Here is a 72,089-nt window from a genome sequence, read left to right on the forward strand (position 1 = left end):
CAAGCGGCCAACTGTTCACCCTTGACTTTGCCAATCTTGTTGTCCACCGGGAATTTAATCTTTTGGCAAAAGGTGGATACCACCGCTCAGAACTTGTTAAGGGATGGTCGGCCTAATATGATGTTATAGGCCGACGACGCGTCCACCACAATGAAATTAATAGTCCTTGTCCTCTTTAGCGGCTCCTTCCCGAGCAAAACGGCCAGGTGAACTTGGCCGATCGGCAACACTTTGTTGCCTGTGAATCCGTAGAGTGGAGTCGTCATGGGTAGCAAATCGTTATGATCGATTTGCAATTGATCGAACACCTTCTTGAATATGATATTCACCGAGCTTCCTATATCAACAAAGGTTTGGTGAATAGTATAATTGGCGATTACAGCTCGGATGATCAGTGCGTCATCGTGAGGGATCTCCACTCCCTCTAAGTCTCTCGGGCCGAAGCTGATCTCGGGTCCTTCGGCTCTCTCTTTGCTACATCCCACATCATGAATCTCGAGTCGCCGAGCGTGCAACTTCCTCACTTGGTTGGAATAACCACCGTTTAGACCTTCGACGATCATTTCTATTTCATCCTGAGTGGTGTTGCTCCTATTCTCCTCCTCTCGAGTTGAAGGCCTGCTCCGTTCGACAGGCGCTCAGGCAGGACTTGGGTTATTCCCTCGCTGGGGTTGATGATAGCGTGGCTTGGCCGTTGTTCTTTCTTCTTCTCTTCGGTCGCCTGATCAGCGCCTGTGTCTCCGATCAGGAGATGGTGAACGATGGCGATACCCCCTCAGGGCTGACCTGCTGGCTATCAGCGTCAGGTCATAGTAGTCCCGAGTATTGTGTATCGCCGACTAATAGAAGGAACAAAACATCGATGTCCATATTTTGTCCTTTGTAGCCTTTGGGCGATCGACTACCACGTGATGCACGACATACGTTTAGGGCTCATGGTGTGGCTGAGCTCCGCCCAATAGAGGTCGCTTAGGGGGTTGATGGCTGCTCTGCTATTGCCGTTCAGACTCTCCTGTGGGCTCGGCTGGCATCTTCCTCCTCCTTGCCGCCTAGGCTTCTTCTATGTTGATGTATTTGGTGACCTTCTTTTGTAGGCGGTTGAAGTCCCTTGGCGGCTTTCGAATGAGCGATCGAAAGAATTCCCCCTCGGTGGGCCCTTGGGTGAAGGTGTTCACCAACACATCTGAGGAGACCGCTGGGATGTTCATGGCTACCTGATTGAAGTGTTGGATGTAGACTCTCAATGCTTCTTTGGGCCCTTGCTTCAGCGAGAACAAATCCACGCTCGACTTCTGGTGACGATGGCTGCTGGTGAAGTGGTGAAGAAATACCACCCGGAAGTTCTTGAAGTTGTGGATTGATTCGTTCAGCAATCTCTTGAACCAACATTGTGTTGATCCAGAGAGGGTGGCGAGGAAGACCCGACATTTAACTTCGTCAGTGTACTGATGAAGTGTGGTCATATTGTCGAATTTGGCCAAGTGGTCGTCTGGGTCGGTGGTTCCGTTGTACTCTTCGATCGCCAGTGGAGTGTAGTGTTGGATCGAGACGCGCTAGGGGGGGTGAATAGCGCTCACGACTATTTCGTTCGATTCGTAAAATTATCAGAGTTAAGAAACAAGCAGCGGAATAAAGAAACACAAACACAGAGACACAGGAGAATTTACTTCGTTTGGAGCCTAGATCGACTCCTACTCGAAGGCCCTGCTATCCTTGATCGCTTTCCGTGGGCAAAAACTATAAGCTCGAATAGAATTACAAACTAATTACAATGAAAGTATAATAGCAACTTTATACCGACAACTAATGAAGAAGAAACAGAGCTCCGGGTCGTCGGGGGGTCGTTGCAGCACTTCGGGATCGTGTCGTTAGCAGCTATATGCAAAGGAATTGCTTAGAGTGAGTTATCTTGAGCTGCTGGTCGAAACCCTCTTATAAAGAATGTTCAAGGCACCTCCATCAGGCTCCAAGGCGCCTTGAATCCCTAAGTATTATCCCGTAAATAATTCTACGATGAAGCTTTTGACCGCTGCCTCTTATCCATCTTAAGGCACCTTCATCAGCGTCCAAGGCGCCTTAAACCACCTGTTCAAGGCGCCTTGAGCTTCCTTCAAGGCGCCTCTAACCCTTCTGGATAGCTGGCTCCAGCTCGCACCCGAGGAGCCTCCAAGCTCCATGGAGGCGCCTCCAAGCTCCATGGAGGCGCCTCGGACACTTTTCATCTGAGGTTAACTTGTGCTCCTTTGGTCCTGCAAAAGTGTTAGTCCCAAACACTTACCCTGCAAAACAAAGTTAGCACAAGACAACAGTAAACATTATAACAGAATATAATGACAGTCTCCAGACTGTCCGGGTCTGACTTCGGATTTCCGACCGGAAATCCTAGGTCGACCCGACGCCTACTGTTCCCTCTACGGGGAACGCGTCCTCACCTACTCCACTCAGGAGATTTACCTGTTGCTCGATGCTTCCGGACTTTCTGCTGGACTTCCGCTTCCCAGCTGGTCCAGTCTTTCACCTGGTTCGCGACATTAGGACTTTCCACCTAGGGTTACCCCCCCTAGGACTTTTGCCTGAAGCACTCGACCCACCAAGACTTTCCACATAGGGTTACCATCCCATATGACCTAGGGTTACCGCCCCCTAGGGTTTTCCCTTTGCCTAACCGCAGCTAGGACTTTTCTCCACCTAGGGTTACCACCCCCTAGGACATAGGGTTACCACCCCCTAGGGTTTTCACTTGCCTAACCGCAATTAGGACTTTCCTGCAATCTCATTCAGACTGTTAGATCATCACACACCTTAACTTTGAATCTTTTGTCATTATCAAAACTCAGGTTCGATCGTCGGATGCTTCCCGCACCAACAATCTCCCCCTTTTTGATTATGACAACTGAAATTCAAACTTAAGTAAAACAAATTCATAAATATATTTAAAAGATTTAAGTGAGCAAGCTTAAGTATATAAATTTCAAATACAAGCATAACTTAAGTTAACACTTAAACTTTGTGAAGCTCCCCCTTAATACAGGGCTACTTTTGAATTTCCCTACTCTCCCCCTTTGCCATTTATCAAAAAATAAGCCAGTTGAAAGCAAGTTTTTAAGTTTTTAGAAAAAAACAGATTTAGGCTTTGAAAGAAGGTAAAAATGCTTGTGTAACACCTAGCTTATAATTAAATTGTTAGCTAAGGGAGAAGGAGGACTTAAAGGAATATTTTTCACCTAAGTTTTGACTTCGAATGATGACTTTAGCCACTTTTGAAACTTAGTTGTTTTTAGAAAAAAAATACTTAACTAAATTTTGAAAAACTTAGCTAGATTTTAAAGAATTTTTTTAGCCAAAAAATTTTTTTTTTGAAAAAAAATTGAAGTCACTTAGCAGAAATCTTTTGAAAGCAATGAGTTAAATTTTGCAAGTAAAGAAATATGCTTTTTAATACTTTTAGCTAAGTATAGAATGAATCTAAGAGGTAACTTAGAGAAGTATTTTAGCAAAAAATTATAAAGGTGGCTAAGTTTGAGAAAGTTTGAAAGTTGCTATATGAGTCACTTAGCTAAGCCTTTTGCAAACATTGAATTTTGAAAATGTAGTTTCAGTTTAAAAAGATACTTAGCTTAAAAACTTAATTTTGAAAAAATAGGAGTAAGAATTTATGAAATTTTAGGACGAAGAGGGAGTAACTAAAAATATAAATTAGGTTATTTAATCAAATTCAGTTGGTCCTTAAATCCAAGCATGAGTTAGGTTAAATAGATGTTAAGTTATCCAAATTGTTTTGATCAGGTATCAGAGCCCTAAAGCATGCTCAATCTTACAATCTCCATTTGAAAAGTTTTTCGAAAGATATTTAATTAAATTTGAAAAACTCTTCAAAAGTTACTTGATAATTAGCTTGACTCCGTTCACTCCCTCTTAATTAATGCAAACATGAATCCCTAGGGTCCTAGAGTCCAAGCATGTATAAAATATAATAGGTCTTTTATATTTTGTCTAATTTTCCATCTCACCCATTCTAGGTTTTCAAGCATGTTTAGCTTATGAGTGAGTGTCAGATAAAGTTAACTTTGTCAATAAAACTATTGAAAATATAAGTTTAAATTTCAAATTAGTAAATATTAAACTTTGAGACTATAGTAAAAATTAATTGGAGTTAACATTTACAATCATAATATGATTTGAGAATTAAAGATTTATAAACCCTTTTAAATTAATTAATATTCTGAAATTAAATGACTAATATTTTGAAATTAATTGACTAATATTTTGAAAAAAAAAAATTTAAATGATTTTGGAATGAATTTTCAAAAGATTTTTTAAATGAATTTTCAAAGGATTTTTCAAAGGATTTTTCAAATAATTTTTAAATTGATTTTCAAATAATTTTTTAAATAATTTTGAAATTAAGTTTTAAAAGATTTTTAAAACAATTTTTTAAAAGATTTTTCAAATAATTTTGAAATCAAGTTTTAAAAGATTTTTAAATAATTTTTAAAAGATTTTTCAAATAATTCTGAAATCAAGTTTTAAAAGATTTTTGAATAATTTTTAAAGATTTTACAAATAATTTTGAAATTAAGTTTTAAAATATTTTTAAATAATTTTTAAAAGATTTTTCAAATAATTTTAAAATTAAGTTTTGAAAGATTTTAAAAATGATTTTTAAAAGATTTTTCAAATAATTTTGAAATTAAGTTTTAAAATGATTTTTAAGATTTTTCAAATAATTTTGAAATTAAGTTTTAAAATATTTTTAAATAATTTTTAAAATATTTTTCAAATAATTTTGAAATAAAGTTTTAAAATATTTTTAAAATGATTTTTAAAAGATTTTTCAAATAATTTTGAAATCAAGTTTTAAAAGATTTTTAAAATGATTTTAAAAAGATTTTTAAAATGATTTTGAAATGAATTTTTAAAAGATTTTTCAAATAATTTTGAAATAATTTTAAAAGATATTTCAAATAATTTTGAAATTAAGTTTTTAAAAGAGTTTTAAAATAATTTTGAAATTAAGTTAAAAAAAATTTTTGAAATGTTTCAAATAATTTGAAATTAAGTTTTTAAAGATATTTAAGATAATTTTGAAATATTTTGAAAAGATTTTTAAAGGAGTTTTGAAATTAAGTTTAAAAGATTTTTAAGATAATTTTGAAATATTTTGAAAAGATTTTTAAAGAAGTATTGAAATTAAGTTTAAAAGATTTTTAAGATAATTTTGAAATATTTTGAAAAGATTTTTAATGAAGTATTGAAATTAAGTTTAAAAGATGATTAAAATTATTTTTGAAATATTTTGAAAAGATTTTGAAAGTAATTTTGAAATTGATTTTGAAAAGATTTTTGAAATTAAGTTTTTAAAAGATTTTAATTTAAAATATTTTTCAAATAATTTTGAATTTAAGTTTTGAAAAGATTTTTAAAAGATATTTCAAATAATTTTGAAATTTAGTTTTTAAAAGATTTTTAAATAATTTTGAAAATAAGTTTTGAATAGATTTTTAACATGATTTTTTAAAAGATTTTTCAAATAATTTTGAAATTAAGTTTTAAAAGATTTTTTATATAATTTTGAAAATAAGTTTTGAAAGTTTTTTTTTTAATTTTTTAAAATGTTTTTTAAAAGCTTTTTCAAATAATTTTGAAATTGAGTTTTTTTAAAATGATTTTTGAAATATTTTGAAAAGATTTTTAATGAAAAGATGATTAATTGATTATAGAATTTGAATTAATTATAGTTATGAGTTTAATTTTGAATTTGAATTATAAATTCCTTAGTCATCTCACCCGATCTAAATTTTCAATTAGGGAATCCTATAATTTTTGTGAGATGAATTGAGGTTTAATTTAAGGGTTTGGTTTAACTTTGTGTTAGATTTAGGTTTAGCTTTAGGTTTAACAAGTAAGTATTCTTTGGATAAACTTCTGAGCTATAGTGAGTCACAAGGAACTCATTAAAGTAACCATGCCTTCAAGGTTTCTAAAATAGTCCTACCCATTGAACTTAATACCAAACCTTGGTCTAACTAGTTAGGATCCATTTAAGGGTAGCTTCGGTCAGTTCCACTTGGCCAAATGCACCAGGTCGAAGTCATATCTTCCTAGACATGCGATGCCCAAGCTTCCCTAACGTACTATCATCCAAAAACTTCACCAGTACCGTGGATCAAGTTAAACCTAGCCCATTTTTTCTAACCTTAATTACCCTGTAGGGTAGTCTACTCTTGTTTACCCATTTCGGGTAGATTAAGTTCGGTTACCCAGTCGGGTAGTTTAGTTAGGGGTGCCAGCTATTCTAGATCCTCCTTCTATATTTTTATTTGGTTTAAATTAAATTTTAAATTTTAATTTAATTTCAATTTTTTAATTTAATTTTGAAATTTTAATTTAATTTTGAATTTTGAATTTAATTTTGAATTTTTAATTTAATTTCGAATTTTTAATTTAATTTTGAATTTTGAATTTTAATTTAATTTAGAATTTAGAATTTTGAATTTTGAATTTAGAATTTTAATTTAATTTCAAAATTTTATTTTAATTTTTAATTTAATTTTTAATTTAATTTCGAATTTAGAATTTAGAATTTTAATTTAATTTTGAATTTTTAATTTAATTTCGAATTTTTAATTTAATTTCGAATTTAGAATTTAGAATTTTAATTTTTAATTTAATTTCGAATTTAGAATTTTAATTTAATTTCAAAATTTTAATTTAATTTTGAATTTTTAATTTAATTTCGAATTTAGAATTTTAATCTAATTTAATTTTTAATTTAATTTCAAATTTTAAAATTTGAATTTTAATTTAATTTTGAATTTTTAATTTAATTTTGAATTTTTTATTTTGAATTAAGTTCGTTTTAGTAGTATCATTTTTCTTTTTGCTCCCCCTGGATCATAGCCTCGATATGGTCTATCGAGGTAGTGTATTTGATCATTCGGGATCCAATATTGACCAAGTCCAACTTGATTGATCAATTTGGACTTGGGGACTCATGCTTGGACTGTTTTTCTATTTGTTCTTTCTACAAGCGATAAGTAGGATTTATATTTTCTATTGTAAACAGCTCTTTGTGTCCCAAGAATTAGGTCAAGATTCTTGGAACCTAAAAAAAACCGTTCTAATGTTTTCTCCAGATCCTTGACTTGAGTTTTCAGACTGGAGTTCTCTTTTTCAAGTTTTTGGACTTGAATTGAGTTTCCAGTCTGAACTGGTTCAGTCAGAGATTTGGAGTTAGTCGCTTCTTTAAGGACTTCTACTTCCTTTAGAAGGGACTTAACTCTAAGGTTCGACTTAGCTAATTTTCGCAATAAGTAATTAACTAAATTATTAAGGCGAGGGATACTTACAGAGGGATTAGGCCCTTCGGAAATGGATACGGATTCATGGCTTCGCTCGGACTCAGTCTCGCTCTCGGATTCGTCGATCTGATCCGGGGCCATTAGTGCGAGTAAACTCGTCTGATCGAGTTCATCGTCGGTATCTTCTTCTGAGGATTCGTCCCACGTCGGCTTTAGGGTCTTCTTCTTTCTTTGCTTCTTTGCATCCTTTTGATTAGGGCAGTTGACCTTGATGTGCCCCTTCTGGTTGCACCCGTAGCAGATTACTTCGAACTTTACCTTAGAACTTGGTTGGGTCTCCTTGGATTGGACTGTCTTCTTTAGGTCCTTCTTGTTGAAGCCTTTCTTCTTCTTGTAAAGTCTCTTCACAAGGTTCATGAGCTCCGTTGTTAGTTCTTCATCTTCATCATCTAAGTCGGGTTCTTCTTCTGACTCTGGTTCAGTTCTTCGTCTTGATCCCGGTTCGCGCGTTCGACTAGTACCTGCAACCAAAGCAACCCCCTTCTCGGTTGGCTGTGCATTAGTCTGCTCATGTAATTCAAACTCACAGAATAATTCATCTAATTTTATTGAAGATAAATCCTTGGAGACTTTGTAGACATCTACCATTGATGCCCACAATGTGCTCCTCGGAAACGAATTTAGTGCGTACCTTATGACGTCCCGATTCTCTACCTTTTGCCCGATTCCATGGAGAGAGTTGAGGATGTCTTGAATTCTTGCGTGTAGAGAACTCGCCGTTGTTGGTTGCTACTCGGAAAACCTAGAGGTTCCACTGTACAAAAATTTTGTACAAAGGTCTAAACCTTTTCCTAGCTACCATGTGTTATTTTAAATTAAATTTTGGATCGCCTGCGGAACTTAACACGTTTGATCCAAAACTTAATCTATTTGTTCTTTTAGGTTTTGACTTGGATCTCCTGCGGAACTTAACACGTTTGATCCAAATCACCTAAGTTATTAATTCCATTAAATATTAATTTCCAAAATTGGTTCCCAGTACTGACGTGGCGAGGCACATGGCCTTCTTGGATATGGGAGCAACCACCACCGACTAGACAAAACCTTTTAAGGAAAGCTAATATTTAATTTCCTAAAATAACTTTAGGTCAACCGAAAAGAACAATCAAATCACAAGGAAAAGAAAAACAAAAGAACACTATATCGAAAACAAATTCGAAACACTAGAATCGTATGCCTCTTGTATTTAGTATTATTTCCAAAAATAACTAGTATGATGCGGAAAGAAAAATTACTAGTTATACCTTTTAGAAAGACCTCTTGATCTTCTACCGTATCCCTCTTCTAACCTCGGACGTTGTGTGGGCAACGATCTTCCGAGATGAGAACCACCTAAGCATCTTCTTCTCCTTTCTTCAAATTTCGGCCAAGCACAAAGCTTCCAAAAGATGAAGGTCTTTTCCACCAACCAAGCTCCAAGGGATGTAAGCTTTCTCTCCTTCTTCCTCAAGCTAGATCCGGCCACCAATTAAAACTCCATGAGCATGAAGAGGTTCGGCCACAAAGAGAAGAAGGAAGGGTCGGCCACACCACCAAGGAAAAGAGGGAGAAAATAGAATAGATTCGTTAGCCTTGAAGCCTCCTCTACCCCTCTTTTATAATCCTTGATCTTGGCAAATAAGGAAATTTTAATAAAACTTCCTTAATTCTTTTGTCGTTGAAAAGGAAAATTTATTTAATTAAAATAATTTTCTTTCTCAATTTTATTTGGTCACACATAAAAGCTACAAACAAGGAGAGTTTTAATTAATTAAAACTTCCTAATTTGTCTCCAGAAATTTATAAAAATTTCTCCAATAATTTTAATCCCTTTATGATTGGTTTATAAAAAGGAAATTTAATAAATTAAAATCTTTCTTTTAAACATGTGGATAAAAATAAAGTTATCTCTATAAATTAAAATCTCTTTTAATCTACAAATAAGGAAAGATATCAAATCTTTTCTTAATCTTTTGTAGAAACTTATAAAAGAGAATATTTAATTTTAAACTCTCTTTTAAATCATGAACATGATTAAAAAGGAAAGTTTTCTTAAAATTTAAAATCCTCCTTTAATCAACAAATAAGGAAAGATTTCAAATTTTAAACTCTCTTTTAAACATGTAGATGATTTACAAATAAGGAAAGTTTTACCAAAATTAAAACCATCCTTTTAAACTACAAATAAGGAAAGAGATTAATCTCTTCTCTTAATCTTTGTAGAAAGCTATAAAAGGAAATTTTAATTTTTAAACTCTCTTTAAAATCACGATATCCACATAAGAAATAATTTTAATAAAATCCTTTTAATATTCTAGTGACCGCCACCTAAACTTGGGACCCAAGCTTTGACCGCCACCTACATGACTCATCCACTTGATCTTGGCCGCCCTAGCTTGGGTTCCAAGCTAGCTTGGCCACCCATTGGATGGGTAAGAAGGTGGGTATGCGGTGGGTATAAATCTCTATATACTAGAGGCTACGATAGGGACCGAGAGGAGGAATTGGTTTTGGTCTCCCGATGAAATTAAGCATCCCGTGTTCGCTCCGAACACACAACTTAATTTCATCAATAATAATTCATTCCACTAAAGAACTATTATTGAACTACCGCACCAATCCCAAATTACATTTTGGGCTCCTTCTTATTATGAGTGTGTTAGTCTCCCTGTGTTTAAGATAACAAATGTCCACTAATTAAGTAAGTTACTGACAACTCACTTAATTAATATCTAGCTCCAAGAGTAGTACCACTCAACTTCATCGTCATGTCGGACTAAGTCCACCTGCAGGGTTTAGCATGACAATCCTTATGAGCTCCTCTTGGGGACATTCTCAACCTAGATTACTAGGACACAGTTTCCTTCTATAATCAACAACACACACTATAAGTGATATCATTTCCCAACTTATCGGGCTTATTGATTCATCGAACTAAATCTCACCCATTGATAAATTAAAGAAATAAATATCAAATATATGTGCTTGTTATTATATTAGGATTAAGAGCACACACTTCCATAATAACTGAGGTCTTTGTCCCTTTATAAAGTCAGTATAAAAGAAACGACCTCTAATGGTCCTACTCAATACACTCTTAGTGTACTAGTGTAATTATATAGTTAAGATAAACTAACACCTAATTACACTACGACCTTCCAATGGTTTGTTCCTTTCCATCATGGTCGTGAGCTACTGTTTATAATTTATAAAGTACTGATAACATGATCTTCTGTGTGTGACATCACACACCATGTTATCTACAATATAAATTAATTGAACAACTACATTTATCACAAATGTAGACATTTGACCAATGTGATTCTTATTTCTAGATAAATGTTTATACCAAAAGCTAGGCTTTTAGTATACACTCTAACAGCCGTCTCACCTTCCTGCATTTTCAGATTATATAGTTTATTAAGTAAAAGATCTCTTTTACTTACCTTGGTGTCGGAGGTGCCCTCGTGGAGTTCTATCAGTTTCTCCCACAACTCCTTTGCAGTTGAAAAGGGACCGACTCTGTTGAGTTCCTCCTTGGTAAGACCACACTGGAGGATGCAGGTAGCTTTGGCATCGGCTTCCACCTTCTTGATTAGGGATGGCTCCCAGTCCTTGCAGGGTGTAGGCTTGCCGTCTTTATCTGTTGGTAGATCCAAACCAGTCTTAATTATCATCCAGGTTTCGAATTGGATTTTCAGGTAGGTTTCCATTCGTCCCTTCCCGTACCCGAAATCTTCTTCGGAGAAGAGGGGGGGATGAACGGTGCTGAAACTCTCTTTTTGGGCCATTGAGAGAATATGCAAAAGAAATAAAAAAAAAATGTCCCAAGACTAGGTCTTGGATTAGTAGTGCGTGAGTAAAGAATTGAAAAAGAACTAACTCGAGTGGTGTTGCACCAACTTCGAGCGAGATCGATACGAATGAAAAAAAAACTGGAATATAGTAATGATACTAATTTCAGTTGACTCTGAAAAATTTAAAACACCGCGAAAAAATTACGTGATTGATGGTTGCACCAACTCAACGCGACCCCGCTCTGATACTAATTGTTGGATCGAGATGCGCTAGAGGTGGGGTGAATAGCGCTCGTGGCTATTTCGTTCGATTCATAAAATTATCGGAGTTAAGAAACAAGCAGCGGAATAAAGAAACACAAACACATAGACACAGGAGAATTTACTTCGTTCGGAGCCTAGATCGACTCCTACTCGAAGGCCCGCGATCCTTGATTGCTTTCCGTGGGCAACAACTATAAGCTCAAATAGAATTACAAACTAATTACAATGAAAGTATAATAGCAACTTTATACCGACAACTAATGAAGAAGAAACAGAGCTCCGGGTCGTCGGGGGGTCGTTGCAGCACTTCGGGATCGTGTCGTTAGCAGCTATATGCAAAGGAATCGCTTAAAGTGAGTTATCTTGAGCTGCTGGTCGAACCCCTCTTATAAAGGGTGTTCAAGGCGCCTCCATCAGGCTCCAAGGCGCCTTGAATCCCTAAGTATTATCCCGTAAATAATTCTACGATGAAGCTTTTGACTGTTGCCTCTTATCCATCTTAAGGCGCCTTCATCAGTGTCCAAGGCGCCTTAAACCACCTGTTCAAGGCGCCTCCAACCCTTCTAGACAGCTGGCTTCGGCTCGCACCCAAGGCGCCTCCAAGCTCCATGGAGGCGCCTCGGACACTGTTCATCCAAGGTTAACTTGTGCTCCTTTGGTCCTACAAAAGTGTTAGTCCCAAACACTTACCCTGCAAAACAAAGTTAGCACAAGACAACAGTAAACATTATAACAGAATATAATGATAGTCTCCGGACTGTCTGGGTCTAACTTCGGATTTCCTACCGGAAACCCTAGGTCGACCCGACGCCTACTGTTCCCTCTACGGGGAACGCGTCCTCACCTACTCCACTCAGGAGATTTACCTGTTGCCAGTGCGATCCTCCAGATCGACTAGACTTTTGCTCGGTGCTCGATGCTTTCGGACTTTCTGCTGGACTTCCACTTCCTGGCTGGTCTAGTCTTTCACCTGGTTCGCGACACCAAGACTTTCCACCTAGGGTTACCCCCTAGGACTTTTGCCTGAAGCACTCGACCCACCAAGACTTTCCGCATAGGGTTACCATCCCCTATGACCTAGGGTTACCGCCCCCTAGGGTTTTCCCTTTGCCTAACCACAACTAGGACTTTTCTCCACCTGGGGTTACCACCCCCTAGGACCTAGGGTTACCACCCCCTAGGGTTTTCACCTGCCTAACCACAGTTTGGACTTTCCTGCAATCTCATTCAGATTGTTAGATAACCACACACCTTAACTTTGAATCCTTTGCCATTATCAAAACTCAGGTTCGATCGTCGGATGCTTCCTGCACCAACATGTAGTGCTTCGGCAGAGGGTCGTTCAGAATATCCTCCGAAATTACTGATTGATCTGCTCGAGTGAATCATCCTGCTTGGGTGCCTTCCCTTTCCTTGCGTCCCGAAAGAGTGCATCTTCTGAGGAAGACCCCCGGTTATTGTCCGCTTGACCCCGTTCCTCCAATGGGGTCCTGAATAGCGCTCGGTGGAAGGGAATAGGCGTATTGGGCACTTCCCCATATTTGCCCGCACGCTTCTTGCTATTACCCCGAGCGGATATTCGGTCCTCTCGGTCATCGTGTTTAGCTAGTCAGCCAGCGGCTGATGCTGTAGGCTCCTGCGCTTGGCGTTCGACCAATGCCTGTTGTTGTTGCTGCTCTACTATCTTGGTTGCTCGAGCTTGTACCAGCATGTTGAGCTTCTCTTGTGTCAGCATCACCGTTGTGAATCATTCAACGTCTTCCATCTTCTCGTTCAGATGCAGGTTATCTTCCCACATACGACGCCAAAATGATCCTGTCCGAAAGCGTGAAGCTGGAAAGCTAGGGATGTGGCAGCTTCGCTGACTAGCAGAAGACCTCGCTCCGCTCTTCAAAACAAGTAACGTCAGTGCCAGGCCAGGGAAGGGATCCCGATGTTTATTGGTGCGGGAAGTATCCGACGATCGAACCCAAATTTTAATAATGGCAAAGGGATTCAAAGTTAAGATTATTTGTTATCTAACATGTGTGAATGAGTTTGCAGGAAAGTCCTAACTGCGGTTAGGTAGGTGAAAAATCCTAAGGGGCGGTAACCTTAGGTCCTAGGGGGTGGTAACCCTAGGTGGAGGGAAGCCTTAAGGGGTGGCAACCTTAGGTCCTAGGGGGTGGTAACCCAAGGTGGTGGAAAATCCTAAGGGGGGCGGTAACCTTAGGTCATAGGGGGAGGTAACCCTAGGTGGAAGAAAACCCTAAGGGGTGGTAACCCTAGGTGCTAAGAGGTGGTAACCCTACGCAGAAAGTCCAGTCGGTCTGGAGGACCGGACTGACAATAGATATGCTCTCCTAAGTGGAGTAGGTGAGGACGCGTTCCCCGCTGAGGGAACAATAGGCGTCGATTTGACCTAAGATTTCTGGTCGGAAATCCAAAGTCAGAATCGGACAGTTCGGTGGTTGTCATACATTTTTACTCTATTATTGTGGACTAACATGTTTTGCAGGGTCAAAAGAGTAAAGTTTACCTCGGGTGAACAATACCCGAGGCACCCTCATGGAGCTTGGAGGTGCCTCGGGTGCAAAGAGGAGAAGTGCGCGCAGCAAGGCTGGAGGCGCCCTCATGGAGGCTTGAGGCGCCTCGGACAACCTTGAAGGTGCCCTCAAGGAGCATGGAGGCGCCTTCAAATGGATGAGTGACGAAGGAGTCTGGGCTTATCCACGCGCGGCTGACTCGACGATTGGAGGCGCCCTCAAGGAGATTGAGGGTGCCCTCAATAGACTTTATAAGGAGGTTTCGACCAACACTTAGAGATATCACTTCCAGAGCAATCCTTCTGCAATACATTGCTAACAAGGCATTCCGGCTGAGCTAAGACAAGACCCTGACAACCCGGAGCTGCGAAACTTCCATATTGTGTTGTTGGTATAGCTTTTTTAGCATTGTTTGTAATCATTCTTTGTAATCTTTTTGCACGATTATAGTTATTACCCAAAGTAAATGCTCAACGAGCGTGGGCCTTGGAGTAGGAGTCGCCCAAGGCTCCGAAGCAAGTAAAAATACTTGGGTCTTTTTGTGTGTGCTTTATTTATTTCCGGTGCGTTACTCGAACGTTTTCGAATATGAAAAGTGAAAGCCACGAGCGCCTACTCGAACGTTTTCGAATATGAAAAGTGAAAGCCACGAGCGCTTACTCGAACGTTTTCGAATATGAAAAGTGAAAGCCACTGCGCATTTCGATCCAACAATTGGTATCAGAGCGAGGTCGCTTCGATTTGGTACAACCACCAGTCAAGCACATTTTCGTGGTGTTTTTTAGTTTTTTGGAGTTGATCGGAATCGGTATTCTTGCCGTCATCCGATCTAGTTTTTTTTCTTAATCGAATTTGTCTTGAAGTTGGTGCAACACCACTCGAGATCGCGTAGTATCTTCTCTTTTAAACCACACTACTAATCCAGGATTAAGGCCTGGGACAAGTTTTTTGTTCATTTTTTTTTCGTGCAAGATTCGATGGCTCTCCAAGAAAGCTATAGTACCTCTCGTACACCGTTCTTCACTGGAGATGACTTTAGTTACTGGAAGGGCCGGATGGAGGCGTACCTTCAGACTCACTTTGAAATCTGGATGATCGTCAAAACCGGGCTCGAACTACTAACTGACGGCGCCGGCAAACCAATATCATACAAGAACTGGGACGCGACTCTGATCAAGAAAGTAGAAGCAAACGCCAAAGCGACCTGCACCCTCCAATGTGGACTAACGAACGAGGAGTTGAACCGCGTCGGCCCGTTCTCAAGCGCCAAAGAACTGTGGGAGAAGCTGATTGGATTACATGAAGGAACATCGGACACCAAGGTAAGTAAGAGGGATCTTATTCTTAACAAATTATATAATATAAAGTTGCAAGAGGGTGAAACGACAAGCCAATTGCATGCACACATCCAAGACCTTCTCAACGGTCTCCACCCAATCGGACTAAAGGTAGAAAATAGAGACATCATCAAGTATTCCCTAAATACTTTTCCGAGGAATACCTTGTGGGCATCCATGGTAGATTCTCACAAGGTATCCAAGGATCTCTCTTTAATTAAATTGGATGAATTGTTTTCAGAATTTGAATTGCATGAACAAATTAACTCACATTCGGCCAAGAAGGGTATAACTTTGGTTGCAGGTACAGATAGAGCGAGCGAGTCAAAACCAAGACGCAGAACCGAACCAGAGTCAGAAGAAGAACCGGATTCAGACGATGATGATGACGAGCTCACGACCAAACTCATCAACCTGGTGAGGAAGCTCTACAGAAAGAAGAAAGGCTTCAACAAGAAGGATGCCAAAAAGGTAATCTAGTCCAAGGAGGCCCAATCAAACTCAAAGGTGAAGTTCGAAGCAACATGCTACGGATGCAACCAAAAGGGGCACATCAAGGCCAACTGCCCAAACCAGAAAGATGCGAAGAAGCAAATAAAGAAGAAGGCTCTGAAGGCGACCTAGGACGAGTTTTCTTCAGAAGAGTTCGACGATGAAGAACTCGAACAGACGAGTTTCCTTGCAATGATGGCCCGGGATCAAATCAACGAATCCGGGAGTGAGGATTAATCGGAGGCTGAGTCCAAGAGAAGCCACGGATCTGTATCCATTTTCGAAGGGCCTAACCCCTCTATAAGTATTTCTCGCTTATACAATTTAATCAATTATTTAATGCATAAATTAGCTAAATCTAACATTCAGATCAAGTCACTTCTAAAGGAGACAACCCTTAAAGTGGCCAACTCTGAATCTTTGACTAACCCGATTCAGACTGGAACTTCAACTCAAGTCCAAATGCTTGAGGAAGAGAATTTCAGCCTGCAAACTCAAGTCAAGGATTTGAAGATAGCATTGGAACGGTTTACACTGGGTTCCAAGAATCTTGACTTGATTCTTGGAAAATAGAAGGTCATATACAATCGATCCGGACTAGGGTTTAAAGCTAAAAGAAAATACTGGTCTTATCTATCACTTGTTAACAGATCGAATAGAAAGGTAATCCAAGCTTGGGTACCTAAGTCCAACTTGGTCAATCAAGTTGGGCTTGGTCAATATTGGGTCCCCAAGGATCAAGTTCATTACCTTGATAGACCATATCAAGGCTATGATCCAGGGGGAGCCAATAGAAAAACTATCTTGATTAATAAATAAATTTGTTTGGTGATTGTTTATGTTCTGTTCTTTATAATATGCATGTTTAGATTAGGATAGATTAAGGACCTAGGCGTAATTTACACTTGTTTAGTTAAACCTAGGGGTTTCAAAAGGAAAATTAAATATATAATTTATTTGAAAGGCTCTGTCTAGAAGTGGTGGATGATCTCATACCCAAGAAGGCCTAGTGCCTCGCCACAGCCTTGGAGCCAATTTTCAAAATGTGTATTCAATTGACCAATTGAAAAATCAAAGTCTAACTCAAATATAAATTAATCCTTAGAAATAATCTAAATTGCAAATACCCATCTCACAAGACTACTTAAGGTTCCTTGATTGATAACTTAGAATCGGGTGAGATGGATCTAAGTTGAACTTAGTCAAATTTAACTAAATGAATTAACTTAATAAATAAACTTAATCAACTTAATTAAATTAACCTAATAAATAAATTAATTAAATTAATAAATAAACTTAATTAAATTAATTAATTAATTAACTTAATAAATAAACTTAATCAACTTAATTAAATTAACTAATAAATTAATTAATTAACTTAAATCAAATTAATCAAATTAATAAACATAATCTAATCAAATTAATAAACATAATCTAATCAAATTAATAAATCAACTTAAATCAAATCAAACAAATTAATAATTCAACATAATTTAATCAATCTAATAAATTAATTAACTTAATCAAACCAATTAAACTTAATCAATTAACAACTTAATAAACCATCTCACATTCACCCATAGGAATACCATATTTGTTCATCTAGACTAGGTGAGATGGAAAATAAAAGAGCTGATTTCAATCAAACTATCTTCTGAATCCATTAAATTGACCCAAATCAAATACTTTATGTAGGAACATAAAGATTTGGATCAATGGATGCTAGATAGTGGATGCTCCAGATACATGACTGGAGATAGATTGAAATTCACTAAACTGAAACTCAAGAACCTAGGGTTTGTTGCGTTCGACAACGACGCAACCCTTAAGGTAATCAGAATAGGTAATATCCAATTAAATTCCGATTTTTACATTCGAAAAGTCTTATTGGTTGAACAATTCAGTTTTAATTTACTTAGTATTAGCCAGTTATGTGACTCAGGATATTTAGTCACATTTTCAAAAACTGAGTGCATAATTAAGAACATTAATAATCCTGAAATCACACTTAAGGGTATTAGGAAAAAGAACATCTATACTATAGACCTACCAACTTCCTCACTAGAGTGTTTATTAACACAACAAGAGGAAATCGAGTTATGGCACAGGAGACTGGGTCATACTCACACTAGACTCATTTCAAAAATGAGTCAAAATGGTTTAGTTAGAGGTTTGTCCAAATTAAAATTTACTGAAAATTCAATCTGTAATGCTTGTCAACAGGGTAAACAAACCAAGAAAAATCATAAATTAACCAACTGGAATAGAACTGTTGGATCGAGAAGCGCTAGGGGGGTGAATAGCGCTCGTGGATTTCACGCGTTTCGGATTCGAAAATCGACAAGAGTAAAGCAGTGGAATAAGAAATAAAAACAAGACACAAAGACATCAAGATTTACTTGGTTCGGAGCCTTGGGTGACTCCTACTCCAAGGCCCACGTTTCTTGAGCGTTTACTTTGGGCAACAACTAATATAGCACAAAAGTTACAATTGAATATTACAATAAGTGAAATAAAAGCTATACCAACAACAAAATGGAAATTTAGAAGTTCCGGGTCATCGGGGACTTGTTGTAGCTTAGTCGGGTCATTTCTTGAGCAGCACACGAAAGATGAATCACTTTGGAATTGATGATCTGAGCTGTTGGTTGAATACCCCATATAAAGGCTGTTGGAGGTGCCTCAAAGCCCCTTGAGGGCACCTCCAACGAGCCAAGTCAGCCGCGCGGATAAACGTTGAAGAAGTCCTCACTGATCCTTTTGAAGGCGCTTCCATAAGCCTTGAAGGCGCCTCCAACCTGCCGTCCGAGGTGCCTCAAGCCTCCATGAGGGTGCCTCCAATGTAGCTTCCAACGCTGCTTCTGCCTTGCACCCGAGGCGCCTCAAGCTCCATGAGGGCGCCTCGGGTACTGTTCATCCGAGGCTAATCTTGCTCCTTTGTCCCTGCAAAACATGTTAGTCCACAAACCAACCACATATCCTGCAAAACAAAGTTAGCACACACAATAATCATAATAAGAAAGTTTGACAGTCATGGGCTGTCCGGTTCTGATTTCAGATTTTCGACCGGAAACCCTAGGTCGAACCGACGCCTACTGTTCTCTCTTCCGGGGAGCGCGTCCTCACCTACTCCACTCAAGAGAGCATACCTGATGTCAGCCCAGTCCTCCAGACCGACTAGATTTTTTGCCTAGGGTTACCTTCCCCTAGGACCTAGGGTTACCACCCCCTAGGGGCTTTCGCCACCTAAGGTTACCTCCTCCTAGGATCTAAGGTTACCCCCCCCCCCCCTTTGAATTTCCTCCACATAGGGTTACCACCCCCTAGGGTTTTCCTTCACCTATAATTACCACCCCCTAGGACCTAGGGTTATCACCCCTTAGGATTTTCATTCACCTAGGGTTATCACCCCTAGGACCTAGAGTTACCACCCCCTAGGACCTAGGGTTACCACCCCTTAGGGTTTTCCTTCACCTAGGGTTATCACCCCCTAGGACCTAGAGTTACCACCCTTTAGGGTTTTGCACATGCCTAACCGCAGTTAGATCCTTCCTGAAAAACCTCATTCGCACATGTTAGATAACAAAACAACTTAACTTTGAATTCCTTTGCCATTATCAAAACTTGGGTTCGATCGTCGGATGCTTCCCACACCAACAATCTCTCCCTTTTTGATTATGGCAACTAAAATTCAAAGTTAAGCAAAAAGACATAATAAAGAAGTGTTGTAAAGATAACAGTGCAAGCATAACTGAAAAAATAGCGCAAGCATAAATACAAAGCTCCCCCTTAATAAAAGCTCCTTTTAAAATTTTATTTAAAATTTTCTCATACTCTCCCCTTTACCATAAATCAAAATAAGCAAGACAGTAAAGAAAAATTAGGAAAGTGATCAATGGCCTTTGCTAAGAATAATTTCTTTTTGAGAGATCTTTTTAGAACGTTTAAAATAGAGAATTAGAAATACTTTGATAACAACTTAACTTTTTAGAATAAATTTTCTTGTAATACTTTTAGCTAAGTGAACTTCAAGGGGGTTTTTAAAAAAAACTTTAAATTTTGAAAAGCCTTGAAAAGTACTTAGATAAATTTGAAAGGCTTTTGCAAAATATTTAGTTAAAATTGAAAAGGCTTTTGAAAAATACTTAGCCAAATTTGAAGTACTTAGCCATATTTGAGTACTTAGCTAATTTTGAAAAACTTTTTGAAAGGTAATTAGTCAATATTGAATTTTTTTTTGAAAAGTACTTAGTCAAATTTAAAGTACTTAGCCAGTTTTTAAAGAAGGGAGTTTGATAGGAACTACCACACTTAGCATTAAATAGGAAATTTTCTTGTAGGAAAAATTAATTTTCGAAATAAATTTAGCTAAGGGAAAGTTTTGATTTGAAAAATAACTTAGCTAAACAGTTTGTAAAAAGATGATAAAAGTTTAAATAAAAAAACTTCTAGAAAAGAGCCCTTTTAGGGTTAAAAGGTTGATTTAATTTTTAGCTTGATTTAAATAATTTTAGCTAAGGTCACCCTCACAAAAAAAATATTCAAAAAGTCCAATAATCCAAGCATGAGTAAAAAAACAAAACTTAATACTTAATTTTCTTGGCCACATGTCTAACCATTAGCTACTAGTTGTTTACCTAGAGGGCAATAATTTTCACTTGGTTAATCAAGTTAAGTTAGTGATCCAGTTATATTTGACTAAGTCTGGATAACTAAGTTTGATTAATGTAAGTTAGATATTTATAGCCCAGACTTATGTCGATGCACAGACATAAGCATACAAGTTAATCCTAGTGTGCTTGTGAGATGCTCTGGCTGGAACTAGGGGTACATGATTTTTAGGGAGTAAAATCCTAGGCTAAACCAGATTTTTAAAAAACTAACAAGAGTTGAAATTTTGAAAAATATTTTTCCTAGGATTTTAAAACCAATTTTAAAAACAAGTTGAGCAAATATAGTAAGTAGAAAATAGGTTCTATTCTACTAAGCACATCCCTATTTGTCTTCTAAGTGAACTGAACTCAAGTTCATGTAAGGGATTTGTGAATATGTCAGCTAGGTTTGATTTTGACTCAACATAGTTAAGTACAATATCACCCTTAGCTACGTAATCCCTTACAAAGTAGTGTTTTACTTCTATCTCCGGTGGACGAGAAGAACGTGTGCAACGTTCGAGGGACGAGAAGCTGGACGAAAGCATGTTCGAGGAGAAGGCCAGAAATTGGGTTCGGGTGAGCCCTATTTCGGTTGGCCGAAATCACCCAAAAGAACGAGACTTCGGAAGACGAAGCAAAGAAGCACCCAAGCTGGAAAAGCTGCCAGCCAGCTTGGAGGCGCCTCCAGCTTGAGGGCGCCTTCAACCCCTGTTGAAGGCGCCTCTGACCCGGCAGAAATGAACGTTGAACTATTCGGATAAAGTTTTATCTCCTCTCTCGTTGGAGGCTGCTTGGACCTTGTTGGAGGCGCCTTGGACCCTCGGGATAGACTTTCCAGGAGCTATATAAAGGCCCCTGGAGCTAGGAAAGAAACAACGATTATTCAATCAACTCTGTAATCAATTCCTAGCAATAGTTCTGAGCTGTTAGAGTGTAAAAGACTTCTCCGCCTTCAGTAAAGGAGACTTTTTCTAGTGCGCTCTTCATTGCCCTGGATTAACAACCCTCTTGGTTGTAACCAGGTTAAATTCCTGTCTTCCTATTTCTTTTCTGTTTTATTTTCATTATTGCTATTGCACTACTTGAGTTGAAATCCGAGGAGGGTATAGTTTTATTTTTTCAGAAGCAATTCACCCCCTCTTGCCGGCCTCCGCTGCACCTACAATTGGTATCAGAGCCAGACCTCCTCAGAAGGACTAACCGCCGACTGAAGCACAAAGATCAAGACAATGGCCGGAACAAGCACTGATCCCCCTAAGTTTGACGGAGACTTCGCGACGTGGAAACAACAAATGGAGGTATATCTTAACATAGATTTTAATATTTTATCAATAATAAAATTTGGTTATGAAGCACCAAAGACAATGAATGGAGAAGAACTAGAGATACACCTCTGGACCAATAAGCAACGTGACGAGTTTATGGCAAACACTCGAGCTGAATTTCACCTTCTAAGCATACTGCCAGATGAAGATCTCGATAGAATTGGCGACTACCGAAGTGCAAAAGAACTTTGGGAAAAGTTCTTAAAACTCCATGAAGAACTAATTGAAGTTGAATTCGACTCCTTGATGGACATTGATCCGACGTCAGAAGAGTCCGAAACCGAGGTAAGTGTCGAGACAAAACAAGAAACCGAACTCCAACTTGAAGACCTAGAATGCTCATCACAAATAAGCATCGATGAAGGGGGAGAATTTTCAGAAGAAAACAACTCAACAGGGAGAGAATCAACCGCTGACAAGGTAAGTCAGGTATGGTCTCCACCTCTTGGCAAATTAATTGATTCAATTGAAATATTGCCGAAAGATTTTCATGAATTATGAATTATTTTGTTGAAAGAATATTTTGAATTAAAAACTAAAAAACTATTAAAGAATATTGAGTTAAAAGACACAATTTGTCAATTAAGAGATTTCGACAAACTAATAATAGAAAATATATAATTTTTTGCATGCTCAATATTTTTCGCTACAATTATAAAAAACTGTGATTTGAGAAATTATGATAAGCTAAAATGGAAATTTAAAAATCATAGAGAATTTTGATTTAAATTGAAATGTTAATTAGACTTAGCGCTTTTCAGAGAAGAAAATTAAACAGAAAATTTCCTTATGCGGCTTTGACTAGAAAGTGATTGTTGCTCCAATAACCAAGAAGGCCTAGTGCCTCACCACTAACTGAAAGCCAAATATAGAAATGAAAGGTTTAATTAACTTTCTGGTAAAAGCATTAAAGTTAGAACATAATAATGCTTTGAAAGTTTATTTTAAACATTTTCTTGGAAAATTCTAAAAATTCATTCTTGCTTAGAAATTTTTTTTTTTCATTTTACTCAGAAATTTTTCTAACTTAAGAATTTGCTAAAAAAATTTTCTGTTACCCCGTTTTTGCTGTGATCAAAGGGGGAGAGAAAGGTACAAGCTTAGAGAAGTACATATTTAGGGGGAGAGAATTTTTTTAAAATTAAAAATATTTTTGGTTAACCTTGAATTTAGTAGTTGTAATTTTATTCATTGCAAACTAATGCTTAATATGTTAGTTTAGTAATTTTCTTTTAAAATTACTTTTCTGTCTATTTTTACACTAACTTGAACTTGGGTTGATGCACATCAAAAAGGGAGAGATTGTTGGTCCCCGTGAGTGTTTTGATGTGATCAACCAAGTTGGTTAGGTCCTGCTTTGTTTGATCCCTGTGTCTGAGTGTGCAGGAGCTTAGGAGCGCAGGAAGTCGAGCGGAAGACGCAACTAGCGAGAAGGACGGCACGGGAAGGGAGCCGACGGGCTCGGTGCGTCCGAAGGACGAGAGAGCTGCGAAAGAGTACTCCGGTGGACGAGAAGAACGTGTGCGGCGTTCGAGGGAAGAGAAGCCGAACAGAAGCATGCTCGAGGAGAAGGCCGGAAATTGGGTTCGGGTGAGCCCTATTTCGGTTGGCCGAAATCACCCAAAAGAACGAGACTTCGGAAGACGAAGCAAAGAAGCACCCAAGCTGGAAAAGCTGCCAGCCAACTTGGAGGCGCCTCCATCAGGCTTGGAGGCGCCTCCAGCTTGAGGGCGCCTTCAACCCCTGTTGAAGACGCCTTGGACCCGGCAGAAATGAACGTTGAGCTGTTCGAATAAAGTTTTATCCTCTCTCTTGTTGGAGGCGCCTTGGAACTTGTTGGAGGCGCCTTGTACCCTCGGGATAGACTTTCCAGGAGCTATATAAAGGCCCCTGGAGCTAGGAAAGAAACAACGATTATTCAATCAACTCTGTAATCAATTCATAGCAATAGTTCTGAGCTATTAGAGTGTAAAAGACTTCTCCACCTTCAGTAAAGGAGACTTTTTCTAGTGCGCTCTTCATTGCCCTGGATTAACAACCCTCTTGGTTGTAACCAGGTTAAATTCCTGTCTTCCTATTTCTTTTCTGTTTTATTTTCATTATTGCTATTGCACTACTTGAGTTGAAATCCGAGGAGGGTATAGTTTTATTTTTTCAGAAACAATTCACCCCCCTCTTACCGACCTTCGCTGCACCTACATATACTTCTTCTTTGATAAATCCATTTAGGAATACGGATTTTACATCCATTTGATAAACCTTGAATCCTTTATGTGCTGCATAGGCTAGCAGTATCCTAATGGATTCAAGTCTGGCTACAGGGGCATAGGTCTCATCATAGTTCAACCCTTCTACTTGGTTGAACCCTTTAGCTACTAACCTTGCTTTGTTGCTAACTATTTCACCCTGATCATTTAACTTGTTCCTAAAAACCCATTTAGTATAAATTATGGACTTGTTAGTGGGTTTAGGTACTAATTCCCAGACCTAGTTTCTTTCAAATTGGGCTAATTCTTCTTGCATTGCTAATGTCCAGTCTGGGTTTAGTAGGGCTTCATCTACAATTTTAGGTTCAATTTTGAAAATGAGGGTTATTTGGCTTAGGTTTCTATAAGATGACCTAGTTCTAACTCCTAGAGTTGGATCACCCAGGATTTGGTCAGAGGGGTGATTGGTACTTGTTCAAAGAACCTCGTCAGGTTATCAATGTAGGACATAATAAATCGAGGAGTAGAATAATTACCAACAGGAAAAATAATACAGTTAAATAGAAGACAAATAAGCAGCCTAACAAAATCATCCACTTCAAAATCCTTCTGTCATCCAACTAATACAAACATTTTATCATGAATTGTAGTCCTATTTACGTTGCCGACTTTTCCTCCAAATAACCGAGCCACAGATTTGGACTCCATACTGGCATCCATATCAATGGGTTGCCCCACATGGGCCAAACCAAGGATGATGCAAAACTCGGTCGATGTGAATGGAATTACAATGTTATCACCAAACAAGAAAGAACACGAAGACTACTGGAATCTGTTCAATACTAAATCTATTATGATACTACTAATTGGCATCTCAGGAATCTCAAGTCATGGAGCGAGTGGAGTGCTTTTGATCCTCTCTTTTTGCTTATTACCCAAATTGGGCAAAACTCCATCCAACACAGCTTTGAAATATGTTGGTGAACAACGCGAACATGATTGTATGCTACTTTTGCTCTTGCTCTTCTCCACATATTTCCCCTTAACCTCCTTTATTTTAATAGCTCTAGTTTTCTTTCCCATTTCTGTATAAAAATAAATTATCTAACAATTCATGCCATAAACTATAATTCATGTAAAATATGAGCATTGAAGTTCTTAAATTACATATATTATTCAGTTTATTGATAATCACTACACAACAACCACATATCTCATTCAATCATTTAATTAAAAAAGATAAAACACAAACACATTTATAAAATTGGTTGCAATTTAGAACAATCCAAAACACATTTTTATTCAAACTACCAAAATCAACCACACTGAAACAACAAGAACAATTTATAATTCATACCATAAAGTACAAGTCATGAAAAATATGGACATCAAAGTACTTAAATTGAGTATATTATTTAGTTTTTTGCTAATCAATACATAAGAGTAACATATATTTTTAATTCTTTAATTGAAGAAGATAAATCACAAACAGAGTCGTAAAATTATAACTCGAACATCAAAACTAATTTTATTCTATCTAGTAGATTGGACAACATCAAAAATTTAAAATATTTACTCATTCATACCCTAAAGTACAAACCCTAAACATTTTGGACATTAAAGCACTTAAATTGAGTAGATTATTTAATTTATTGATAATCAATACCCAAAACTAACATATATCTTACAATTCTTTAATTGTGTTGATGTATGGTGCACCAGAATCGAACCTGAGTTTTGATGTTGTCAAAGGTTCAAGTTAAGTCTTGTTGTGATCTAACAAGTTAACCAAGTGTGTAGGCTGTTTACTCAACTGGGAAAGTCCTACTTGGAGACTAGGTAGGAAAGACTTAGTAGGTCATGGAAGCCATGTGGAAAGACCAAGTGGGTCGAGAGGATTCGACACTTGGCGGAGAAACTCGATAGGTTTGGAGGACCATAGATTGAGGAAAAGTCCTGGGTGGCCGATCCAATACTAAGCGGTAAAGTTCAAACATGTCTGGAGGATCATGTTTGGCAGGTAGGTTGAGGTAAGCAACTGGAGGAGTGACAGTGAGATCATGTTCCTGAAAGGAACAACCTAAGGTCGCTGATCCAACTGAAGAAATCGGGAAGGTTTCCAAGTTGAGATTGAGACAGTTCTACTGTCTAATACTATTCATGCATCAAATATATTATTACTGTGCTAATCTCTATTTTGCAAGAATATTCTATATAACTCTGTTTTGTAGGTCTAGTATGATCGGTCGATCGAACAGGAGGATCAATCGATCGAACAAGGCTAACTTGGATCAGAGACAAGATCAGACCAAAGCAGAGCAACATTCAATCAAGGCATGATTGGTCGATCGAACTCGATGATCGGTCGACCGAACATTAATGATGTGGCACCTATCAAATCGATCAGAAGCACATTTAGAAAATTGATTGATCGGTCGACCGAACTAGGGGATCAGTCGACCGAACTATCATCACATTAAAGGCGCATTAATGAAGAATCTCGACGAACGGGGAAAGCTCACAGTTCGATTGACCAAGCAAAGCTATCAGTCTACCGAACCATTAAACATCATTAATGCCCGAGGATCGAATCACAACGAAGAAGGCAGAGAGCAGATTCGGTCGACTGAACCAAAGGATCAGTCGACCGAACGGTACCGATTCTTATAAAAGTGGAGCTCGAGGGTTATTACTATCTTATATTCTTGTATATTGTACACACTGCTTCTTTTCGAAGGTTTCGAAAAGAAGAATAATAGTGGATTGTCCAACGGTGCGATCAAGGAACACAGGGTCTTAGAGTAGGAGTCGACGTAGGCTCCGAACCAAGTAACCACACGAGTTCTTTATTTTCTGTTACACTACTTCTGTTTTTACGAGTAAAAGAAAAGTGTTTTTGACGAGCGATATTCACCCCCCCCCCCCCTATTGCTTCATTACAATCCTACAAATTGAAGAAGATAAAATACAAACACACTCATAAAATGTAATTCAAACATCAAAACTAATTTTATTCGAGCTAGCAGAATGGACAACACCAATAATTATAACAATTTACCTATTCATATCCTAAAGTACAACCCTATAGATTTTGGATATTAAAGTGCTTAAATTGAGTACATTACTTAGTTTATTGCTAATTATTACAAAATTTACACATATCTCACATTCCTTAAATTGAAAAAGATGTAATACAAACTCACAAAATCGAAAACACCCATGAACTAAAGCTTCGATTTTTTGCAGAGGAATAACAAATTAGTCAAAATTTAGGGCACACAAATTTTACTTACCAATGATTTAAGGGTTAAGATGGTTTAGTCGGGTTCTACCGCCTCTCTGAGTTTTGCCTTCAACGTCGATGGAGATGGGTTAGACACGAAATCGAGGAGTACGTCGCCGATGGTTTGGAGTTACGGAAGCAGAGTGCGTCTCTGAGTTTTGGAGTTGCGGAGGAGAAGTGCGTCGCCGAGGTTTGGAGTCGCAAAGTGATGCGTCGGACGATGGTAAAGAAAGGAGCAGCTGTGCATTTTAAAACGAGGGCAATATGATAATTTTGTCAAGATTAGGGAGCTAAAATAAATAAATTGGTTTGGAAGTAAAAAACAAATGTAAATTGGCATAGGGACCGAATGTAAATGTTCAAAGAATTATATGGTGATTTAAAGATAATTTCATGTTGTTTGTTCCAATTTTACAGAATATATAAAATTAACTTTAGAATTTTCTTATCGAGAAAATTGGAAATTACTTTATTGATCATCAAAACATAAATTTTCTAAAAAGGGAAAACACAGATAATTGATGGGTCACTGAAATAGTGTATCACTTGAGGAGGATGGAGATTGGGCTCCTCACCACAGGCCTCGCCGGAGAAACCCACCTCAGTTGCCCCTCGATCACCGGCGGCGTTCGTGCTCCCAGGCGGCCGCGTCGCTTGAAGCTGATCTTAAAGCTCTTCTTCTCATTCACCCGCTCGAACGTCAAGCTTCTCGGTACCACAACCGCCGATACGAACTTCGGCACCTTCACCTTCGCGTAGTACGTCGCCGGGGACTGGCCGACGTTGGTCACGGTCCTAATGAAACTCACCGTCCTTTTCGGGTCCGTTGTCAATTGGACGGTGATGGAGGGATAGTTCAGGTCTCCTTCTTGGATGCTCTTGATCGACGAGCAGTTGATTTTCCGGTTAACGATGGATCGAATTTGATAGTCAGAATAGCCGAGGCCACAGAGGTAGGGATAGTAGTCCTCCGGCGAGTTGTCGTAGACGAGCCCCGGGTCGAGGACCTTTAGTGGCTTGACATGGCCTGCGCCGAGGGCGAAGAGATCGGCCGGGAGGTTGGTCTCGTCGGAGATGGGTTTGTTGGTGTTGTCCTTCACGTAGGCGGTGGTCATTATGGCGGATTTGATGGCGGCGGGAGACCAATCGGGATGGGCTTTCTTGATCAGGGCGACGACGCCGGAAAGGTGCGGGCAGGACATGGAGGTGCCGGAGATGACCTTAAATTTTTCCGTGTTCCAGGCGGCGAGGACGTTGACTCCGGGGCCAGTGATGTCGGGCTTGAGGATCCCCGGCGTGATTAGGCTGGGCCCGCGGGAGGAGAAGGAGGTGATCGCCGGCGAGCGGGGCATGTGAGTGACGGCGCCACTGAACATGATGGAGGCCGTCGGGCGGGCAGTGGAGTTGATGTAGGCCTTGATATCAAGTCCGGCGGCGTAAGGAATGTTAGACGCCGGGACGGTGAGGAGGTTGGCGTAAGTGCTATAGCCGTCTAAATCATAGTTGGGCAACACCATGCCGGCGGCGCCGGCTTGCTTGACGACTTCATCCAATGGGACGGTGGGATCGCCGCCGCGGTCGCAGAACACGATCTTTCCCTTCACGTTGACGCCGTCCAGGGAACCCTCGAGGCAAAACCTGCCCCTGCCGTCGAGAAGCACGAGAGGGTACTTCTTCTTCGGCGAGAATCCCCGCGGCTGGTACAAGCTCTGGCCGCGGAACTGGCGGCCGTCGCCGAGCTTGACGGTGGCCGAAAACGAGCGGTCCATGGTGCTCGCTGCCACCGTGAGCAACCACGGCGCGTCATTGACTACGGTGGAATGGTACGGCCCTGAGTTGCCAGCAGCGCAGCTGACGAAAATTCCTCTGCTCATGGCGTGGAACCCGCCGATCGAGACCGAATCATCGTAGAAGGGAGTAGGCACGTAGCCGCCGAGCGAGATCGAAAGTACATCGACTCCGTCCTCCACCGCGGCGTCCATGCCGGCGAGTATGTCGTACGACTGACACCCCTCGTCCGTGCACACCTTGTACATAGCGACGTGCGCATGCGGGGCCACCCCGGCGGCGAGGCCCCTGGCGAGCCCGTACACGTTGGCGTGCTTCACGAACGCGCCGCCAGCGGTGCTCGCCGTGTGAGTTCCGTGGCCGTCGTTATCGATCGGCGAGACCGTCGACCGGTGCCGGGACCGGTCGTAATTGACGAAGGACCGAACGCCGATGAGCTTGTTGTTGCAGAACTGCTTCGTCAACGACGTGTTCCCGAAGTCGCACCGACCCTTCCACTTGGCGGGCGGCGGCGGAATGCCGTGGTCGTCAAACGAAGGATGGCCGGGGGTGACGCCGGTGTCTAGGAGGCCGATGATGACGCCTTCGCCCATGTCGGTGATGTTCCACACGCTATGGGTGCGGTGGCGCAGCCCCAGGAACCGCGGCGTGTGGGTGGTCAGCGGACGGTAAACAGAGCTCGGAACGGCGCGCACGAACCAGTCCACCTTCGACATAGCCGCCACCTCCCGCTCCGTCAACATCGCCGAGAAGCCGGTCATAACATTCCGGTAGGAGTGTATAACCCTCGACGCCGCATCATCTTCTTCGATCTCCAAAGTGCCGGCGACGTTCTTCAAAAGGGAGTTGTAGTCAATGGAATCATACGCCGAAACCGGCGGTGGGATATCAACATAAACAATGTAGGCTTTGAGCTCTTCGTCGGAGTAGGCGGCGCCGAAGCCGGCGAGGAGAACGGAAACACAGAGGAAGAAGAAATGAATCGTCATTAACGCTATTCGATATTCTTTACAAAGGAATTTATACAAGAGATTATTTAATAATTATGGTATTTTTATGGGATTTGGCAGCAAAGGAGCATTAATTTGAATAATGATTTGCCAATTCAATGCATTTGAATTAATTTGAGAAGACAGTGCAAATCTTTGATGCAAAAAGAGGATTAGTTATTTCGGAAGGTCCAAATATATATCTATCGGTTGGTGGACTTAAAACCTCCATAGAGCTCTTGATTCACAGGTTATCTTGGAGTTTACTTGATGCTGTGGATTTCCATTTGAAGCTAGGTGGCCGGAGCCCTCTGCAAGGCTTGGGAAGCTTGGTTCGTCAACGCGTTTTGATTGGGTACCTTATTTTGATGCCCGTTATGTACTGTTCTGTATACATGCAAAAGTGAGTTTAAATGTGAATGTGATGTGATAAGATCGTGTAATGCCAGTGTGAGTGAATGCATGCTCCACACTGAGTGGCATCTGCTCAAGTGGATGTGAAATTGTGTTTGATTGCATGTAACTATGAATGCACTATATTGAGTAATATATGCTCAAGGGTGTTGGTGAATTGTTTGGTGAGTTCATCTCATCTTTTGAGAATTAAACTCATGATGATTGTATGCTTATTATGTGGTTTGAGAGTTTTTATCTATCAAATTAATTTTTATATATATGTATCTATTTTCGTGAATAGTAAATAGCGTGCACCTCTATTGGTATATGAACCCCCTTTTATATAGTGCCTAGGTGGGCGACGTGCATGTTTCTCGAGACATGAGTATGTTCTCCAATTTGTCCTATGAAAAGACTTGTCAGGAAAGTGTCCCTAATACGATACCTTAATAGGGCATGCATATTCCTGACAAGACAATAGAAGCTTCCGTTGTACGATCTGTCTGTTGACCATGCCTCATGTCAGCGTCACTATCTCCCAAAAAGATATTGAGAGATACGTCAATGATCTCGTTGCTCGGTCGAGCGGCCCGCTCGGTCGAGCGGCCCGCTCGGCTGAGCGAGGAAGCTGCTCCGCTGGGGATTCCTTCGCTCGATCGGCATCGGCTGCTCTTCCTTGTGGTAACTGGGTACAGTGGCTTGTTTCCGCCGACCGAACTAACTCTTCGGGCGTCCCAACACTCCTCTACTGCTTGATGAGCGCATGATGATCTTGGTTGCACGAGCATTCTATTTGAACAGCCCTTTGCCGGTCGGGAGCTTCATGCCAGATCGGCCATTGTAGTAGAGCTCCGCTCGTTCCCCCCTTTGGTGAGCCCGTTAGTTCTCTGACATTGACCTCATTGACTTTGACCTCCACATTGGCTGCTATCTCCGTCCTTTGATCCGTACTTAGTGGGCCCCCCTTTATCGCCACATCACAAGTCTTCCCCTCAAGTATAGTCGAATGATGCTTCAAGTCCGACTGATTGGACGAGTAGTCCCTCAGGTGACCTCTGCCAGTCGAACACTCTTTGTGCTCTGGCTGTCGGTCGGCTCATATCTCCTAATCGTCGTTCGACTTTAGTTTATTAGCTTGAGCCAAGCGTCGTTTGGATATAATGATCGTCGAAGTTTTATCGTTGACTCGGAGATCTAATTCACTGACCGACCATTCCTTTCTATGTTCTTGAACTCTTAATTGGATCACATAATCTTCGTCGTTCTGCTTCCTTTGCTGATCTAGATATGTAGCTGCCACCCAGATCATACCTCATAAGCATGGTAGTGGATCGACCGTTCGGCTATATCATAGTTAGATACTTGTGCCAATCAAGATGGTTGATGACAACACTTAGTGAATTTTTCCATTTCTTTACATTTTTCTCGAATGAGCGCCCTTTCGTAGTGGCTAACGTCATCTAAATTTCTGGAAGACAGTGCAAATCTTTGATGATTATGGCCAAGTACGTGGTCATGCCTTTTAATTAAGTCCCATTAATGCTTTCCATTAGCCGACTGCCACGTGTCCTACCTTCTGCCGTCGCACATTTGATGTGACAAGTAGAGATCCGCTGATGATGTGACTGACGTCTTTTCAAATTCCATAGTCAGATTTCATCCTAGTTTTGTGCAACCCTTGATTGAATGGTTCTGGATGATCGATCGCAAGGTTTATAAACCTTCATATGCTCACCGTCATCTTCACATTGCCTTGCGCTTTTGTCTTCGAGCACTCTCTGTGATGCTTCTCCTCCTCATCTTCGTCGGCGACCTTTCTCAGTAAGGTTCTTCTTTCTTCCTTTCGTTGAATGCATGCTTTGCTTCTTCTTGCTTTCCTTGTTTTCAAAGGCTGATTCACCGCAACCTCCTGTGCCTGTCCTCGGGCTCTGGTACACTTCCACCAAGTCCAAGTTTAATGGGGATGAGATAGACCAGATGAAATCCACATACCATTTCCCATCTGACTATCAAATTGTTATTCCCTCCTCCTAGGAAAGGCCACAAGAACCTGTTGGTGCAAGTTGCACCGAATCAAACCTAAGTTTTGATGTTGTCAAAGGTTCAAGTTAAGTCTTGTTGTGATCTAACAAGTTAACTGAGTGTGCAGGCTGTTTACTCAACCGGGAAAGACCTAGTTGGAGGCTAGGCAGGAGAAGTCTTAGCAGATCGTGGAACCCAGGTGAAAGTCCACGTGGGTCGAGGGGACTCAACACTTGGTGGTATGATCGAGAGGTCTGGAGGACCGAAGATCAAGAGAAAAGTCCTGGCGAGCCGATCAAGGCTAAGTGAAAAGTTCAAACTAGATCTGGAGGATCAAAGTTTGGCAGGTAGGTTGAGGTAAACAACTGGAGGAGCGACAGTGAGGTCGGGTTCCTGAAGGGAACAACCTAAGGTCGCTGATCCAACTGAAGAAACCGGGAAGGTTTTCGAGTTGAGATCAAGACAGCTCTACTGTCTAACATTACTCATGCATAATCTGTTATTATTGTGCTAACATCAATTTTGCAGGTTTATTATCTAACACTGTTTTGTAGGTTCGGTCGGATCGGTCGACCGAACCAGAAGATCGGTCGACCGAACCAGAAGATCGGTCGACCGAACAAGGCAAAATCAAAGTAGTTTTCAGATCAGACTAGAATAGACCAGAGTCCAGTCAAAGCTTGATCGGTCAATCGAACAGTAATATCGGTCGACCGAACCATGATGACTCAGCACATGCCAGTTCATCGTATCAATCAGAAGCTAAAGGAAATTTGAGCTGATCGGTCGACCGAACCCATGGATCAGTCAGCCGAACAATCAGCCATTAATGCAACATTAAGTATGGATCTCAGCAAATCTCGACGAACAGGGAAGGAGATTGTTCGGTCGACCGAACCCTTAATGAGTATTGATTACCGAAGATCGAATAAGCGTCCAATCTCAGCAAGGAAGGAAAGGGGCTGGTTCGGTCGATCGAACCCGGCGATCGGTCGATCGAACATCGACGATCTTATAAATTGAAGCTCGAGGTCTGAGGTTGTATAACACTTTCTGATCGGTTCGAAGTTTCATACCTGCGCAAGCTACTTGTGCTACAAGACTTTTACGCATTCTCAAGCAAGCTACTCCATTCGGCCGACCGAGCTCCATCTTCTACTCTTGTTGGTAAAATTTATTTAAAAGCTTGCATTGTAATTGATTTAAAAGGAGATAGTAGTCTGTTACTATCTTCTAGTTGCATCTGTATGATCTGCTTCTTTCCGAGGATTTTGGAAAGAAGCGTTATAGTGGATTGTCCATCGGTGCGGTTAAGGATTGCGAGCCTTGGAGTAGGAGTCGACCTAGACTTCGAACCAAGTAATTGAACGAGTCATTTACTTTCCGCTGCACAACTTTGGTTTTTAAAGTTAAAGAAAAGTTTTTTAAAAGCGCGATATTCACCCCCCCCTATCGTACTCATCCGATCCAACAGAACCTCCCGCCGGCTTCCTTCCCTTCTTTAAGGATCAGTTTTGTGCCGGTCTTCGATTTTCTATTCATCCTTTTTTTTCTGTCGTCTGTAAATTATTTCATATATCCTTGCACCAACTGATTCCAAACTCATTTAGGTTGTTGTGTGGGGTAGTAGTATTGTTCTGCCTACACAGTATTCATTTAACGCCTCAGATATTCCATTATTTTTATTATCTTAAGTTATCCAGCTCGACACCTTTTTATTGCAAACCCAAGTGGGCTCAGTCTTCTTTGATAAAATGTCGACCTCCAATAAGCATTGGAGGGAACACTATTTCTTTATTCGCTTTCCCATTCGGCACGACTTCCCGACCAGCTAGCAAATGGAAGTGATGACACCTCCATCACTCGGGAGATACCGAAGCTGATCGGACTATCGCCAAGCAGCCTCCAATTTAGCCAGTCAGAAATATCACATCCACCGACTGCTGTTGGAGAGCGTCTTATACGTGTTCAGACTGAGCCCGATCTGTACGCGGCTGCTACAGCTGACCTACTTCCCAAATGACCTTCCATACTGCCAATCGCGGTGGCCTCAAAGTCAGCCACCTCTGGTGAGCCTCTGATATGACGCAAGAGGTACCACGGGGAAGCTTCCTCCCGCTCCGCCACTTCCGCCCTACAAACCCCCGCTCGAGTCGATTCACGCCCGTCCTCCGAGCGAGGCGAGACATCCTCGCCCGCCTTTCCCGAGCCGGTAGCTGCCCAGCTCCCCATATCTGTATCTTTTGACCGAACGATCTCTCAGTCCGGGTTGCCATCGGCGACCATATGCGCCCCGCCTATAGCATATATGCCCCCTCTCTCATCTCTGTTTGCCATACAGGTATCCTCCATCCGGCCATCCCCGACATCCAAGTCCACGGGCAAGCCGACTTCTGAATCTTCTGGTCCGAGCGGCCAGAGGAAATAACGGTCATCATCCACTTGCCCACTAATGAATGGCGCTGTCTGGGCGACATCGATGCCAGGGCCCGTGCGGCGATCATCTCTCCAGGGGAGCTTGAGAATAGTCATACACAGATGACCACTGGGGTATGTATATTGCATCTATATTTACTTGCTTATTATCCACTGCGCACGTGCTAACTTATTTCCACTGTAGTATTGGGTCGAGAGTCTGGCCATATGCCAAAGGCTAGCATTTCTGGAGTATGAAGTCCAATAGCTGCGTGATCTGAGTGGTCAATCAGAGGTTGCTCGGGCATGTTTAGAGCAGCTGACTGCTGAGGCAGCCCAACTGAAGGCCGATCTACAGAAGAGCTCCAAGCTGTTGCAAGTGGAGAGGACCAAGAGCGTCGAGCAGGCTCCCAGCTAGAGAGGCTCAACAAGAAGGCCACCTCTTTTGAGTCCAAAATCCACTCTGCTAATATTAGGAAGCTCCGAGCCATAGAAGATTTAGAGATCAAGAATAAAGAGGCTCGGATCTTGGCTCATAATTTGAAGGAGGTAAGGTCGCTTTGAGTGCCGAGTGGGAGAGCCGATCGGCTAAACAAGCCTTAGTTAAGGTCTAGCTCGCTACCAAGGAAGTCGAGCTGGCCTTGTTAAGGACCGAGTTGGAGGCCTCCCAATCGGCCTTCAAAATCTATCAAGACAGGGAGGTCGGCTGGTTCAAGGTTTTCAAGCGGGATTATCTCCGCTCGAACCCCTTCAATGACCGGTTCACCGACCAAGTGCTCCGTCTCTTCAATTTCGACATTAATGGGACTCTTGACTAGCTGAAGGATGGCGGCTATCTTCCAACCACACTGACCAATAAGGTGATCAACCGGGAGAGCTGACCGAGTCACTACCGGATGACGTGCTGGATTATCTCGAGTGACCCCCTATCTCTGCTTCGCAAGTCTCCTTTTGTACTGTCTCCTGATGCCTTGTAAAAAATTTTCTAAGTGTCAATGCATAATCGCCCGTTCGGCGCATCTTTCTTTAGTTAATTTTTTGCAAGTGTTCCCTCATGCATCACCGTTCGGCATTTGGTGTTGGCCTTTTTCATGTCACGTGGCACCCCAAATTGATTAAAATTAAAACTCATTAAAATTAAAACAAGTATTGTAGTAACGAGTCCCAAGTCGTATTTTTCCAAGGATAAACTAGTGAGTTGTGTGAGTACTCTAGAATTGATTCACATGAAATTATTGCATCAACAAGATCAAAGAATAAGATCAAATAAGGTTCATTCTCATCTAAACATGATCCATTTCCTTCTCATCAAATAAACACAATTGAATTCGGATTCTTAAGTATCATCTCATCAAATGAGTTAATTAATACACATACCATTCCAATTCACAATAACAAAGCATATATTCAAGCATTTAAATTCACAGTAGTCATTAAACTCAAGAACTAAAGACAATTGCAAACCGAAATCAACATTGCATTCACCATTATAATCCAATTCTATACTCATCTCACTTTCCAAATCTTCAATTCTCAATCACAATCAGCAATTAATCTCAAGAGCTCAAACACAATGTTATTGGGCAAAGTCAACAATCAATTCACAATTTCAATCAACTTAAACATTCAATCTTCAACAACATAATGCGAAATAGAGGTAATAATCGGAAACTCAAGTAGCATTTAACATGAAAACAAGATCACAGTAACAAGATTGATTTTATAGAGCAAGGAATTGCTAACAAATTTACCTAACCCATAAACAAGCAGTAATAGATTTTCAGAAACATAACAGAACCTAAATCAATTCTAATGGGTTAGTAAAATCTGGATTTGTAAGCACAAAATCAAAATCTGTAATATAAAAACTCAAACGAAATTGAAATTGCAAGAGAAAGTAAATCAGATCTAAAGATCTGAGCAAGTTTGAGACAATTCAAAGACAAGATAAAGAAAACAAAAACTCTAAACGTTCCACAAACAACAGATCCTTGCCGCAAACCTTCTTCTCCCTGCTGTCACTACAGAATTACCGTTGAGAATGTCCTTCGGCAAATGACTTTGAATCTTGAGCTTCCAACTAATCTATCCGGATGATCATAGCCTCAGAGAACGCCCTTCTAGCTCACACCCGAGCGGAATCCACAACGCACGAAGAAACAGAGGTTGAATCTGGAAGTTGCTTCACTCAACTGATTGATCAGATCGGTTGGAGATGCTGATGGAGTGGCAATCGAAAATGCGATCGGAAGCTTCTGGGAACACCCTCGAGCTCCGATGCTAATGGAGATCACAGATCTGGGAACGCCTCTCGCCTGTGATCCGAATGTGAATTAGAAATCAACTCGCAGACTGGGAACGCCTCTGCCGCTCTCTGTACCCTCGGACGATGAACACCGGAGCTCAGGAATCTCCGCTGGTGAAGAACTCTAACATCTGGATCTGAAGTGGAGAACGGGAGCTGCGGATCGCGCGAAGAAGACGAAGACACTGTAGAAGAAAATCGCGACCGAGCCCGTCTGTGCACTGTAGCTTCTCAACATTTAAATCATCCACACATCTGATCGGATGGTCCAGATTATTTCTGGGCTTGATCAACGGCTGGATGAACTCAGACCTGGATCAAAACCCTTGGATCTTCATCTACGACTGTGATGTGCTTCCTCGTAGCTTGGATGGACCAGATGCTTGACGGATGGCCCAGATCTCGCTAATCTTCAATGGATAGTCCAAAACACTCCAAGGCTTGATCGACTTGATTAGCCCTGATCTGATCAGGTCCATGACCTTTTTGGTGCCTACAAAATAATAAACAAATATTAGCATCAAATACCATGATAATAGGCCAATTTGCAATTAAGTCCAAGATAAAATGAAATTATGAAATGTAGAGTAAATATGACTTTAAGGTATGAAAATATCATTAAAAACATGTATTATGAATCAAGATAATATAGCCAAAATTATGGTTATCAAATCCCCCACACTTAATCTTGGACGTCCCGTTCAAGTCAAGAAAACTAAAAATTATCTCCACACAAATTCCCTAGCAATACCTAGAAGATAGTAAAAGATAATTAACTAAGGTCGTCTTAAAGATCACAACAATCATGAATACAATCTAAACAATAATCAGTAGGTATGGTGGTTTCAATCCAATTGAAAAATTAAGCAAGTTGCAATCTCACAAGGTATTAACCTATTCTAACTCTCACACTCAAAATTGCATATAAGTGGAGTTCACTCAATGCAACTCACAACATTTCACTACCATAAACTTACTTAGTTTCTAATTCTCCACCACTATAAAACATAGCATACATGAATGAAAAGGATTTTATAATCAAGAATTGAAATGGAAGCAAGAAGAACAATTAAAGCGAATGAAAATGGCAAAAGAAAAGTATTTAATGAAGAAAATGAGAAGATGAGAGTATTGGAGGAATATACTTGATGAGTTGACCATTTTGATGTGAAAAGAGATGAATACCATTTGTCGTTATCAATTCAAAAGATCAAGCTAACCTCTCCTTCAAATTGATGGAAATCCAAGATTCTTGATACTCTATCTCCAAATTTGATACTCTTTGTCTTGCCAATTTTTTCTGTTCTCACTGATTTTGCACTTCAATTTCAGCATTTTGAAACTAAAATAATCTCACATGAACTTATGGAGAAGAACTCCCTCCCCCACACTTAAAACATTGGTCGTCTCAAACAATAGAACACATCATGAATCCACTGACTTGATATTCTTCTAACCACTATTTTTCCCTTCCTTAATTCTACAGGTTTTATTTGTTTTTCCTTCTGTTTCTACAGATTCAAATTCTGTTCCCTGTTAATAGCAATCTTCTTCCCTACATTTTGTTGGATTTCAGTTTCAGTTTGTGACTGCTAGTCTTGAACATTTTTGAATTCTACTAGATATCTGCACTGCAATTTCAGAATTGAAGGTTTAATGTTTTACTCATACTAAAATCCAGAATTGAAACTCACAATGATACCAACTCTAGCTATAAATCAGAGCATGCATTTCTGAAACATGCATTCTGTGTTCTGGTTAACGTCCAATCCTTCACAAATTGTTTCAGATTGTGAACCACTAATTTTGCAGCTTCACAGTTACAGTCCAGCAACTTTTGAAAATAGAAATCTATATAAATCCAATTGTTGAAGACAGGGAAAGGAATACCACCTATTGCCACTGAATTTGCAAATTCGAGCTTTTGTTTCATGTCCAATAGCAATTTTTTTTTCTCTGTAAATAGAACTCTCCTACTGATTCCTTCAGCATTTAGCTAACATTTGGGAGTGTCAAAAACAACTGAAAAGATTTTACAAGCAGGATTTTTTTGGCCAAGTCTATTTAAAGACACGAAAAATTTTGTGCAGTCCTACGCCCAATGTCAAAGACCGGGAACATCACTAGGAGAAATGAGATGCCACTGAATTGCATCCTCGAAGTGGAACTGTTCGATGTATGGGGAGTAGACTTTATGGGACCCTTTCCTTCATCATGTGGAAACAATTATATTTTAGTGGAAGTGGACTATGTATCGAAATGGGTAGAAGTCATAGCTTCTCCTGCAAGTAATGTCAAAACAGTAATTAAATTGTTTAAAAGGTGATTTTTCCATGGTTCAGTGTACCTAAGGCAGTTATTAGCGACTGGGGTTCATACTTCATTGAAAGACAATTTGAAAATTTGCTAAGGAAATATGGAGTGAGCCATAAAGTAGCGACACCCTACCATTCCCAGACCAATGGACAAGCTGAGATTTCTAACCGGGAGATCAAAGCAATATTAGAAAAAACAGTGTCCAATTCCTGCAAAGACTGGTTATTGAAATTAGATGATGTTTTATGGGCATACCGTACTGCTTTCAAGACTCCAATCGGTATGACCCCATTCCGACTTATGTACGAGAAGTCGTGTCATCTTCCAGTAGAATTAGAACACAAGACTTACTGGGTGATAAAATAGCTTAACATGGACTTGAAGTTAGCAGGAGATAAAAGGAAACTTCAATTAAATGAGCTTGATGAGTTGAGGATGGATGCCTACGAAAATGCCAAATCCTGCAAAGAGAGAACAAAGAGATGGCATGATCAACATATCATGCGGAGAGAATTCAAGGAAGGGACTAAGTGTTGTTGTTTAATTCAAGATTGAAGCTTTTTCCTGGAAAGTTAAAATCAAGATGGGCAGGACCATTCCAAGTCAAAAAGGTTTACCCGTTTGGAGCTATTGACATTTGGAGCGAGGAGCGTAGAGAATTTAATGTATTCAATCAAGAGATTGAATGATTTTCATTGACTTTTTTTTAATGATAGACTTTTGTAGAGTTGATTGATTTTTATTGACTTGTATAGAATCTCGCGTAGTTGTAAAAAGAATTCTATGGAGTTCTATAGACTTTTTTGCAAGACTTTTACAGATATTTATAAACTTTTTCATGGAAACTTGTGAATTTATGAGAAAGAAAAATTCGTTTCGTTATTGCCAATATGATAAACATCGCTCCACATTCGATCCGCTATTGTATCTCTCCATGCATTGACATTTGCTCGTTGTTGTTCTTGAGTATCAAATAATTGATCAAAGCAATCGACACCATGAACTTATTCTGGTAAGGATGATGAAGCTTCATTATCTGGTTCAACTAGAAATTCATCAGAACGACACTCCTTGCAAAGAAAATTATGCAATCCGACACAAACCAAACTTTTTATAATAAAAATTTTATTTTAAAAAAGATCATAAACTTTAAAAAAAATTAAAGAAAAATTAAAAAATGGTAAACTAATAAAAAAACATAAACTAAAAAAATCATAAACTTTAAAAAAATGTAAAGAAAAAAAACATAAACTTTTAAAAAAACTTAAACTAAAAAAACGTAAAGTCAAAACTTAAAAAAAAACCTAAACTAAAAAAAAACATAAATTAAAAAAAAACGTAAACTTTAAAAAAAAATAGAGAAAAGCATAAAATTCAAAATAATAATAATAATAAAGTTAAAAAAAACATGTATAGTTAGTTTTGTAACAGAGGGTAACACACCCCTAAAGTAATCTCTATGGTAGACCGTCGACGTGATCAAGGTGGTGAAGGAATAACATCGAGAACAGTGTTAAATTTGATCAAGGTGGTGAAGATTCTTTGTTGAATATGCGTTAAGTTGGACTGTATACTATTGTATTGGTAGGCTCTGGACGGGGCTCAAAGAAATAATCAAAATCGAGGAGCGGAAAGAGAAAGGACTTATTCGTAAAAAATTAAAATGATTTGAAGTCTATAGAAATCTCAAGGGTGAGGAGAAGACTTTTTATTTTATATTTAAACTTGTACCAAGTATTTTGGAGAGCTCTCATTGGTTAAAATTTATATCCAAGGAATTCTAAAAGAATTCATGAAAATCTATTAAAATTTTGGATACCAAAAGATTTTCATGGAGTTTTAAAAAGTCGAGTTTGAATACCACATGACTTTTTAAAACTCTATAAAAATCCAATTTGGATACCATTATATTTCTATAGAGTTTATAAAAATCTAGATTGAATACATCTAGACTTTTAAAATCCACAAAAGTCATTCAAAGTAATTAAAAGTCCAACATTGAATACACCCCCCTAAAGTAAACAAGCAGCATTTCAAAAAATATATCCACGATGTGCCGGCAGAGGAAGATATGCTGATATACTTCTCAGATCCGCTTCTTGGGAGTCAACCCAAGGGTTTTTCATTTTAGTTCATTACTCCGTTTATCATTTTATTTCTCTAGTAAGTTCGGTCGAGTATTGTTATTATTTCTTTATTTTTGGGTATTCGCTTTCAGGATGTGCATAGCCTTCATGAGCTGCCCGTGAGCGTTTCGTGGGCGTGGAGGCATCAGAGGAGCCAAAATGGCGAAAGACGAATTACAGTGCGCTTAAGGGAGTCGGTCGTGTAACCTCACACGGTCGTGTGAAGCCAACAGGGGGATAAAGGCCATTGGCCGTGCAACCTTGCACGACCGTGTGGCCTGTGCAGAGAAAAGGACACGGGTCGTGCCAATTGCACGACCGTGCAAGACCACCAATGGAGAAGGAGACACAGGCCATGCCAATCAGCACGGTCATGCGATCATGGCACAGGTTAGGAAGGAGTTGGCCGTGCCAATTGGCACGGTCGTGCAGAGTCACCAAGAGGAGGGTGTGCAACCCTACACGGCTCGGCCCGAAATCCCTCCTTATTAGGGCACGGGTGTGCGGAGGCTTGCACGCCCGTGCCGCCACCTTCACCCCCTTCCTCATACCTCCTTTCTTCTCCTTTCTTTTCCTTTCTTCCTCCAACTTCCCAAGGTGTTACCACCCCTTCCCCACGTTCATCTCACTCAAATCTACCTTTCTCGTCATCCGTGATGTTGAACTTCGTCGAAGGGAGCTCTAGTCAAAGGAAAGGAGAAGAATTGTTGGTTGTCTCAAACGAGGAGAATGCACGCTTCAAAGGTATATCGAACAACTTCGGCATTACTTTCTCTAATTACGAGCAATTGCATCATTATCATTTTTTATCTAAACGTTCCATTTTGAGCACTAGGTTTATGGACCGAGAAACCTTAGAAGTATTGGGGTTTATGAATGATATTGATTGGTTTCTTGATAGAATAGGTTGGACTAATGTAATAGACATGAAGTACCCAACTTATCCTCGTATCGTCTTGGAAATTTTAAGATCCATCACTGTTGATAATGTTCAAGGAGGAAAAAAATTAAAATTTTGTTTATTTAATGATGACTATGAATGGAGTCTTGAGGATTTTAATGTATGCTATGATTTGCCTAGGGATGGAGCTTACATAATCCTACCTGCTTTTGAAAATTCAAATTTATGGGAGCAAATTGGTGGACAGTCTTGCTTTAATCCACATGTTTCTAATGGTAGTAGTATCATTAACCCAATTTTTCGATATGTCCATATGACGACGAGGAACACGATATTTGGAAGGGGCGGTAAAGAAGTAATTGTAAGACTTTCAGACTTGTATTGTTTATGGGCAATGGTAGAAAATGTGTCTATTAATTCAGGATATTTCTTTTTGAAGCACTTGGTAAAATTAGGGAAAATTTCCTCCCCTACCCCCATTATTTTAGGTGGATGCTTACTTATATTGCTGTAGTATTAGGTTATGATCTGAGTGATCTTGAAATGATTGAAGATGTTTATCGAATGGATTTAAATTTTTGTTTAACCACTCGTTTGATTCACCGAGAGAAATATGGGTATAGTCTTGTGATTAAGGATAATTTTCCCCTTAGATTGCCCAACCCGGCTTTGACCACGATCCATGTTAAGGAGAATTGGTGTTTGACTTTAGCAAAGCAATAGATTAATCAACCTGCAACCTCCCTTCCTAGAAATATGCCTTCGCTTAGTCGAGATATTTTGCGATTCGATTTCCAAGAATTTTGTCCTATTATTAACTCTTTTCATCATGACTTGTAACAAACTAATAGATTGTTTACTAGAAATTTTTACATGAAGGACGAGCAATTTAAGCAACTGTAGGACTGTTTTAGGAGTGAAAGAGAGTTATGCACACGAATGCTTAAATTTATAGAGTCTCATAGAAAGAGAATGGTTTGGCATGAAGATTTTAGGTGATATATGAGGAACTTTTAGAGTAATATTGATGAGTTGTTAGCGTATCATAAACAGGTAAGGGACTTGAGATGGGTAGTTGAGACTTATCCTGAGCTTCCAGATCTCCCCGACCTTCAGCCTCATCAACCATTTTGATTTCATCGGGACGATGAAAAGTTTAAGTCTGGGGGGTGTTGTGTCTGCATAACCTGAGTTGAGTCGAGTTTTTTTTCTTTCTGCATATTTTATTAGTCTGCTTTATTTATTCGCAGTTTATTAGTTTCATATTTCTATTTGCATATCATTTGCACTTTCCTACTTATAATTCTTCATATCATTTTTTGAAAAAAAAATATAAAAAAAATAGTTTTGAGGCATATTTGAGAACATCAAACCTTCTACTTTTTCTGCTAACTTGTCCGATAGCAAAATGACTAGCATTTTCTTAGTTCATGTGTTGTCAAAATAGTATTAGTATGTTTAGTGTATCTCCTTTCTCTATCTTTAGTAGCATGAAATAAGCTAAGTATTGTACGGAGTTTGGTATAAATCTTGGACTAACCTTAAGGATCTTATTTTCACTACACTTAAGTACTTAAGCTTGAATAGTAGAAATATTTTTGAAATAGTTATGATTCATCCAAATTATTTAGTACTTTTGTTCCCATGGTGATTTCTTATTTATATTTTAGTTACTGGATAACCTCAGATCATAGAAGCTCATTTGGAAAAATCTAAATCCCAACATATGCATCTCGCATTTGTGATTAGTGCTACACCTCTATAGCACCCAAAAAAAATAAGGGATAAAAAATAGTTGTCGTGAGTGGAAACTAATAATTTACCCCTTTGAAACTGAGTTAGGTTACTGGGAAAATAAATGTTATGTTTCTCTTGATTCCGAGTAGTATCCTTTGAGACCTTGTGTAATTTAAGGAAACTGAACCAAGTGTGTGGCAGGTAAGTGCCTATCACCGGGAACATTAGGAACTCAATTGTATGACGACTTAACTAGGACAGAGAATTGAAACTTGAAGAGTTTGAGTTACTTATTGCACCGAGCACAAAGAACTTACGATTAGGCCATACTTATGTTACTCCACAATCATGTTTATCAATGAAACTAGTTGATTGAGTTAGGCGAATGCACTAGGGATTATGAAACACTGCAGGAGCTCATGAACATAGTTTGCAGCGTTTTGCTTGAGGACAAGCAAAGGTTCAAGTCTGGGGATGTGATGTGCGTAAATATTATGATCGTTTATGCATGTTTTAAAGCACATTCACTTGCTTTATGCATATATATTCTTTGCATGATCGTCTCTTTTATCATATACTCATTATAAATACTCTTTTGTTCGGAGATCTGCTCTTTGTTTGATTTTGTGTTGATAGGGACAACTTTTGAAGCAAAAACAATGATTGTCGACGCACCGGAATGAGGCAGAGAACATGGTCGTGCAACCTCGCACGATCGTGTGGCCAAAAAGAGGAAGAACAGTGCACGGTCGTACGGCTAAACAGAGATGGATCCGTGCATAACCGTGCAAACCTGCACGGGCGTGCCCCCCACGACCAGCAGCCAAGCCATGCACAGTCATGCAATCTTGCACAACTGTGTCCCAGGAGTAGTGCCTCAGATCCATACGGTCGTGCCAATTGGCATGGTCGTGCAGCGCGGCCATAGGCAAAAGGAGGCACAGTCGTGCCACATCTGCACGGTCGTGCCGCGGTGTCGTACCCTAACCTATAAAAAAGGTTCTAACCCTTCTCCTCAAAGGGGGAGCGAGTCGTTAAAGGGAGAATTGTCTTGATGTCATTCCATGCTGTCCAGGACCTCCATCCAGCGATCCTTTATCACCACATCAGCTCTAGAAGCAAAGGATTGGATCCGAAGATCACTCGTCGTCATTAGATAAGCATCCTTTCTCTTTCTCTCTTCTTGTTTGAGGATTGTATGCTTAATTACATTATATTTTCGAGTTTTTCTCCGACGTCTATGGAGTAGATTCCTTGTTCTAGGATTAGGGAGTAGTTGTGGATTGGTTTTGATGTAAGACTCATATTTATGCCTTTATTTATTGGATGATTTCACTTTCTTTGTTTCAACTACTATGCATGAGACTTGTTGCGTATTAATTGATTGTGTAGGAATTGCTAACCTCGTAGAGAGAGTATCTTAGATCGTATACCCGAGGGGCCCTAGTGATAGAGGTAACCCGTTCATGGATATCTAGGGTATTTCCTCGAAAGGAGAGGCAACTTCTCCACAAGGAAGTAAGAGATCAAACCAAACCCTTATTTCTATCCTTAATGACACCAATTAGAATTGTGTTCTTGTGATCTACCGAGGTGCTCTAGTGACAAGGGTTAACCATAATAGGATTTCACAGAGATCTTCTCTATTTAGTGATTAAGGATAGTTACTTTAGCTTCCGACGAATGCATGTTGATGGACAATGAGTAAAGGATAGAACGTAATACATCAATACCACCATAATGAAACTGAACTCCTAGAACTCTTCATAAACCAAGTTAATTACTTTCTCTTTACTAGTCTCATTTCTGCTTCCCAATCTCTTTTCTTTAGATAACTTACAACCATCGGTAGTTTAGCTAATCCTAAGTGAACCATTGCTAGTGCTTATAACCAATCCTCGTGGGATCGATAATCATTATTATTGACGACGAATTCATGCACTTACAGAATCGTAACAACCTGTCTGGACTTCATGTCAGCTATCCGATTGGCCCGTTAACCTAGATGGACTTCTCGCCAAATATCTGGTTAGCCCGTCGACCTATCTGGACTTCGTAACAGCTATCCGGTTGGCCCGTTGACCTAGTTGGATTTCTTGCCAGATATCTGGTCAGCCCGTCGACCTATCTGGACTTCTCGTGCACACTTAAGCAAGTGGTTAGATCACAACAAAACCTAACTCAACTTACTTGTCATTCATCAAAATCTGAGTTAGACCGTTAGAGCAAACTGCACCAACACATTCGCTACCTGTATGCCATGAGCCAGACGACAGCCTTATCTTGGATTTCATTTACCAAGTTGAGCTCCATGAGTCCCCATTTGGTATTTCCCTCGTCGTAGAGTTGCACCAGGTCAGATTCTACTCCGACTTCCACTGGAACCACTGCTTCACCCCCATTCACCAAATGAAATGGATTGACGCCAAGCACCTCTTTTGGTGTGGTGCGATGGGCCCACAAGACGCTAGGGAGTTCATTGACCCAACTGCCTCCAGCGTGGTCGAGTCGAGCCCGTAACCCCCTAAGGATTTCCCGGTTAGTGACTTTCGCCTAGTCGTTGCTCTGCGATAGGCTGCCGAGGTGAAAGCATGCATAATGTCATAACCTTTGCACCACTCCTTGAGCCTCCATCCGAAGAAATGTATTCCTTTGTCTGAGCCGGCGAGGAATGCCGAACCGACATAAGATATTTTGCCATATGAATTTAATGACCATATGCTCAGTTATCTTGGCTAGCTGCTCGACCTCCATCCACTTTAAGAAATAATCTACTGTGATAAGTAGAAATCTGCGCTAACAGGTCGTCATTGGAAATGGTCCAACAATATCCATGCCTCATTGGTCAAATGGACAAGACACCGTGGATGCATTCATCTCCTCGGTTGGTCAGTGCTAGATGATGTGATATTTTTGACACGACAGGCAGGTGGCCATTGTTCGAGCGGTATCATCTTGTAGTGTGAGTCAAAAATATCCCGCCAATAGGATCTTTTGGGCCAGCCATCTGCCACCCGGATGACTTCCGTAGGAGCCCTGATGTAATTCTTGAAGGATGTATTCCACGTCCTTGGATCCGACACACTTGAGCAACGGCCTTGAGAAAGCACTTTTATTTGGCTGGTCCCCAATCAGAGTGAACCACCCGACCCTCTTTTTCAACAGGTGAGCTCCTTCCTGATTGGCTGGAGTACTACTCGATTGGAGGAACTCTATCAATGGGGTCCTCCAGTCGCTAAAAAAGGTTATTCCATCCATCCTATCGATGTGTGCCACCAGTGAGACCTGCTCGATCAGCTGACTTATCACGACCGGTGATAATGAACTGGCTAACTTAACCAACTCATCCGCGGCCTGATTGTCTAATCGGGGGATCTTCTGTATAACAACTTCTTGGAAGTTTGCCTTCAACTTCTCAAAAGCTTCTGCATATAGCTTGAGTTGGGAGATGCCTATTTCGAACGTCCCTAATAGCTGCTAAGCCGCCAGTTGGGAATCCGAGTGGATGAACACTCTCGTAGCTCCTACATGTTGTGCTGCCAGTAAGCTGGCTATCAAGGCCTCATACTCAGCTTCGTTATTTGTAGCCTGATAATCCAGCAGCATGGACAACTGTATCCTATCCTCTAGAGGCGAAATCAAGAGGATGCCAATCCTGCTTCCTTACCGGGTGGATGAGCCGCCAGTTGGGAATCCGAGTGGATGAACACTCTCGTAGCTCCTACATGTTGTGCTGCCAGTAAGCTGGCTATCAAGGCCTCATACTCAGCTTCGTTATTTGTAGCCTGATAATCCAGCAGCATGGACAACAGTATCCTATCCTCTAGAGGCGAAATCAAGAGGATGCCAATCCTGCTTCCTTGCCGGGTGGATGAACCATATACGTAGATCTTCCAAGTGGCATTCGGCTTGGTGTTCTGGATCTCGGTCACAAAATCAGCTAAGGTCTGGGCCTTGATTGTCGTTCAGGGTTGATATTGTATGTCAAACTCGCTCAGCTCGGTTGTCCATTTGATCAGCCGTTCGAATGCCTCTGGGTTTAAAAGGACCCTTCCCAAGATGTTGTTGGTCATCACGATGATCGAATGTGAAAGGAAGTATGAATGAAGTCTCCGAGCGGTGAGTACAAGCACGTATGGTAATTTTTCAAGACTGGTGTAGCGAGACTCTGTATCTTTTAATATATGACTTAAGAAATATACAGGTTGTTGCTCAGGACCGTTCTACCTTACCAACGCCGAGCCAACCACATATTCAGTGGACGACAAGTAGATCCAGAGTAGCTCGCCAACACTTGGCTTGGCCAATACAGGTAAGGAGGTAAGGTACTCCTTAAGCTCCTTCAATGCCTTGTCACATTCCGTGTCCCACTGAAACTTAATCGCTCAACGCAGTATCTTGAAGAACAGATGACTTTGGTCACATGATTTAGAGATGAATCTTGATAGTGCAGTAATCCATCCAATCAGCTGTTGGGTCTCCTTCATGTTGCGAGGCGTGGGCATGTCTTGTAGTGCCTTCACCTTACTCGAATTCACCTTGATCCCCCATTCGGTGATGATGTATATGAGGAAGCAACCACTCTTTGTTCTAAATAGATACTTGTTCAGATTCAGTTTGATCCCATATGCCCTCAAAGTTCGGCATGTTTCTTCGATGTCTATACAAAGGTCAGTAGCTTGGAGGGATTTTATTAATATGTCATTGACATATACCTCTATGTTACGGTCTATCTGTCATCAGAACACCTTGTTCATCAATCTTTGGTAGGTGGCATCGACATTCTTCAGTCCGAATGGTATGACATTGTAGCAATAAGTTCCGTCTGCAGTGATGAAGTTGACCTTCTCTTGATCCTCCCGGGCGAGCGGCACTTGGTGGTAACCTTGATATGCATTGAGCATGCAGATAAGCTCGCAACCCGCCGTGGAATCGACCATCTAATCTATCATGGTTAGGGGATAGAAGTCCTTCGGGCAAGCCTTGCTCAGATCACAAAAATCGATGTACACTTGCCACTTGTTGCCCAACTTCGAGACCAGCACGACATTGGCGAACCACCTCGAAAACTGAAACTCATGGATGTGATCGGCTTCCAGCAGTTTTTCTATCTCCTCTCGGATGATAGGGCTCTGCTCCACACTGAATTACCTCTTCCACTGTTTCACCGGCTGAGCGTCCAATCGGACATGAAGCTTGTGCTGAGCTACACTTGGCAAGATGCCTGGGAGATCGTGCGTTGACTAAGCAAACACATCGTGATTTCGCCTGAGACAGGTGACCAACTCTGTCTTCTTCTCCTCTGTCAGGTCGGCAGCGATGAAGGTGGTGGCATATGACCGGCTAGGGTGGATCTGGACTTCCTCTTTTTCCTCATAGACCAGCGCGAAAGGTTCCTCTATGATGGTGTTCACCTCCAAACGCTGAATCTTCCATGTTGCCCTCGTCTCTTTCTTGACCATCTCAACGTAACATCGCCGAGCGGTTAACTGGTCACCTTTGACTTCGCCTACCTCATTGTCCACCGGAAACTTTATTTTCTGGCAAAAGGCGGGCACCACCGCTCAGAACTCATTAAGGATCAGTCGGCCCAATATAACATTGTATGCAGATGGTGCATCCACCACAATGAAGTTTGTGGTCCCTGTCCTCTTGAGCGGCTCCTCTCCAAGCGATATGGTCAGCCGAGTCTGGCCAATCGGTAATACTTCATTACCTGTGAGCCCGTAGAGCGGGGTCGTCATGGGTTGCAATTCGCTCTGGTTGATTTACAGCTGATCAAATGTCTTCTTGAATATTATATTCACCGAGCTACCTGTATCAACAAAAGTTCGATGAATGCTATAGTTAGCAATTACTGTCCAAATGATCAAGGTGTCATCGTGAGGGATTTCCACTCCTTCTAAGTCTCGGGGGTCGAAACTGATCTCAGGTCTCTCGGCCTTCTCCTTGCTACATCCAACAACACGTATTTCTAGTCACGGAGCATGCGACTTAGCTTCCTCACTTGGTTTGAATCAACGCAAGTCGGCCCACCGACGATCATTCTAATTTCCCCCGAGCGACATTGCTCCGGTTTTCTTCCTCTTGAGCCAAGGGTGTTGGATCGAGTCGTACGTGAGAGAGGAGTGAATCAAATGGTTTTCAAGATTCATTCTTTTCAGTTTTCAAAACAAAGTATGAATGCAACGTAAAAAGAATTTAGAAAGTCAAGTAGAAAAATAGGCAAGAAAGCACGCGTTTGATTTACTTGATTCGGAGCCTTCGGCGGCTCCTACTCCAAGACCCAGATCCTGTGGACCTATCGATGGATAATTCGCTAAAATACCTCTTCTAGTACCTTCGGAAAAGGGAATGGAGTACAAAGAAAGTTAGAACAAGTGCAACACCCTGCACCTGTTCTGTTACAATAATTAATTACAACAAAAATAAACTTTCGTTACTGACACATAAGAAAAAGATGTGTTGGCCACGATCAGAAGTCCTCAGAGCAGTAGTCGGGTGTAGTACCTTCGCAACAGAGTCACGGCAGGATGTAGGAGCAGTCAAAACCTCAAATAGACGCGTAGTAGCTCGTATAGTAGTTGTTGTATGAAGCTTAGTCGAGACTAGCTTATAAAGGCCATGGAAGGTGCCTTCCATAGGTATTGAAGGCCCCTCCAATAGGTCATATTTGATCCCAAAGTCATTGCGCCTTATCTGCGACGATGTCCAAATTTTATCCCTTGAAAGGCGCCTTACATGAACAGTGCGAAGGCGCCTTCGGGTACTGTTCATCCGAAGGTTTTTTGCTCCTTTTGTCCTGCAAGTTGTGTTAATCCAAAACTAAAATATCTAACCTGCAAAACAAGATTAGCACAGTGAAAATAAGTAGTAATTAGCTCCTGTCCTCCCAAGACCAGGAACTAGTCAAGGTCTCAGATTAGGGATCCAAAATGGACCTAATCTAGACCGATGTCTACTATCCCTCAACCGGGACGCATCCTCACAAAGTCACTCTCCTCCAGTGACTTACCTTTACTTACCAACTTGCAGTCAGTTGATTAGTCTTCTGACCCACCAAGTTTTCATGTCAGTTGTTCAGTCCGCAGAACCAACTAGACTTCTGCCGGTTGTCCGGTCCCACAGACCCAACCGGACTTTCTGCCAGATATTCGGTTGGTCCGTTGACTTATCTGGACTTCACACCAGCTATTTGGTCCCAAGCACCTATCTGGATTTCAGCCTGGTGTCCGGTCCTTTGGACTTGTCAATTCCTGCACACTTGGTAACGCAATTAGATCACAAAACACCTAACTTAACTCACTTGTCATTCATCAAAACCTGAGTTAGACCGTTAGTGCAAACTGCATCAACAATCTCCTCCTTTTTTATGTAATGATAGCCTAGGTTAAATTAGAAAAAAAAATATACAACAAATACACACAAAATTATTCTAAGAGAAGCAACACAAAAAAAATGAGTTAGTTTTCTTTATCATTTTTGGAGTTAAGTTATTCTGATTTTCGTTTGTTTTCTAACTTAACCCCTAGCCCTCCCCTTTGACATTCATCAAAAAAACATGAGTAGATAACAGAAAAAATGTATGATAAGTAAAGTAATCAGTGAGAAAAATAATTTCAACAAAAAACATTCAGGATTATTGGGGAAAGGAGTTAAAAGAGCTTTATAAAACTTAAAAAAAAACTTTCATCAAAACACTTGTAAAATATCATAATTTTGTGAAAGGAAAGTTTAGAATTTTTATAGTAGGTTTTGAAAGATAACTGATCCTATCGGGAAGCTGAGAAGATAGACCTACCGGTGTGACGTGTCTGGAAGGTTGATCGCATCCCCATGACCCGGTGGTGAGCTGTCCTCTGCGTTGACCAGGTCGGCAGAAGTCCTCTGGTCACCGCTACCTGCAACCAGCGACTGGGTCGCCCCGGTCTCTGGTACCCCGATGCTCAAGGTGAGTCCCACGAATATATAAGCAGTCGAATAACAATAGCGAAACAATGAAATAAATATAAGATAGATACGATGACGTACCCTGGCCCCCGGGGGGCGCCCTCGGATGGATGGGTGAGCTGATCGCGATGCTGGTCGAATCGTCGCGGCTCTGACGAGTAGATGGATGTGAGTCAGCCGGGGAGCCGGATCTGAGGGCGACGACACGAAATCCGATACGGCATGAATACAAAAGGTGGCACGTAGGTCGCAATACCACAATGGCTCGCAGACCGGAACACGGCACGCAGGCCGGATAATATCAATAATCCACAGGCATAATAACAATGCAAATAGCGAAACACGTCGGCTCGATGGCCGGAACCACATCGGCTCATAGGCCAAACATCATCTCGACTCAAAGGTCAAAGTATACGAACCTGAGCACCCAAATTACGGCTGCCCGGAGGGTAACGGCGACTGCTAGAGGTGGCAGCGGCTGTCGCTGGAGGCGACACCCGCTGTAGGCGTCGGTGTCAGCGGCAGTGGCGAGAAGCACCGGCGGCCGCTAGAAGAAGTGTCGACGCCCGCTAGGGGCCTCGGCGGTGCCATCCGTAGGCGCCGGAGGCGGGGTGAGGTAGCGATGACGGCCGCCGGGGGTGGCAGTGCCCGCCGGAGGCAGCGGTTGTTGGAGAAGGTGGCAGCGGCCCTGCCCGCTAGAGATGGCGGCTCCTCCATGGAGTCAGGGTCGGCGAGAGGCTAGCATGGCCGGCGACGAAGGCGGCACAAGTAGCGTCCTCCTCTACTGGACATGCTCCTCTACTCGTCGTCACTGCCGTGTGTCCAAAGAAGAAGGAAGAAGAGGGATGGCGAGAGGGTCGGCCAGCATCGGCGCCAGCTAGGAGGGAGGAGGAAAAGGCCCCTTGGCGGTGGCGGAAAAACCACACACGAAGCCTTCCTGTGCGCGAGGCAACGGAGAAGATCAGAGAGAGGAAAAGGAGCGGCGGTGACTCCCGTCGTGTCTCATATCAAGGCCTGGTGAGGAAGGAAAAGGAGGAGCTTGTGAGGAGCCGGCGGCGGAAACGAAAACACCGAGAGGCCCCCCCCCCCTGGCTAGATGAACAGTGCTGCTCTTTAACACAAAACCTACTCACACCAAAAGACTAAAATGCCCCTCTTCTTTCCCTTAATTCCTCTTGGGCCCTCTAACATATCCGCATCACTAACTTTTATAAAACTAATTATGAAGTTTACCGTTCAAATAGTTTTCAAGAAACTTTCAAAATAACTTTTCAAAAAAAATTTGCATAAAAGTGGTTTGGAAAGTGTTCTGCAAAATATATTTTTTAAAAAAAAGCTTTCAATGAAGCTTTCAAAATAAGGAATTTCAAAGTATTTTAAACAACAATTTGGAAATCTTTTCATAATTCCTTATTAAGAATTTTGAACTTCAAAATATCTAAAAATAAGTTGTACATACTTGCAAATAATTTTCAAATGTTAAAATAATAAAAAAACACTTTGCAAAGAGAGTTTCAAAGAAAAATTTTCTAAAATTTTTAAAGTAATTTTAAAGAAAAAAATTTTAAAATTTTTTTCCTAAAGTACTTTTAACGAAATAATGTTTTAAGATAAACTTTCAAAGTACTTTTAAAAAAAAATTATCGTAGAAATATTTCTAAAGTAATTTAAAAAATTCAAAGTAAAATATATTTTCATAAATTTTTATGTAAACATTTCCAAAACAAAAATAATTTTTCAAAATATTCTAAAATTCTTTTTCAAAGCTTTCTAAGTAAAAAGTTTGAAAGTAAGTTCGAAAAAAAAAATTCAGAAAGATTGTCAAAATAATTTTAAGGAAACTTAATTTGTACCCTTAGGGTAATAATTAACTTTCTTACCTTTAAGTTAACACTCTCCCTTAATTTAACACTCCCCCTTAATTTAACACTCCCCCTTGATTTAACACTCCCCCTTAATTCATATTAGGGTTTGGGTATGTTAAATATCAAGACTTTAGCACATTCTGATTATTTTTGTTAGTTATAAGAAGTTCTACATAAATGTTTAGAAAATTTATGGTTAGTAACATTTATATTCAACCGATATATTATTTTCATAAGTATTTCTACAAACTTATTATAATTATTCATTTAAGTTTGTTTAATAAGATTATTTAAATTAATCATAAAAAAGTAACCTTAGATATAATTATTAGTTTTCAAGTTAAATGCAATGATTTATTACTAACTCAGTAATAGTTTATTGATTAATTCTTAATTCAATTATTAACTTAAATTTTGTATTAATTGATTGATAAATGAGAGTATTAGTTTTAAGTAAGTGTCTAAGTTTTAAATAATTTTAAAATTATTTTTAAACAATTTTTAAAAGGATTTTTTTAATTATTTTTAAATAATTTTTAAAATATTTTTTAAAAAAATAAATGATTTTTGAATAATTTTTAAAGGATAATTTTTTAAAATAATTTTTAAAGGATTTTTAAAAGTTTTTTTTTAATAATTTTTAAAGGATTTTGAAAAGATTTTTTTTAAATAATTTTTAAAGGATTTTTAAAATAATTTTTTTAAAGAGTTTTTAAAACTAATTTTTAAATTAATTTAATATTAATTTATTTAATTTTAATTTGATTTAAATTGATTTTATTTTAATTTTATTTAATTTTAACTGATTTGTCATCTTGTCCGATCTATATTTTCAATCAGGGATCCAATAATGTTGTTAGATGAATTAGTTTGAATTTTAGGGTTAGATTTAACTTTGTGTTAAATTCAAGTTTAGCTTTGAGTTCAACAAATAAGCATTCTTTAAATAAACTTCTGGGTTATGGTGAGTCATCTGGACATCATTAGAGTAGTCATGCCTTCGAGGTTTTCCAAATAGTTCTATCCATTGAACTTAATAACAAAACTCTAGTTTAACTAGTTAGGATTCGTAAGGGGTAGCTTTAATTAGTTCCACTAAGCCAAATGTACCAGGTCGAAGTCATATCTTCTTAGATATGCATAGACAGAGTTTCTCTAATCTACTATCATCCAAAACTTTACCAATACCCCATTTTGACTAATCCTAATTACCCAGCCTGGTAAACTATTATTTTGGAGGTGTCATCTAATTTTGAGTCTTCCCCTAAATTATTTATCTTTTTAGATTTTGGATTTATGTCGATTACTTTTATAATTATAGTGGATTTGATGCCAATTTAAATTATTTGATTTGAATTTATTTTGCCTGAGTTTGACTTTATTTTACCTTTTAGATTTAGGTTTGATTTATTTAATTTTATTTTGAAATTTAGCTTTTTATTTTGGTTTGGTTTTGAATTATTTTTTAGGTTCGGTTTTGAATTATTTTTTAGGTTCAGTTTTGAATTGTTTTTTAGGTTCAGTTTTGAATTTATAGTTTTAATTGGATTTGGTTTTAGATAGTGGATTTCATTTTTAGGTACATAAAATTGATTGAGTTTTACTTGCGTAGTTAGACACGCTTTCGGAACTCAGGCTTTAGTTAGTTTCTTATTTTGATCCATAAGTAATATAAAGGTTTTGTTAGTCGAGCTGGATTTGTATCCGAGATCAGACTTGTTGTATATAGCTCTTTGTGATCCAAGTATCATGTCGAGGTACTTGGATCTAGTTGTGAATTTTTCTAGTAGTTCTTTTAGTTCAAGTATTTCGCCTTTGAATCTGGAATTATCCTCCTTAAGTTTTGCAACTTGAGTCGGGGTTTCAGGTTAAATTAGCTTAACTATTGAGTTTGAGTTCAGTTGATCATTATGTAATTTATTTTGTACATTTAGTTCGTTTATTTTATTTTCAAACATAGTTAATTTTTTATTTAAACATGCTATTATTTTAAAGAACTTTTTGCTTGAAGTAAATTGTACCTCATCAGAACCTTCGAAAACGAGTGCGAACTCATGGCTCGATTCAGGTTCAGACCCGTCTTCCGATTCACTTTCCAAGTCTGGTCCGTAAGCCATCAGCATGAGGTAGTTGGTGTGCTTCGGTTCTTCGCCATCCGATTCATCCCCAGACTATTCATCCCACGTTGCTTTGAGAGCTTTCTTTTTCTTCATATTCGGACAGTCGTTCTTGTAGTGTCCCTTCTTGTTGCATCCAAAGGATGTGATGTTTGTCTTGTTGTTGCAGGAGTTTCAGGTTGAGTTGATCTTCTACAGGTCCTTTTTGACGAAGTTCTTCTTTCTTCTACTGAACATCTTCCTTACCAGGTTCACCAGGTATTCTTCATCATCTGAGTCTTAGTCAGACTCAACTTCAGGTTCTGGTTTGGTTCTGGACTTTTCTTTTGATGTTTCTACAATAAAGGCAACATCTTACTCAGGTTTAGCATTAGTCTGTTCGTGTAGCTCCAATTAACAAAAAAAGTTCATCTAACTTTAACTTGGATAAGTTCCTTAAAATCTTATAGGCATCCACGATAGATGGTCACAGTGCATTTCGAGGAAATGCATTTAGCGCATACCTTATAAGATCCTGGTTCTCCATCCGGTGGTCGATTGTGTGAAGTCCTTTGAGGATGTCCTTTATCATCACATTTAGCTGATTTGCAGTCTTACCTTCCTATATTTTTATATTAAATAATTTATTTAAATATAGATCTCTTTTCGTTACCTTTGCGTCATTGGTTCCCTCGTGTAGTTCTATGAGTTTGTCTCATAGCTCCTTAGCATTTTCGTGTGGGTCGATGTGGTTCAGCTCCTCTTTTGTTAACCCGCACTGGATTATGTTGAGGGCCTTGAAGTCAATCTGGGTCTTCTTCTTCATTTTCATATTCCAATTTTTCGGGTCCATTGGAATTCTGGTGTTGTCGATTGGTGCCTTGTACCCTTTGGTAACGCTGAACCATTGGTCAAAATCAGTTTTCAGGTACACCTCCATCCGCTTCTTCCAGTATGGAAAATCATCCCCATTGAAGAGTGGGGGGCAAACGGTGTTGTACCCATCATTTTGGGCCATTTAGAACTATAGATAGAAAATTGAAGAAAGGTACTAAGATTTGGTCTTGGATTCGTAGAGTTTGAGAAAAGAAATAAGAAACTTCGAAGAACTCGAGTAGTGTTGCACCAAATTCGAGTTAAAAACTAAACGAAAAATCGTTATTTGAAAGGGTAAGTTCTGCCAATTCAAATTGAGTACGAAAAAACTAAAATTTGAAGAAAAAAATAATAAAGCAATTCCCCCTGGCTTGATTGGTGGTTGCACCAATTCAGAGTATAACCTACTCTGATACCACTTGTTGGATCGAGTCGCATGTGAAGGGAGGTGAATCACATGATTTTCAAAATTCATTCTTTTTAGTTTTCATATCAAAGTACGAATGCAGTGGAAAAGGAATTTAGAAAGCGAAGTAGAAAAATAAGCAAGAAAGCACGAGTTCAATTTACTTGGTTCGGAGCCTTCAGCGACTCCTACTCCAAGACTCAGGTCCCGTGGACTTATTGATGGATAATCCACTAAAATACCTCTTTAGGTACCTCCAGAAGAGGGAATGGAGTACAAAGAAAGTTAGAACAATTGTAACACCCTACACTTGTTCTTTTACAATAATTAATTACAATAAAAAAACTTTCGTTACTGACATGTGAGAAAAAGATGTGTCGGCCGCGATCGGAAGTCCTCGAAATAGTAGTCGGGCACAGTACCTTCACAGCAGAGTCGCAACAGGATGTCAGAGTAGTCAGAACCTCAAATAGACGCGTAGTAGCTCGTATAGTAGTTGTTGTATGAAGCTTGGTCGAGACTGGCTTATAAAGGCCATGGAAAGCGCCTTCCATAAGCATTGAAGGCGCCTCCAATGGGTCAAATTTGATCCCGAAGTCATTGCGCCTTATCTACGATGATGTCCAAATTTTATCCCTTGGAAGGCACCTTAAGCCATTGAAGGTGCCTTTAAGCCATTGAAGGCGGCTTCCATGAACAATACAAAGGCGTCTTCCACTGCTTGAAGGCGTCTTCAAGTATTGTTCAGCTGAAGGTTTTTTGCTCCTTTTGCCCTGCAAATTGTGTTAGTCTAAAACTAAAACATCTAACCTGAAAAACAAGATTAGCACAGTTAAAATAAGAAGTAGTAATTAGCTCATGTCCCCCCGGGACTAGGAACTAGTCAACGTCTCATATTAGGGATCCAAAATGGACATAACCTGGGTCGACGCCTACTGTCCCTCAACCAGGGCACATCCTCACAAAGTCACTCTCCTCCAGTGACTTATCTTAACTTACCAACTTGCAGTCGGTTGACTAGTCTTTTGACCCACCAGGTCTTTATGCCAGTTGTCTAGTCCGCAGACCCAACGGACTTCTACCGGTTGTTCGATCCCGCAGACCCAACCGGACTTCCTGCCAGATATCTGGTTGGCCCGTTGACGTATCTGGACTTAGCACCAGCTATCCAGTCCCCTGGACCTAGCTAGATTTCAGCTTGGTGTCCGATCTTTTGGACTTGTCAATTCCTGCACACTTGGTAATGCAATTAGATCACAAAACATCTAACTTAACTCACTTGTCATTCATTAAAACTTGAGTTAGACTGTTAGTGCAAACTGCACCAATAGAGGGTTTATTCTGTTCAGTGAAATCTCAACCCAGACTTGTATTATTTCTTCTTTGAGCCTGATGATGGCGTGGTTCAGCCGTTGTTCTTTCTTCATCCCTTTGTCTGGTAGATCGGCGCCTATGGCATCGATTAGGAGATGCTGATCGACAGCGATATCCCCATGGAACCGGTTTGCTCACGATTTGTGTTAGGTCATAGCAGTCACGCGTGTTGTGTGTCGCCGACTAGTGGAAGGAGCAGAACAATGGCGTTCATGACTTGCCTTTTGCAGCTTTTGGGTGACCGACTGCCACATGTTGCACATCATGCATTTTGGGCTCCTAGTGTTGCTGTACTACCCCCACTCGGGGCCCCTTGGGTGATTGATGGTTGCTTGATGGTCGCCGCTCAAGCACTACTGTGGGCTCAGCAAGCACCTCCTCTCTTCTCGCCGCTTGCGCCTTTTCCATGTTTATGTACTCCATGGCCCTCCTGAGCAAGTGGTTGAAGTTTTTTGGCGGCTTTCGAATGAGTGAACGAAAGAACTCTCCTTCGGTAAGCCCCTGGGCTAAGTAGTTCACCAATATTTCAAAGGAAACCGATGAAATATTTATGGTCACCTAGTTGAAGCGTTTGATGTAAGCCCTTAATGCCTCCTTGAACTCCTGATTTAACACGAACAGATTAACGCTCGTCTTCTGATAGCGGCGGCTGCTGGTGAAGTGATGTAAGAACGTTGCTCAAAAGTCTCTAAAGCTATGAATTGATCCGTTCAACAATCGCCTGAACCAGCATTGTGCTGATCGAGAGAGGGTAGTGGGGAAGACTCGACACTTCACCCCGTCCGTGTGCTGATGAAGTGTGATCGCATTATGAAACTTGGCCAAGTGGTCGTCCGGATCGGTCATTCCATTGTATTCCCCGATCGTCGGTGGGGTGTAGTGTTTTGACAGAGAGTCGTCCAGAATCCCTTTTGAGATCTGTTGATTGATCCACTCTGGTGAATCATCATTCCTTGGTGGTTTCCCTTTCCATGGATCCCGAATGGGCGCATCGTCCAAGGAGGATCCTCGCTCCTTGTCACTCGGCGTTATTCCTCTGATGGAGTCTGGAACAGTGCTCGATGAAAGGGGATCGACGCATTGGGCGGCTCTCCATATATGCTAGTCTACTTCTTGTTCTGGCCCCAAGCGGATATGTGATCTACTCGGTCTCCTATATGACCTGATGACCCGCTACTGATACCACGGACTCATGTACCTGGCACTCGGCCAGTGCCTGTTGCTGTTGTTGCTCCACCATTTTTGTTACTCAGGCTTGTATTAACATATCCAACTCTTCCTTTGTCAAAGTCACCGTGGTGAGTCATCCAGCGTCCTCCATCTTCGTGTTTTGGGTGCAGGCTACATTTCCACAAACGATGTCAATATGATCCTATCCGAAAATCGTGGAGATGGCTAGCTGGGGATGCAGCTACTACGTTGACTAGATGTAGATTTTGCTCCGCTCTACAAAACAAGAAACATCAGTGCCGAGCTCGGGAAGGGGTCCCCGACGTTGGCCCTCCGACGCTCAAGTTAGTCACCAGAAAGAGGAAAAAGATGGATCAACAGTAGACTCAAGCATGAATAGTGAATAACGCGTACCTCCGCCGGTATATACACCCCCCCCCTTTATATAGTGCCCTGGTGGGTGACGTGCATGCTCCTCAAGGCATGGGCATGGGCATGTTCTTCAATTTATCCTATAAAAGAACCTGTCAGAAAAGTGTCTTTAACATCATACCTTAATAAGGCATACATATCCCTAACAAGACGGTAGAAGTTTCCATCGTACGATCTGTCTATTGATCATACCTCATGTCAGTGGCACTATCTCCCAAAAGAATATTGAGAGATATGCCAATGATCTCGTTGCTCGATCGAGCGGGGAAACCGCTAGGCTGGGGACTCCTCCGCTCGGTCGGCATCGGCTGCTCTTCTTTGTGGTAACTAAGTATAGTGGCTTGTTTCCGTCTGACCGGACTAACTCGCCGGTCATCCCAACGCTCTTCTACTCCGTGATGATCGCCTAATGATTTGGTTGCACAGGCATTCTGCTTGAACCAGCTCTTTGTCGGTCGAGAGCTTCATGCCCGATCGGCCATTGCAGTAGAGCTCCGCTTGCCCCCCCCCCCCCTTTTGATGAGCATGTTAGTTCTTTGACATTGATTTCCTTGACTTTGACCTCCACGTTGGTTGCTATCTTCGTCCTTTAACCTGCACTTAGTGGCCCCCCCCTTATCACCCCATCAAATAGTAATCTACCTATTTAACATTTTTATCTTAAAAAAACCTCACATTTAATAGACTATAATCAAAGGAAAAACATACTTATAATGGCATGTGCCAAAAATATAAATTATAAAAAATATATAAGGGAAGAGTGAAATGAAATGAAATCTAAATTTATGAAAACAAAATAATATCTTAGTGGTAACTTTCACAAGGGAATGAAATCAGTTATCTTGTCATTTTTTTCCTCATTTATATTGATTTTTTTTCTAAATGAATTGGTTTTGTTTGATTTACAAGAGTGACTATTACTTAATCATTCATTCTTGAATGCATTCATTTTGTTGTTTTGTAGGATAGGCTATTTAGATTGTACGATGAACATGCTAATTACCTTAAGATTGATCAAGCAAACTGACCGAATCAATCGGGCAATGATAGACCAACAAGTCATAAATGAGTTCGAAAGAGTTGCACCGTGCAACCGAGCCAAATGAGTTGAAAGAGCAATGCTAAGTGGCCTATAGAAGTTACATCGGGCGGCAATGCCTTGAAGTTTTATGCATCTATTTGTCTAAACATCATCATTTTAAAGGGTGGAGAGGTAAATATTTTCAATTGATTACTCAATACATTACTGCGAAGTATTGATGTGAACATTTATGTAAAAGTAGCTTTGATGTCTGGACAAAATTTTTGTTACATCTTTGGTTTTAGAAGTCTTGAAATTGCTGCATGTGTCAATCTTACGAGTATACTTGTGGACCATCAGTCAGATCCGAACAAAAATTAGAACTGGTATTTCTCTAGCTTGGGTAAGTTTACGAATCAGATATGCGAAAAAATTGCTGAGTAGGTTTGCACAAATACATCAGAGTTGATCTTTCTTTATACTTGGGGAGAATTTTTATTCTTCATATTTTAACCTACTATAATAATAAATATATCCTCAAACGCCCTAAAATCCTGCAAAAATTACCTACATTTTGATTTTTCTAGTTCCTATATTAATACTTGATCCTCTCCGAAAATAGGAGGGTGAAAAGCTAGAGATATGGCTGCTACAGTGACTGTGGTTGTAGAACGCGCTCCGCTCTGCAAAACAAATAATTTCAGTGCCAAGCCAGGAAAGAGGTCCCCGGCGTTGGCCCTCCGACGCTCAACTCAGTCACTGGAAGTGTAGAAGGAAACAGAGCAACAATAATGCAAGCGCAAACAGTAATCTCAGACAATGATGGACCCCCCTTTATATAGAGCTCTGGTGGACGACATGCATGCTCCTCTAGGTGTGGGCACGTTCTCCAATATGTCCTATGTCGAAAAAGTATCTCAGACATCATACCTTAACGGGGCATACATATCCCTGACAAGACAGTTAAGCTTCCGTCGTATGATCCACTTATCAATCATGTCTCGTGTCAACAACGCTATCTCCCAAAAGGATATCGAGAGATACGGCCATGGTCTTGCTGTTGGGCCGAGCTGGGTAGCCGCTCGGCCAGGACTCCTCTACTGCGTCAATGGCCAGGTCTCGCTATTTGACCGAGTGAGGTAGCCGCTCGGCAGAGACTCCTCCTCTCTGTCGACCTCAAAGAGTTGACAATGGTCTCACCGCTTGGCCGAGCAGGGTATCCACTCGACCGGGACTCCTCCGCTTTGTCGACCTCAGTTGCTCTTCCCTACGGTGATTGTGTAGTAGAATGACCTCCCCGTTTAGACAAGCTCTCTGGTCTCCTTGGCTTCCTGTTGCTCCACATTGAGTGTTTGGTTGTCTTACCATGTAATCCCAGTTAGACGGTTGGCTGGCCCGCCCGGACACTTATTGCCCCGACCAGCCCTCATAGCCACTTGTCGATCGGACCCTGATTGTCCCGACCGGTCGATGTAGCCGTCCTCCGCTTGGCTACTGTAGGTGAGCCTTTTGACACCTCGGCATTGACCACCTTTGTAGGGGATCGATGGTCGGCTAGAAGGGGGGTTGGATAGACGTGCCCCCAAATCGATCGCTTCTTCCTACACTTGTTAATTACGCAGTGGAAATACAAACAAACAAGTAGAAAGTTAAACTAAAGACAAGACAAGAAAGCAAACCGCTAACACGTCAATGTAACGTGGTTTGGAGATAATTTGCTCCTACTCCACGGCTGTCCGTAAGGTGGATGATCTCTCAATCCGTCGGTGGATTAATCCCCGGAAACTCCGGCTAGCACAATCCTCCTTGTCGGTGGAGAAACCTCTCCACAATTCGACCAAGAGAACTCAGATTGCTAGGACACTAGTTGACTACTAATTAGGATTAACCACCACTAATTTCGTCAACTATAACCAAGCTCTCAAGCCTTGGTTATATAGGCCACCGGTTGGAAAACTCCGCTTACCAGTCGACTGCCAAAACCATCAGTCGACTGCCCTCTGTGGAAATTCGACTGTTACATCCCAACGGCTCGATATCAATCGACTGGTAAAAAGTACCAGTCGACTACTCCACACTGGCTGAGCGAACAAAAGCATTCTGTTCGCTCCCAGTCGACTGATGGAACCAACAGTCGACTGGTACCCGAGTACAATCTCTCAGCACTCGAACCCTCACCCTTATGACTCATTTGACGCTTCTTTACAGCCTTGACCTCTTGCCTTCAAGCCTACTTCCTTTGGCTCTCGTCCCTCGAATGCATTCAAGCCCGCGGCTCGTCCCCAATGTCATCCTTCGCGTATGCCTCGAAGTCGCTTCCCTTGACCCTTGTCCTCGCTGCCTTATCCACGGTCCCTCGGATGCTCCATCCTTCACCGGACCCGAAGCCATCAACCTGAGTCATATGTATATCCTGCAAACCTGCACACTCACATACACATATGAAATACAAGGGTGAACATAACTTAAACCCTTTGCCCAAACACTAAAACACATGGTCGAACAGACCATTGGGATTGCTCCAACAATCTCCCCCTTTTTGATGTTTAGCAATACGTTTAAGTTAGAGAAAACATAATAGCAAATAAACATGCTAAAACAATGGACTTACGTTGTCAAGGCTACACACTTGGACTTGCACCGTCGAAAATAATGCAACATGCATTGAAATCTATCCCAAGGCTCCCCTACACCTAAGCTCCCCATTGAGCTAGGAATTTCACCACCGTAAAGGTATTTTCAGGTTTTCCCAACTAAACCTTAATTCTCCCCCTTTGCCTAACATCCAAAAAGTTCTCCAACAATATCTCAATTGTTGAAAACTTGTCATCCAAATTGACCCTAAACTAGTGTATTTATCCCCCATGGATCTCATACACTTAAATGAGCTGACCTGGTCAAAATCAGTGCTGAAAAATAATTTCAAACTGGTATCAGTCGACGGCACCAGTCGACTGCCCTTATCGAAACAGCACACAGAATTATTCTGCGTTCGATATTCATTATTACCAGTCGACTGGTAACTATACCAGTCGACTGGCACCCTAATTCCAGCCCTTTTCAACACTCTGAACCCAATTTCAGAAATACATAGAAAATTCGACAGACATCCAAAAATCTCCAAATTTTGTAGAGAGGTATGTTTTATCAATGTCTACTTAGGAAAAATATATACAAAAATACATTTATCACAAACCCCAAAATTGACACAAAACTCAAAATTAACTAAATGGTTCAATTGAACCTTGGCCTAAAATCTTAGTTTTGGCTTCCTCTTGATGTATTTGTCCATACTAACCCACAATGCATCCCTATCATTGGTTTATATGACATCTATACATCCAAAATCAATTATCATGCTATATGACCCCAATGTCATATTTCTAAGCATGAAACACAACCCAATTATGTCAATTCTCTAAGGTTGAGACTCAAATCCGTCTCCAAACCACTTGGCACATTCCATGACCTAATCTAAACTCCCAAGTAAAATCCACTTGAGATTCATTGGTCATGGATCCCAATGTGACTCTTTGAGCTCCCCCTAGAGCTCTTAACTTTAGCCACCTCCCTAGGTGACTCATCCACAATGGCTAGGCCATATCGATGCACCTCCGGTGACACTTGTCCGATAAACCTAACCTTTTTAACCTTGGACACCTTGCCCTTGGTTTATTTAACTTTACCATTAAATGGCTTTCTCTTTCCATTTATTGGCTTCTCCTTACTATAGTCTTATGCAACCCTAGCATAAGACTTTCCCTTAGCATTGGAGACATTAGATTGGTATCCTAGACCCGATCTATCATTGTTGGGTCTTTGACTACCCAACACTATACCTAAACCCTTAGATCCAATATTGAATCTTTCTAGGGTTTTCTCCAACTTATCAAGCTTTGTCTTCAAGGCTTGATTTTCCCTTTCGAGGTTCCTAAACCTAGAGTCAACATATCCACCTTGGACATTCCTAGACCTACCCATTTTCTAGGCATATGTCTCCCCTTTTTGGGATTAATGTCTTGGGTCTCTTTAGGTCTACCATTTCTAGATTTATCATGCATAGATTTCCTAGGGTTTTGATCGACATTTACCCTACTTCTATCATAATATCTCAAGCCAAAATTTTACATGGATAAATAATGGAAATTATTCCTAGCATGCATGGAGGAGTTTAAATTTGAATTAACCTTCAAGTTAGGGTATACCTCCCTTACCCTTGAAGCTCCCCATTGACTTGAGCTCCTTTTCTTCTCCCATTTCTTTAGATGCGTAAGCTTCTTGATTTCCCCCTTCTTGGGGCATTTGGTGTGGTAGTGACCCTTCTCCTCACACGTGAAGCATACAATGTGCCTGAATGGGTTTAGGAGTTACCTCTTTCTTACCCATAGGACATCTACTCTTGTAGTGTCCCTTTTCATTGCACCCGAAGCATATTATGTGATCTTTTGACTTCACTTCAGTGGAGGTGCTTCCTATGTTGACTTCCAAGACTTCCTCTTCAATTGTCTTGGATTCTTCAACCCTTGAAGATGTTGATGATGCTTCCTCATTCTCCTTCTCCTCCTCGGATGTTGAGCGTGACTCAACTTCCGTTTGATCCACCTCCTCTTCTTGAGCTACTAAGCTCATCTCCTTGGGCTCTACCTCTTCATGTGTAGGCAAAAGTTCTTCTCCTAGAACTTTCTTTACCTTGCTCCACAACTCGTGGGCGTTCTTATATTCACCTACACGACTTATCATGTTAGAAGGCAAAGTTTCAATCAATATTGATATTGCCTTTGAATTTGCCTTCGATCATGTGGTTTACTCCTCCGTCCAATGTCGTGGTCGGAGCTTCTTCCCTTTCTTGTCCTTCGGGACTTCAAATGGCTCTTCGACGATCATCATTGTGTCACAATCCATCTCGAAGAAGTTCTTCATCTTCACCATCCAAAAAGTGATGTCCTATAAGCTTCCTCCTTCGAACTTTGGTGGATTTATCAAGTCGGTCATCTTTGCTTCCTCGACGGTTAGTCTGACGGAGAGCAACCTCGCTCTGATACCACTTGTAGGGGATCGGTGGCCGGCTAGAAGGAGGGTTGGATAGACGTGCCCCCTGTAGGGTTATCGGTGGTCGGCTAGAAGGGGGGTTGGATAGCTAGGCCACCTCCAATTTCGATTTCTTCTCTACAAGACGTTAGTTTGCACAAGCGGAAATATAGAAACTAACAATGAAAGAAATGAATAAGAACACAAATGCTAACACGATCATTTACGTGGTTCAGAGATTACTTGCTCCTACTCCATGGCGTGTCCTTGAGATGGACGAACCCTTGATCCTTCGGTGGATCAGTCCTCGACAATCTCCGGCTAGCTCTTACTCCTTCTCAGTGGAGAAAACCTCTCACAAGGCTCTCTTCCTCTTTACAATGATGAAGTTTAGGTTTGGGAGGAAGAGAATGGCTTGGAAGCTTTGGACAATTGCTAAAGAGTGATTCAACAATAATCAGTAACTTCCTTCAAGCCCCAAAGCTTCCTATAAATAAAAGGAGAGAGTTGATCATCATATCAACTCATCTCGACACCAGTCGACTGGCAAAACCATCAGTCGACTGGTGCTATCGTTGGAGGTAGTCAACGGCTACTTTGCAGCACCAACGGTTTGTCAATGATCATTTACCAGTCGACTGCTAAAACTAGTAGTCGACTGGTAGCTGCTGGCTGAGCGAACAAAATGTTTCTGTTCGCAGTCAGTCGACTGTGCAGTCGACTGCTAAGACTGTACATACACACACTTATCCTCTCCGGAGTCACCCTTGAAATCCTCTTCCTCGGCCTTCGTTCCTCAGATGCATCCGAGCCCGCGGCTCCTCTCCGTGCCATCCTTCACGTTGCCTTGAAGTCCACTTCCCTCGGCTCCACTTCGTTGCTCCTCGTCCGGCGGTCCCTCGGATGTCTTCCACACCATCCTTCACCGACTCAAGGATCCGAACCCTAGGATGAGCTTCCCAAGTTTAGCTGCATCAAGCTTCTCATGTGTGTTTCACCAAGTCCTGCAAGACTCAAACTCACAAATCAAATGCATATAAAAGTCTAACTTAAACTCTTTGAAACATACATCAAAACCATGATCAAGCATAGGTTGATTGCACCAGCAATCTCTCCATTTTTTATGTGTGGCAATATGTTTAAGTTAGGCATAAATAACAACATAAAAATTAAAAGCAATATATAAACATGAAGCATAATACCCAAGCCCCCCCCCCCTTTAACATATGCTCTCAACTTTAATTTTCAAGTTTGCACACAAGTAGGTTTCTAACTTAAACCTTCCGATCATGTGGTTTACTCCTCCATCCAATATAGTGGTCGGAGCTTCTTACCTTTCTTATCCTTCGGGACTTCAAATGGCTCTTCAACGACCATCATTGTGTCCCAATCCATCTCAAAGAAGTTCTTCATCTTCATCATCCAAAAAGTGATGCCCCATAAGCTTCCTCCTTCAAACTTTGGCGGATTTATCAAGCCGGTCATCTTTGCTTCCTCGGCGGTTAGTCCGACGGAGAGCAACCTCGCTTTGATACCACTTGCAAGGGATCGGTGATCGACTAGAAGAGAGGTTGGATAGACGTGCCCCTAAATCGATCGCTTCTTCCTACACATGTTAGTTACGCAACAGAAATACAAACAAACAAGTAGAAAGTTAAACTAAAGACAAGACAAGAAAGCAAACCGCTAACACGTCGATGTAACGTGGTTCGGAGATAACTTGCTCTTACTCCATGGATGTCTGTAAGGTGGGCAATCCCTCAATCGTCAATGGATTAATCCCCAGAAACTCCGGCTAGCAAAATCCTCCTTGTCGGTGGAGAAACCTCGCCACAACTCGACCAAGAACACTCGGATTGCTAGGGCACTAGTTAACTACTAATTAGGATTAACCACCACTAATTTTGTCAATTATAACCAAGCTCCCAAGTCTTGGTTATATAGGTCATGGGTTGGAAAACCCCGCTTACCAGTCGATTGTCAAAATCATCAGTCGACTGCCCTCTATGGAAATTCAACCGTTATATCCCAACGGCTCAATACCAGTCGACTGGTAAAAAGTACCAGTCGACTGCTCCACACTGGCTGAACGAACAGAAGCATTCTGTTCGCTCCCAATCGACTACCCAATCGACTACACCAATCGACTGGTACCCGAGTACAATTTCTCAGCACTCGAACCCTCATCCTTACGACTCATTTGACGCTTCTTTGCAGCCTTGACCTCTTGCCTTCAAGCTTATTTCCTTTGTCTCTCGTCCCTCGGATGCATTCAAGCCCGCGGCTCGTCCCCAATGTCATCCTTCGCGTATGCCTCGAAGTCGCTTCCCTTGGCCCTTGTCCCGCTGCCTTGTCCACGGTCCCTCGGATGCTCCATCCTTCACCGGACCCGAAGCCATCAACCTGAATCATATGTGTATCCTACAAACCTGCACACTCACATACACATATCAAATACAAGGGTGAACATAACTTAAACTCTTTGCCTAAACACCAAAACACATTATCACACAAACCATTAGGATTGCTCCAATAATCTTGACTTTGACCTCCACCTCGATAGTTGACCTGTATCGGGTGGGCCCCCTCAATCGTCCCACCAATACTCATTTCTTATATGCTACTAAATTAAATTTTATAAGGTTTTAACTATGATTTTTCATAAGTAGATTTTAAGTGGATTTTTTTTTTCTTAAATTGATGTCATAAATATGCAAATAGAGTGATTGATTTAGGCCAGTTTAACCAGTTAGCTTGGATGTGATAAATATGCAACTAGAGCTCTCAGTTTTGGTTAGTTTGACCAATTAGTTTTCCCAGGTTGACATCTGGATTGATATGCAATTTGATTAATTGAACCATTGGATTGATGTGTGAATCGGTGGCCTGGAGCTTATTCAGTTTAATTTCACTTTTTATAACTATGCTGTTAAGAAGGACACAATTGACTTTAGGATAGAGGACCACTTATTCAGCACTTAACTGGGTATTAAATGTTGAATCCTGTTGTTATTTTGATGTGATCAATCAAGTTTAGGTTAGGTCCTGTCGATCTGATCCCTGTGTTTAAGTGTACAGGAGCTTAGGAGTGCAGGAAGTCGAGCGGAAGACGTAGCTAGCGAGAAGGACGGCACGGGAAGGGAGCCGACGGGCTCGGTGCATTCAAAGGACGAGAGAGCTGCGGAAGAGTACACTGATGGGCGTGAAGAACGTGCGCAGTGTTCGAGGGACGTAAAGCCGGGACGGAAGACTGCTCGAGGAGAAGGTCAGGAATTGGGTTCGGGTGAGCCCTATTCCGGTTGGCCGAAATCACCCAAGCAAACCGAACCAGAGCAAGTCAACCGGGAGTTGACTTGACAAGTGTTCGATCGACCGAATGCCATGATCGGTCGACCGAACCCCTATCTTCAGAAGCCAGCCGTTGCAGCCACGTCAGCAACCAGCCGTTGGCTGACCGGTCGACCGGACCCTCTAATCGGTCAACCGAACCGGAGATAAACCCAAGACTCAGTCAAGCATTCTGATCGGACCAGCTAAGGAAAAGACCGTTGGTTGATCGGTCGACCGAACAATGGGATCGGTCGACCGAACGCAGGCTCGATCGACACAGACTACATCTGGACGGAAGGTTGGCCAAGTACGCAGGTTCGGTTGACCGAACCTGGGGATCGGTCGACCGATCCCTCTCGAGTCAAAACCTGATCCCGAAGATCAGGTGATCTGATAAGTTCTAGAACCCCTATATAAAGGGGCCTCGAACAGCTATTCGAGACAACTCTATACTTTAATTCTCTAAGCAACTACTGTGCTTTCCAATTATGTAAAAGGCTTCTCCGCCTTCAAAGAAGAAGATTTTTTTAGTGTACCTTTCCACCACCTTGGATTAACAACTGTCTTGGTTGTAACCAAGTCAAAACCGCTGAGTCGTCTCTCCTTGTTTTTGTTATTTAATTTAATTACTCTGGTTGCTTTATTTTTGAGTTGAAGTTCTTTGAGGAGGGTATACTTTTTGATTGCAGGCAATTCACCCCCCTCTTGCCGACCCCGCTGCACTATCAAGTGGTATCAGAGCCAAACAGCCTCAGAAGGACTAACCGCCGTCTGAAGCACAAAGATCAGGATAATGGTCGGCGCAAACATTCATCCCCCGAAGTTCGACGGAGATTTCGCTACATGGAAGCGAAAAATGTAGGTATTCTTTAAAACTGAATTTGATATACTTTTAATAATAAAGTATGGATATGCAGATCCAAAAGATAAAGAAGAGTGCAACTGGACGAAGAAGGAGCAGGCCGATTGCGTGGCCAACAGAAAGGCCGAATTTCACCTGCTCAGTGTTCTGCCGCCCCAAGAGGTAAGTCGGATCGGAAGCTACGACTCCACCAAAGACCTCTGGGATAAATTCCTAGAGCTCCACCAGGGCACCTCAGAAGCAAAGCTAGTAAGGCGCGACGTCCTCCGGATACAACTAACAAATCTTCGGATGAACAACGGCGAGAATGTTGCGCAACTCCAAGCGAGGATCAAGGAGCTGATAACGCAACTAACAAATCTCGGTGAAATGGTAACAAACTGAGATTCCATCCGGAATGCCCTCAACGCCTTCCCAAGAACTCCAGAGTGGACGTTCTTAGTAGATGCATACTATATCTCTAAGGACTTTGAGGTAAGTAGTTTAGAAAACTTATTTTCTACCTTCGAACTTCACGAGTCTCGACTTGCAGAGAAACCAGTAGAGAAGTCGAACCTCAACATTGCCCTACAAGCCGAAAAGGACGATCTCGACTCCGAAGCAGCATTATTGGTAAGAAAGCTAAATAAATTTGTTAAAACTAATAAATTTAAATCGCGGTCGAGAAAGCATCAACGCAACAGAAGAATGGTCCGATGCTACAACTGCAACGAGGAAGGGCACATCAAGGATGACTGCCCCAAACTGAAGAAAAAGAACAAAGAGAAGCCTCAAAAATCGATGTCCTCTACACGCAAGAGCCTGAAGGCTACATGGGATGATTCTTCATCCTCCGAGTCAGAAGTCGAAGCTTTCTCGAGACTAGCACTGGTGGCCAACCACCTCTTCGAAGATGATTCGGACTCAGAGATGAGCATTGATCAAGGGGGAGAATCAGAAGAAGAAAGCTACGATGAAGGGGGAGCATCACCAAGTGAGGTAAGTAAGGTACGTGACATCACTCCTTCTCAGTCTTTCAAGTTTATCAAAGTACTTACTAATGACTTAGTCAAATCAGAAAAAGAAATTGTCAATTTAAAAACAATGTTAGAAAATTTGAATTTAGAAAATGAGAAATTAAATTTGGAAATTGAAAAATTGAAAACTGAAAAGTCAGGTTCAAAAACTAATGCTTTTCAAAAATCAAAAATTAATGTTTATGGAAAATTAAACTGGTATATTAGAAAACATCAGGGTCAACTTAGAAGAATACCTAAAGGATATGTACCCCTTAAGTTTTTGACCAACCATGTAGGAAGGAACCTTTACTGGGTTCCAAAATCTTTGCTAGTTTAAATTTTTCTTTTAGTTAAAAACTTACAGTGAGAAAATTAAACAATGAGTTTCTTTATGGAAGCTTTGTCTAAGGAAGTGATTGTTGCTCCAATAACCAAGAAAACCTAGTGCCTCGCCACGACTT

At 40.8% G+C, this 72,089-nt stretch overlaps 2 protein-coding genes across 2 annotated transcripts; both read right to left on the reverse strand.

The window, feature by feature from the left end:
- Positions 1–1,049: 1,049 nt before the first annotated feature.
- On the reverse strand, positions 1,050–1,463 carry LOC122004758. The gene has a single exon (XM_042559595.1). It carries the CDS (start codon positions 1,461–1,463, stop codon positions 1,050–1,052), a length of 414 nt encoding a protein of 137 aa, XP_042415529.1.
- Positions 1,464–27,767: 26,304 nt separating this feature from the next.
- LOC122004759 (subtilisin-like protease 4) lies at positions 27,768–30,002 on the reverse strand. Its single transcript, XM_042559596.1, has one exon. The coding sequence runs from the start codon at positions 30,000–30,002 to the stop codon at positions 27,768–27,770; it is 2,235 nt and encodes a 744-aa protein (XP_042415530.1).
- Positions 30,003–72,089: the final 42,087 nt, after the last annotated feature.

The sequence above is a fragment of the Zingiber officinale genome, chromosome 7B, assembly GCF_018446385.1.
Source record: "Zingiber officinale cultivar Zhangliang chromosome 7B, Zo_v1.1, whole genome shotgun sequence".
Lineage (NCBI taxonomy): Eukaryota > Viridiplantae > Streptophyta > Magnoliopsida > Zingiberales > Zingiberaceae > Zingiber > Zingiber officinale.

Bases quoted from the DNA above. Each gene is read 5' to 3' on its own strand.
- LOC122004758 (XM_042559595.1), bottom strand. From the start codon at position 1,463: ATGACCACACTTCATCAGTACACTGACGAAGTTAAATGTCGGGTCTTC.
- LOC122004759 (XM_042559596.1), bottom strand. From the start codon at position 30,002: ATGACGATTCATTTCTTCTTCCTCTGTGTTTCCGTTCTCCTCGCCGGC.